General features: G+C 46.5%; 2 protein-coding genes across 2 annotated transcripts; one reads left to right on the top strand and one right to left on the bottom strand.

Moving 5' to 3' along the window:
* Positions 1-32,138: 32,138 nt before the first annotated feature.
* LOC135384718 (uncharacterized) lies at positions 32,139-33,904 on the top strand. Its single transcript, XM_064613909.1, has 2 exons — positions 32,139-32,929; positions 33,028-33,904. The coding sequence occupies exons 1-2, from the start codon at positions 32,139-32,141 to the stop codon at positions 33,902-33,904; spliced, it is 1,668 nt and encodes a 555-aa protein (XP_064469979.1).
* Positions 33,905-38,770: 4,866 nt separating this feature from the next.
* Positions 38,771-40,015, bottom strand: LOC135384725 (uncharacterized). Its single transcript, XM_064613915.1, has one exon. It carries the CDS (start codon positions 40,013-40,015, stop codon positions 38,771-38,773), a length of 1,245 nt encoding a protein of 414 aa, XP_064469985.1.
* Between the last annotated feature and the right edge of the window lie 32,074 nt (positions 40,016-72,089).

Genomic DNA, 72,089 nt, shown 5'->3' on the forward strand with positions numbered 1-72,089 from the left:
TGCGGAGGAAAATGGCCACATCAAGGGGGTCAAGGTAACTGCCTGAAACAAAACTGAAACAAAAACTGCCACACCTGTGGAAAAAGGGGCCACTTCTCACATGTGTGCAAATCTCGCAGCAAATATCGGGTTGCTGAAATTACCCAGGACTCTGACAGTGACGAAAATGTGTTTGCTGTGGCAACAGTATCGAGTACTTCTAAGCAGAACACAACTCAGGTCGCCTTAACAGTAAACGGCACCACCCTAATGTTCACAATTGACACAGGAGCCTCGGTGTCCGTAATCAGAAGAGACACATTTTGTCAGCTACGAGGAAAACCGGAGATAAAAAAGTCAAATACCCGTGTCTACGCTTTTGGCTCCCAGCAACCGTTGCCAATAATTGGCAAGATCTGTGCCACGCTTTCCTACAAGGATAAGACAAGCACAGAGGACATCTTCATTATTGAGAAAAGTGTGAGCTCGATACTGAGTTTCACTGCAGCCACAAATCTCGACCTCATCAAAGTTGCATACACAGTCGACAAATCACAGTCGCCACTAGTCCAGTTTCCGAGCATATGCTCAGGGGTCGGAAAGCTAAAAAACTTTCAGGTGCACTTACAGATAGACAAGGAGGTAGCTCCAGTTGCACAGCCCTACCGCAGAGTACCATTCGCACTAAGAAAGAAAGTGGAGGCAGAACTAGACCGGCTGCTTGCTTTAGACATTATAGAAGTGGCAGAAGGTGCAACACCTTGGGTGCCTCCGATCGTGATAGTACCAAAACCAAGAAACCCTGAGGAGGTCAGACTCTGTCTTGATATGCGTTGTGCAAACAAAGCCATTGTGAGAGAGAGACATGTCTGCCCGACAGTGGACGACATCATCACTACACTGAACGGAGCAACAACATTCACAAAATTAGACTTGTGAAACGGCTACCACCAACTAGAGCTTGACCCTGAATCCAGAGTGATCACGACCTTCGCAACCCACGTTGGATTGTTCCGATACAAAAGACTGATGTTTGGCATTAACACAGCAGCTGAGATTTTTCAGGACGCCATTAGACAAACACTGAGTGGCATCCCCAATGTAATCAACCTCAGTGATGACATTCTAGTTTTCGGAAAAACTCGAGCCGAGCATGACATTGCTCTCCACAACACCCTAGAAAGACTTCATGTCTCTGGGGTGACCATAAATGTAAGCAAATGTTCCTTCAGCCAGCCCGAACTGCGCTTCTTCGGATACCTCTTCTCAGCAGCAGGCATATCCCCCGACCCCTCAAAAGTGGAAGCATTTTGCCAGCTACAGCCACCTACGAACATCCACGAACTCAGGAGCCTCCTTGGAACTATAAACTTCTGTGGCAGATTTATTCCCAACCTGACTGATCTAGCTCACCCTTTGAGGAGGTTGGCAAAAAAATGCACTGAATGGGTATGGGGACCTCAGGGGGAACATGCATTCACGACACTCAAAGACAAGTTGTCGGCGGCATCCAGTTTGACATACTTTGATATCTCCCTGGACATCACTTTGACTGTAGATGCCTCACCCACAGGCCTTGGCGCCATACTTTCACAAGACAAAAATGGAAAACGCGAAATAGTGGCTTATGCAAGCAAAGCACTCACGCCAGTTGAAACACGGTACTCTCAGATTGAGAGGGAACTCCTAGCAGCTGTATGGGGTACAGAACATTTCCATCTGTACTTATATGGAACCCATTTCAAATTGCTCACAGATCACAAACCGTTAGTGTTCATTCTCAACAACCGTCGAGCATCCCCATCTGCCAGACTTGAAAGGCTTGCCCTGAAGCTAACACAGTACTCCTTCACTGTAGAACACACACGTGGGATCAGCAACCCATCTGATTATTTGCCACGACACCCGTTACAAGCTGTTACCCCAGCCACACCAAAACATCATCCATTCAACGAATATGTCAACTTCCTTACACAACTTTGCGTCCCTCGCAATATGACCCTAGATGAAATTGTTCAGGAAACTTCACAGGATGTGCCTCTTCAACAAGTAATCAAGGCCTTAGACAACCCGTCCATGTGGTCCGAGAAGGCAGTACAAGACTTCACCTCAGTCCGACATCAACTGTCAGTGAGTGACCTAGGCCTCATACTAAAGGAACACCAGCTCGTGCTACCCACTTCACTCCAACAACGAGCCATCACACTAGCACATCAGGGGCACCAGGGCATCACGAAAACATTAAAATTACTTCGGAGCAAAGTGTGGTTTCCCCGGATGGAAGATCAAGTAAAAAGGTAAAAAGGAAATTGAAAAACTGCCTACCCTGCCAAGCCACTGTTGTAAGACATCAAAAAGACCCCATAGAGGTCCCATCAAAACCTGTGGTACCTTGGTATGCCCTCTCTATAGACTTCGCCGGGCCATTCCCAAACGGGAAATACGCAATGGTCATCATGGACGATATGTCACGCTATCCTGTTGTACACATACTTTCAAGCATTTCAGCTGCAACAGTGACTCAACGACTCAAGGACACGTTCAGTCTGTTTGGGCTTCCCAAAAAAATACACACCGATAACGGACCTTCCTTCCAGTCTTACGAGTTCAGAACCTTCCTGCAAGACCACGGTATAAAGCACCACAGAGTAACGCCATATTGGCCACAGGCCAATGGCGAGGTGGAACGTTTCATGCGTACTCTCAAACGATTCGTGCAAGCAATAGTCATCGAGGGAAAGGAGTGGACAAAGCAGCTTGGAATTTTCCTTTCGGCTTACAGAGCCACACCTCATGAGACCACGGGAAAATCTCCTTATGCCCTACTTTTCGGCAGAGAAATGAACTTTGCACTACCTAGTTATCTCGCCACAGAACCAGCACACGAAGATCACCACTTTATAGACTTGCAACGCCGTATCATACCCAAGAAATATGCTGACAACAAGAGAAACACTACTCCACACACGCTCAGTGTTGGGGACACGGTTCTCTGCAAGCGGGAACAGACAAACAAGACATCGAGTGCATATGACCCACTACCCTACCAGGTAACATCTGTCCAGGGCACTCAAGTCACAGCCAAGAGGCAAGGAAGCACCATTAAAAGAAACGCAAGCTTCTTTAAGCTAGTGCCGAATCATATCATCAGGACTCAACAACCCGAAGGTCACGATGATTTCCTCACTTGGATGGCAAATGTACCCAGGATAGACTTCTCTTTACCGGGTCACACGGAAGATCCCGTTCCTGCTGGTGAAAACACCCGAGACGTTCCCATAATGGACTATCCCAACCCCTCCCAGAAATCTCGTCCGCGCCGTCAGAGCAGACGACCTGCACGTCTCAACGATTTTATCACCGACTAAACACCAACATATATGTATTCAAATTTTGAACATTTGTGCTATTGTCCTATCACCCCGTCCTTTTTCTTTCCTGGGGGGATGATGTAGTATTGACATTTAAATTACGCTTGTTCACACTACGGCTGCCACTGGACATAATACAAGTGGGTGCCTGGCAACATTGGAACGAACAGTTTTCGATCCGGAATAAACAATGACAGCATGGCGGTTCTGTCACGAGTCCTTTCCTAGTACCGTATTTTCACGCGTATTAGCCGCACCGCAGATAAGCCGCAGGACTCGTTTTTGGATACATTTTGAAAATGTGTTTGCAGATAATCCGCACTCGCAGATAAGCCGCGGGTAATACGACGCGACTGCTTTGTGCGCTAAACCAGTGATGCCCAAACAAAATCAATAGAGACGCTCAATGCTCGGCGACGCCGTGCTTTCTGCCAGCTGCCCTGTTCCCGTACAGGTCCGCGACGTCGATGAGTTTTAGTTTGAAGCCGCTGTCGTAGCTGTGCCTCCGCGTTGGACCCATGCCTCACCTCTAACTGCCGTGCCCGTGTCCACGAATCTGCTGCTCTGGTCAAATGAGAACTGACGCTTAGCTGGCCCTGTTTTATCCCGATGTCAGGTGTATTGAACCCTTCCTGTGGGTCTGCGGACAATGGAGACCGTAGGGAAGGCCATAAACCCTGTGGTCCACATTCCGGTGTCGGCATAATGTATAAGAAAGGAGGTCAGTTCTAGTGTTCTATTAAGATCGGATTGTGCCCTTGTTGCGTGTTTCATACCTGCCAACTTGGGAACATCCAAATTAGGGAGATTTCAAAAGCGGGGGGGGGGGGGTAGGAGAAAACCGATGTTGGGTGGCTTTTATTTGCATATGTAACAGGAGCACACTTCACCCCAGCAGGCTCATCGGGCACAAGTTTTGCAGCACCAGAGTTTGACCCTCTCCAAGAAACTATCTGGGTGTCAAGCTGTGACAAGGCTATGACACTTTCTCAAAAGAACGTGAGGACACAAAACTATGTCTCTGTTCTCTTTGCGAGGTACGCAAGGTCGAAACAGCTACTGCAAAGGCACCTTTGTCGAGCGAAAACATGGAGGAAATGCCCGGAAACTAGAAGTGCTAGAACTAGAACCATGAGCAGAACCCCTGAACTCTGTAACACATAGGCTCCGGGAAACGGCAGCGATGCCGATGGGAATTGGGCTGGTATTGGATTGACGTTTTCGTCTGTGTGCCCAGAGAAAAAGCAGGCGTTTGAGATATAGAAAGGGAAACTGCATTTTTCGGGAGATTTGCTTCTCGGCCGTACAATCGTACAAACCGGTCCGAATTCGGGAGTCGCCCGGATGAATCGGAAGTGTTGGCAGGTATGGTGTTTTTGGTGGATTGACGAGTTAGTGGTGTTCTAGCAGACACTAATCACTGTCACCCCTTTTGTTAAAGCTGCGTGGGGGAATGTATTCGGAAGGTCGGTCCACTCGAATGTGGACCCGCACCTATTCGGTATTGTTCGTGCACTGGCAGGGCGGTCCTGCTCCGAAAAACATGAGGCACTGTCGGCCCTTTCGTTTAATCCGGAGTATGGGGAAAATACCAGGGAAAAATAGCCATCAGATAAGCCGCACCCGCGGATAAGCCGCAGAGGGTCCGCGAAAAAAAAATCGCGCATAAGCCGCGGCTAGTACGCGTGAAAATACGTTACTCAACACCCATTTAGATGTTACAACATCATTTAACATCAAACTTTACATCACATGACATCATTGCCCATCACTCAACAACAGAGCTTTTAGATCGGTTCGTTTCCGGTTCAGTTCCAAGATGGCACTAGTAATTACGGTTCAGTTCTGGTTCAGTTCCAGCTAAAACAAATTCCGGTTTTCGGTTTCGTTTCCGGTTCGTTTCGACGCTCTGTGCACTATCATCTCTCCCCTCTCACATTTACCCTCCCCTCTTGTCCTTCCCCTGGGTATACCGAGCCGCCACCTCACCTTCCCCGTACATTGCCCCTCCCCCACCCCCGAACTTTGCCTGCCACACACCCTGACGGGAGGAATCACTTGCTACGTGACCTTCTGACGCCGCGAGGTCAAACGTTGCCTGTCTGTGTACAGCGGACTGGGACCTGTTAGAAATGTGTACGCAGTGGGAACCGGTCCTAGTATGGAATGGCGCTGGAACAACTGGATGATCGAGGCTCTCAAGCTTCAAACATTTAATGTGTGCGCTCGTCGTGCTCGAGCCGTTATAACACTGAGTCGTGTAAGACAGGAAAGACATCCGCACTCTCACTGGTGGCAGCACAGTACAACATTAATACCAACACTCCCCCTTAATGGACTGACACCATGTCCATCCGTTTCGTTACACCCAACTGTACACAATGTCCAAGAGCTTTGATTCCATTCGGGGCTTTTGTGAAAAGATCCGCAAGGTTTCTCGGCGATTCTATATATTGCAAGTCAAGTTTCTCATCTTCAATATTCTCTCTCAGGAAGAAATACCTAAGGTCAATGTGCCTGCTTGTTTCAGATGTGACTCGATCTTTAGTAAGGGAAATTGGCCCCTGGTTGTCGACGAACAAAACTTGCGGTTTCTTTACGAGATTATTAGCTCCGAGTTCATCGATAAAATGATGAAACCACAGCACCTCCTTTGCGGTGTGATACATGGCCAGGTATTCGGCTTCAACCGTTGACAGCGCAGTTGTTCACCGCTTTTTACTACTTGAAGATATAGCACCACGTGATATAGCCAACGTGATCGTGTATCCACTGAAGGATTTTCTGTCTCTTTGATCGCCTGCACGGCCTGCGTCGCAAAAGGCTCGAATGCACTTCCCACTTCTTTGGTAAACGAGTGCATAATTGTTTCTCTCTTTTACCTATCCAAGGATATGCTTTATGCCACTCCAATGCTCTTAAGTTGGGCATTGATTGAACTGGCTCATCTATGAAGTTGCAAAAGCCAAATCTGATCTGGTTCCTCCGGCAAGGTACAGCAACCCTACAACTGCTTGTCTGTATTTGTGTTCCAGGACTCCCCCTGTGTTGTTGCTCTTGTCCGCTCTTTGATACTTGCTTCCTGGATTCAACGGAGATGACGTTCCTTTCGCATCTGCCATCCCAAACGTCTCCTCGACATCCTCGACATAAAGCGTCTGATCGAGCGACAGCGTCCCATTCTTGTCCCTCCCTCTCTTGCTTGTCTCTCCCAAATCCTTTGTGTGAAGCTCTTGCGATATACGTCCCTTAAACTTGACGATTTCCCGCTTATATTTTGAGATAGTGAGCAGATCATCAACGTAAACTCCTACGATGATTACTTTATTTTGGCTGACATAAACGCATGGATGTGCTTTGGACCTCTTCATCCCTTCTGACTTGAGAAATTTATCCAAGGTGAAATTCCATCCCTTCCTGATTGACGTGGTCCATACAGACTTTTCTTTCGAATATATACTTTGTCCTGACCCTTCCGTAAAAGGTTGGGGTTATCCTCCTGCCAGGCTGAACGACTCACCACCGAAAGCTTTCGGTGGTGAGTGGTTCAGCCTGACGGGAGGACATCACGTGACATTCTGACGTCACTCGCTCAAACGTCGTTTACTTGCGCGCCGCTGATGATGGTTCAACAAGCCCGAACCGGCTGTCTAGTGCATGAATGGCGACGCTGAACACGTATGAACACATACTCTACGTGCAGCAAAATATATTCGGCTATTTTACTTTCTTAAATACTTCACTGGCTTTGCATTGGCCTATCAGTGGTGAGTCGCTCACCCTGACTGGAGAACGTCAATTACCAGGTGACGTTCTGACGCCACGCGCTTAAACGTCGCTTGCTTGTGCATTGCTGACAATGGCCCAACGAGGTCGAAACAGCCGTCGCTGTATCCCATCATATTCGTGTTCTTTCATGTTCGTCGGGGAGGGAGACGAAGCCGTAAGTGCCTGCTCTTTGTTTTAAGGCGAGAGCAGTATTGTTTTCGAAGCGTGATGTGGGCAAGCACCGCGCTTCTACAATCCTGTTTGGAATTCAAACAGTTGTCCAGTGCTGGTATGGTGTCCTTAAGCAATTATAAACACATATTCTACGTGCAGCAAAAGAGCTACGGCTATTCTTCTTTCTTAAATACGTCACTGGCTTTGCGCTGGGCTTTCATGCGTCGCTCATCCTGACGGAAGGACGTCACGTGTCACGTGACCTTCTGGCGTTACTCGCGCCGGGCCCTTTTACCGCAACTTTGTTAGTAAATGAATGCTCTGCCGCATGTACAACTTATTACGCGGCAACAGACATTTTAAGCAACAGACCGTGAAGCTACGCCGCAAAACCAAAGTGCATGTCTGCTGCTTTGCAGTACCTTTTATATAAGTCAGCCTTAGGACTCACTTCTAATGTGTCTGTGGTATATCTAGATATGTATTGTGCATCGTTTCTCATCGTATTGTATTGTGAGAATCACGACGTTCATGTCGTCTCTGTGTCACAGTGTTTTGCTACCCCTTACACTTACTACGCATACTACAAGAACCTGGAAGACACGAGTGGCACTTGTTTCATCCAAAGGCAGCTCTATCCAGCCAGGAATAAAGTGGCAACGTACGACTATGCGTACAGAGACAATAACGGACAAATGTAAGTAATATCTGGAATACATTGGTGTTGTCGTGCTGTCCACGTGCGAACAGTAAATGTCATAATTCTCTATGCCTGGTTGCGATGAGACCTTTTTTTTTTTTAAATGCCGACAGTGGTGAGTTCCACTTATAAGTAGAACATATTTAATTATTTGGCCTCCTTCCTTCTGTTCATGCAGAGCTACCGGGTACAATCAAGAGAGCCTTCTCAGATCCAGCACGGGATATAACGTCAGCAACGTTGTATACTACCCATGTAAGTAAGAGTGAATGGCAACCACCGTATTGACTTTGAGGAGTAATAAAGTAAGTTAAGTAAGTTGAGTAATTAACTACTCCTCACAGACTGTGTCTTGAGGTATAGCCCCTTTACCTCGTAAGAATCATTAAAAAGGCTATAGCGCATCTTTTTTTTTGTGTGTGTGTTGTTATTTGACAGCGGAGATGTTGGATCCTGAACACAGAGCCCTTTTCGGTTTGTGAAAAGTTTTCTGTTCAGAAGGCGCACGGGTTTCTAACAAGAGCATTTTAACAACGTGCCGTCTTGTACAACGCTTATACAGAGGGCGAAGTGCCACGGTGGGCTGCGTCACAACTTACCGGATGGTATTGAGTACGGAGAGCTAGTAGTTTTGGTGTGGAGAGAGTGGTTTCGGGAATCAGCTGAGCACGGGGGGCCTGGTACGATCAGTTGGAGTGAAGTGAGTGACATCTACGGAGCTTCACCTTCTGGGGACTAGGCTTTCCGTGTTGCGAACCTTACTGACTGCTTTCAGGAGGCGAGCGGTCCCCTGCGGGGTCTCCCAAACGCAACTGCTATGTATTCAAGCTTTCGTCAAGCATCTAACAGAACTTTCCGCGGATGCCGCAATGTTTCGTCACAAAGTTTCGTTCCTCGAGTACCTCCCGTAGTATTGAGATTTCTCGTTCGTCGTTTGCTCACACTATATATTGAGAGGCTTGCCGTAGATAATATCTGAAAGGGCTGCAGCCGCCAATTTGGATGTCACTCCATGTGGGAATGCTATGGAACTTAAAAGCTCACAAACGTTTTATTTTCTAAATTGTACAATGGCTTATTCGTCGATATACATACGGAAGTACGTTTGTTTTTGTTTTCTGAAAGAATCATTGCAGTGCCTCGTAATAATATATTCCTGCTATTATTGACAGAAAATGGAGCCACATCTATCGTAGCAGTTTCTTTCTCTGGCTCCCGAAAGCGTTTTTGGGTTCCGACCGGTATCTCAAATCTCCACCACGCAACGACCGATCAATCGGCGATGTGCAGCGCGGCGGTTCCCGGGAACTTTCTAATAGAAAGCATTAGCAAACCGCGTTCTCCCGCACGGTAGATTATCGTCGGCGCGGCCATGCGCCTGCGCGTGCTCAGGCGATTTCACCCTCACCGTATCTCTCGGGAGCTAGGTTCGTTAGCCGCAATTACCGGACACATTTACGGAAGGAAAATTTCATCATCGCGGTATCGTCTGCTAGGGTGACAAAATGGTTCACTTTCACGCACAATCTATATCTTCTTCGCGAAGTGATCCTGGAGAATCCCTACGAGTCCCCGGCGAAATGGACTTCCATTACGGAAGCCGTGAACATTGTCTCCGACAAATTCTTCACACTGAGAGGTATAAAAGAAAGGACACAGCTCCTGTTCTCGAATTTCAGGAAGCAAGACTGGATAAATCGGCGAAAGTAAGTATATTTCTCATTACAATACAAGTGCGTTACGTTATATAATTGGCAAGAAGTACGCGAGCGTCGTGCTAAATGAAAATTACTATATTGAACGTCAGACAATCGGGAGGTTAATATTCCCGGACTTGGTCGTCCGCAATATGGCCATCGATGGCAGCGTCTGCGTACGTCCTGGAACGGAAACATGCCGGAGGTATGCAAGCCACAATTCTAGTTTTATCATTGATATAGTCAACAATACTATGAGCAAACGCGCGGGGAAGCCTAAAGGTATTCGTGGCAGAGGGAAATGGAGAGAGAAAATAAGTGAGAGCAAATAGAATAAAAATTAATACAGTGATATATCGAACTGCACTGTTGCGACACACAGTGTTAGCTCTTTTCTGTGAAGCACTTGTGACTTGCACACATACGCACACACACAAAAAGCACAAATCACTTGCATAAAAGTAATAAGGATCATTTTTCATTCTGGAAAGGTCTGACACACAGGAGGAATACAAAGAAAAAGAGGTGATCCTGAATGATGTCTCGGCTCTAAAAAGAAGAAAAAACAACAACAACAACAAGAACTTTATTTCGGGATGATATGGTGGCGGGTTTCATCGCCGGGGGCGATACTCTACCCCATTGCTGGAGGTGATGCGGGGAATGAAATAATGAGTCCCTTCAAACCAAGCATCGAAGTTCTGTGGCGTCCAGAAAGGTGAAGAGAGCCTTGAGGGCAAGAAGAAAAAAAAATCCGCAGAGGAGAGGCAAAACAACAGCGACACGTCAGAAAACGCAGGCACAAGGGAGGATGCGTTCTCTTCTATGACTGCTGTAGATGGTAAGACGTCAGTGCACACCAAATTTTACTAACCTGTTGCTAGTACCTTATGAACTGACATTAAGTTGTATTTTAACGTAATACTTGTAAGGTTGTAATTATAAATTAATAGTGCAGATATCATTATGTCACAAAAGAGAGAAACGTATAGCAACGTCTGTCATATCGTGCACATCAATTATCGTTGTTGTTTCACCAGCAGTCAATGAAGATGCACAAGAGTGTGCAATCACTGCAGCTGCAGCAATTCTGCAGCAGATCTGTGCAGGGGAGACGCAGCAGAAGCCACACTCACCCTTGGCTTTAAAGCGTCAGAGACATGAAGCGGAATAATTGGAGTTCCCTGCTTCTGTAAGTTTCAGGAGCTGTTCTGCAGCAGCAGCAGCAACGACATCACGTGTCAAAAACGCGGTGCACGTGAAGGAATAAGCAGTGTTGCAGTAGGGACCAGCGAATGAACTCGACGCAATGGCACGTAAACAATTATACATACGGATGCCACTATTAATGGTTCTGAATGAATTAGATTACTGTCACTCAAGCCTGGTGTCATAGTCAAGAAAAAGCAAAGGCGGCCTTACACGACTGCAAGCACACATCTTAGTTCATGTATCTTAACTCGTGCAATACTCCTAAAATTTACAATTATAGATACACTGTGGAAAAATATACTGATACTGCTACATTCGTTGAATATTTCCACGCTCCGCGTTAACGAAGACGAAGGTGTTCCAGTCCCCTCTCACACGATCCCATATTATCAGTTCATTCCCTTCTTTTCTCTTCACCAGTCAACAGCTCAATCCCTCTCACTGCACTGCCTTGTCTTCAGCAAGTGATGCCGTGACAAGGATTCATCGAACTGACCGGAAGACTGCAGTACATTGAGCGACAGGCGACCGAAGCTGTGCACTGACGTGAAGAAACTTCGACTGCTAATCAAGAGAAAGGTTCTGCGCGTACAAGTATCATCCGTGCTAAATGACATCGAACGGCGCATGAACGGCGATCAACAGGAGCTGAACGAATTTGAAGAACGACTGGAACGTCTCACAAGTCTTAACGCCATGCTAACAGAAATTGACAGGCACATCGAGCTCCTACTTACTGAAGAAGAATTTGAATATGAATACACGCAGCAACTGGAATACCAACATCGAGTTGGAACTATGACGTTGGAAGCAAACATATTCAAGAAGTGAGATGCGGCAGCTTCAAGCGCTCACTCCGCAGCTATGATTGCGCAAGGTCAGCATATCTCATTACCGACTGGCGTGATCGACCGTCAGAAGGCAGAGGTTACTCAGTGGTCAATTCCACCGAATGATGCGACAGTCACAACAATGGACGCTAATATATTGCAAGGTCCGTACTCCATCGGGAATTGCTTGCATGAAGACAACTGCAGCCACATCACAGCACTGCATGTGAGTCAGATCCCACAAGACAGGGCGAACGACTCGATGGATCGTGTGATGAATTTCGATAACGTTGACATTTGTAATGAAAGGACGGCAGACCACGAACACTACCGCACACCAGATCACTTCGAAGGGTCGGGGAAACTGGAAACCGATAGTAAACAAATGCCCAAGGAATTACCGAACCAAACGAACACCGATGTTCTCGCCATAGCTAGACAGGCCTCAGCATACCATGGGACCAAGACACCGACATTCCAACGTCGAACGACAGAGGTAAACAAAAAACGCATAACCTGGCAACAAAACGTCCATACTTCCGATCTACATGCTGGACAGCATCCATGCTCTATAGAGTGATTGGACTTGAACTAAACTTGGCATAGGCATAGAATATCTGCGTAACGTATCTGCTGACATGACATCGGCCAACATCCTTACACGTACACAACAAGAAAATTGGTGTGGCATCAAGGCTTGAGAGCTCGACCACCATGAAACGTTTGGTCTGTAGCGACCGGTCCCTTAGAGGCGTTATTGCCAAAGTACACTGCGCTGCAGACGTGAAGACAGTCATCAACATTGGTCGAAGACAGTTTCTGAAACATATCTTTCCCTCCTCAAATAATGGCGTGCATCGTGCACTACGTCGAGAACGTAAGGCTAACGACGAAGCGTGCAGAGCAACTTTCGGTACATGATGAGGAAGTGGAGAATTATTTGACCAGGCCTTTCCGATGTAGTCGACACGAAGAAGAGGTTATCTGATGGGTGGCAAAGTCGCTCATCACGCTTCTTCGCGAGCAGCAGCCGGTTGAATATTTCCACGCTCCGAGCTAACGAAGACGACGACGTACGAGTCCCCTCTCACGCGATCCCATATTCTCAGTTCATTCCTTTCTTTTCGCTTCGCCGGTAAACAGCTCATCCCTTCCCACTGTCATGTCTTGTCTTCAACACCAATTACTGTAGATAATAACTCAATATGTTTGTAGCTAATGTCCTCATGCTCTCCAAAAGATAACTAAAAACATATTATCGGGTCCCCAGGTGTACAAAATAATGGATATCATACACGCGTATCGACAATTTGAAGATTTAAAAATATTTCACTCACCCCCGGGCAGACAATGAGACGTTTTTGTCAACAAAAGAGTGACTTGATACAGAAATAGACGCTGAAGTAAACGATGACAAACAAAACACAATAATTATATTATAATTGGGGGTTTATGTCGCGAGACAACTGAGTAAAAAAAAAACGCAATAGTACAGAGAAGATACATATATTAGGAGAATCAGCCTATACTTGTATGGTGACATGCTGCACATGCCAGACAGTAGGACCGCACAGTAGCAATAATTAGGTGATGTGGATGCGCCACGGGTAAGGTTGCATCACGGCAAGCCCTTTCACCACCCACCACCACCACCGCATCACATGTAGCTGTCCTTGTCAGAGACAGTAGAATCACTTTTCTAAGTGTAATCAAAAGAGGATACAGTTACTGGGAAAAGAAACGAGTTACAGAAACAAAGTAAGCACATGAAAATGCAGTACACTTTTCTTGAGGGCACAGAAAAATATCTAGACTTACTAACAACCCGAGAAATGAATATACCTCAAGACTGTCATGCATATTTTAGTTGCAATCTTCATAGACAAATATTGTTCCCTGCAGTAGAAAAAAAAAAAAAAACACTGAAGAAATAGAGTTCTTAGACAGAAACAATATGATACAGCGGGTTTTACGAGACAGAGAGCTTCCTTACAACAGCAACGCTTGCAGCTCGATAGAGAAATATTTCAACACAGAAAAGAAACGGACCCGAGAAGACTCAAAATGGAAGACAGAGACGACATGTCCGCCAAGAGGCGGAGTCAATGCAGGCTCTGCTAGTGCAAACGCTCGTGAATGACCTTCTGCGTTGGAAGTCGCAATTGTTTCATGCTATTTTATCTATTGTATCGCTATTTGTATTGCTATTTTATTTATCAAAGTATATAGCATATCTTAGTTAATAGTTACGGGGACAAAACGAGACGCGTCAACACTGTCTGCTGACACTCAACTAACAGGAGGTTTAATGTTTCAACGTTCCCTATTTTAAAATATCAGACTTCTTGTTAGTTGAGTGTCAGCACATTGTGTTGTCATGTCTCGTTATGTCCGTGTTTTTTGTGCTGCTGTGGAACTCTGACCATATACCCACTACCCCACCTCAACTCCTCTTTACAATATCCTAGTTCTCCGAGTTCTGTGCTCCTCTGCTTTTTATTGTCACTTACATATTTGGTTTGACCTACACGATCGCACAGTACTCACAGAAGTGATGTCGAAGAACTGCGGAGAACTGTCGAAGAACACTGCGGAGAATTCCGACGTACACGGTGCTGGAAGCAATGTTTACCTGCACCACATTGCTACCGTCCTCGGCCGGAATCGAACCCGCGATATTGAGCTCAGCAAGCCAACACGTTACCGTTACAACCGTTGCAATGTTGCCGATTTGTTTTCTTAGGAACCCAAGTTAAGACAGGAGATGTGGAGAACCCTCACTGATGTGTTTGGGAGACCACGCATGTGCGAATGCCTCACACGAAAGTGTTCGCTGTATGATTTATAGAGCTATGAAATTTCCCGAGCCCCCATACTTTTTTTCGCTGGAAACTGTTCTTCCCGCAGAGAAACTAATATGCCACAAATTTTTCCGGACGAAATCGCTCCACTCTGCGAGGAGCGCGCGCTCGAAATGCCTCTTCCGCGTTCCTCCTCTCCCGCGCATATTCCCCTGTGGATGGTGTAACTGTACGGACCGCACTTCTGTTCCCCGTTACGTCACCGGTGTTGCACAATGGCAAGTAATGCTGCGAGCTCGCGCTGTGGCTGCCGCCGTCCAGTCGCACATACAAGGTCACAAGGTCTCTGGTCGCGTCTGAGGGTTGAATTTGAAGCATTACGTTTTCTTGGGTGGAGGCGTTCGGATAACACGCTATAATGAACAGCCTTTTGCATGTGAATCGTTTGCTACAGTTGAGCTGGCAAGTATGACTCACATGTGAGCTGTACTTTTTTCCTCGAGTGTATTTGTCGTCTGATCTGCGGCCGTTCACAACAAGGAACTCACGCACCTCCGTGGCTTTGAGAGTTTTGCTGACAAGTTACGTGGACCTCTAGCGATTCACCGCAACATGTATTGGTTGTATCCCCGTCACCAATGGAAAGTGTCTGGTGGTTGCTTGGCGTTGCAGTTATATTTACGTCAGTTGCAGTTATGTTTACATGTTAGCAATCTGACAACAAAGGAAGTGCGTTGTGAAGTGAGACTGTGATATTTGGAAGATGCCCCCTTTGTTGCTCGATTTGTTTGCACGAATTATCGTAAAAGACTGGGTGATCTAATGGTCTAATGTTTTGTTTTACTTTGTTTCAACTCATTACATTTACATCATTACTGTTATTATTCAAAGGAGCTTCGCGCCTTCAGGCGATTTTGATTAACTCTGCATTTATTGTTCTACAGGTGGCAGATTATGTTTCATGCAAGAATTTGCATCACGTATTCTGTATTCAATGTTGAACACGTCGTAAATCTGAACATTTAGCGTTGCCAACCACCATGCCTACAAAAACTCAGCTGTAGCGTATTCTGTAAGAGTATTCTGCACATCGTATTGATTTCTGATAAGTGTTTGCCGTTTAACAAATTTATTGTTCAACCAGGTTTCCAATACTGTGTAATACATCCATAACCCGAAGACTGGGGGACACAATCTCAAGACACCAGTTCGCCTGCTTCGTTGCCCTCGTTTATTATTGTGTTACGTAAGCTTGAAGTCACCAGTTGAGTAACTCGAAAGAAGCAAAAAACCCCAATACTGACGTAGCGTGCCCAGTATTTTGCAATTAGAAAAACGACAAGTAATTGGTACTATTTCAAGTAAACTGCTTGTTGGTCTTCCGGCGAAAATCTGCTTTCTTTGTGAAAGAACTGTTCCATTTGCCACCGGGACAGAGTCCTCGCTATGCAGGCCCTCCGAAGGTGTGGGCACACTTGTATGTGCGTCAAGGACGAGGGCATCAGGCTCAAACAGCTGAAATGTCGACATTTAACTTAAATAGTACAATAACTAAGAACTAACATCTACACATACACATTATATGCTATATATGCATAATTTTTCTTTTTAATAGAACACAGGGTATGTTCTATTTTACACTGTCACACAGCTCATCTAACATCTGTATTGGCACCAGGGTTACCAGCAAATAAGGGCCGAAGTAGCTGCACGGCCTTGCAGGATGCCCAGAGCAAGTTGAACTGGTTGAACACAGCAGTACACCACTGGTATGATAGTGGTTGGTAGGGTTATTTTTTGGTAATGTGAAACAAAGCGCAGAGTTGTAGCAGGAACAAAATCTCATGAGGACATAGTGCATCAAAGGTAGGTTCCTTTAATTTAGAGGTGACCTGCAGAGCACTTGCTGGAGTTGTCCTGGCATGTTACCCTGGTGAAAGACTTCAGCTGCCATGCACATGGGCTGCCCTGATTTGAGAAAAGAAAATAACACAGTACACAACCGCAGTTCCGGTGAATGCAAATGATGTAATCTAACTGAGCAATGATTATAAGATAAGAAGTGTAAACAAGAAAATGTCCCCCTCAATATCACGTTTGTGCACATGATAAAGCAAACTGTAGATAAAAAAAAGGTTAAAAGAAAACTTGTGAACAATATACAGAGCCCGAATGGTAGGCAAGACACTGCATTAAAGAGGAATCTGGAAAGAGGGTGCACAGCATTTGTATGCTCTGAATAGTGGGTTACAATGATCATGCTGTCTCACCTAAGTGGTTTCAGGCTCCGCTGAGGAAGTCACCTGCGAACATGAAAACAGGTTACTGAAGAGAAAAGAACGGATACGTATGTTCAACATATCACATAAATATGTTCTTGTTTTCTGTTGAAATATGGCTTCTAAGATCATGCTAAACGAAGTGTACTTTTATCAACAGTGCACCACCTGAGTTTAGGGACTAGATTCCGTAACTTCTATTTTCTTTTTTTACTCTCTCTGTGCCGTAAGCGGCGGCAAGGTTCAGGGTCACGCAGATGAAAATTAACCCATTCACACAATCCTGAAATCTATGACAATATTTGAACCACACGGAGTGAGAGACCTTTGTTAGCTCCAATAACGAAAAATACTCACACCTTTGCGCCGTTTAGGTGGATGTTCTTGCCCCGGTGTGGACAGGTATTGTGATGGTGCTAAACCTTGATTCAGACGACACTAAGCTCGCTATCCAGTACGTTGAAGAGGTTCAGCGTACGCTTCGTAAATTCGATCATGCAAATGTCCGCTACAAACACGAGCAGCTAGCCGATGGCACCACATCGTCTTTCCACTCCGGCGGTCCGATCGCTTTGTGGCGTCAAAAGCTGTCCGTCTCGTCACTGATAAGCATGAAACATTGGATACCAGGCGAATATTGACGTAAATTGGGGCAACCAACTATCCAACATCGTCCACGGATGTCATCGTCACAGGATTCGACCATCGCGCGAAAGCTGCCGTCATGGAGATTTCCACTTCCGATGAACGCATACGCGGGATCCTACGGCGCATGCTCCTGGCGGGATCCTTCGGCTGGGCAACACGTCACGATGACGTGTTGCTGAGCCGGCCGTGGTCCCGTCAAGTTGCCTGCTGTGTCTCCGCTCGACAGCTCGCCACGGCGCGGCGCCAGCTGTCCACCCTTCGCCGCTCCGTTTAAATTTGCTCCCGAGAAAACCGCTCGCGCAACGAAGGTAAAATTTCGGTTCTAGACTCAGCAAAATGTCTTCTTTCGAACGAAGCCAAGAAAAAAATCGTTTCATAGTCCCTTAAAGGAAGTACTTTCCCATCTGTGGCTAGGTGGCTCTCCTTTTGTACGTGGTGCCTATAGCAAGGTTGTCCAGCGACATCACAGCACCAGTACAATTACTATTACGTTGTTCATTACAGTGAAATTACCAGAAGGACCCAGCTGACCCCTCGCAAGCATAACGAAAAAGATCTAAGCAACTTATGCTTGGGACCATAAACGGATTCCCTTGGCACAAACAATTGCCTTGCAGCATGCAATGTAACAGGACTAGTAATTGAAAGTGTTGCCAGCCACAAGTTAAAGCTTGTGCTTGGTGATTTCATTCTTTCGACAGAACAAAAAAAAAAAAAAAAAAAGAACAAGAAACACTCTAAAAGACCACTTGTGACGCCGCTGCATATGGCGAAAGCATTACTCCGCGCCGTTTCATGTTTCTCGTACCATGGCAACTTTAAAAATTCGTCACGCGCGATAAACAAAAAACGCCCTGGAGATACTTTCAGTATTTGCAGCCGGGATAATGATGAGTACCTCGGCGGTAAATTCGGATCCGTAACTCGTCCACCAATCCGATTTTTGCACGCCGAATTTGCCGATATTTGCTCATTTGCCGATTCGCAATTTTTTAGAAAAGAAACTATATGTCACATGATATAAAATATTTTTCTGTGGGATGTATTGTCACTTTGCCATCGGATAAAAATATAATCAGCTGATTTTAACCAACCGTTGCTAAGGAAAACAATTCATAGCATGGCGCAACGTGCGCTGACTTTGCTTGCCCAGTATGTTGTACTGCGTTGATCGCTTGAGGTACGGAAGCTACTATCATTCTTTAAGACGACCTAATTCGAATTTTTTAGTTATTTACAGCCGTATTCCCTTCACAAGGGACAAAGCGCGCCATGGTTTTTCGCCCGGAGCCGACATTCGATCCCGGCCTACGGCCGTTCTAAACTGCGTTGTAAAAGAATATTTTTTCTGGTGCACATTTACGCATGTCCAAACATCATATATTTTTTTCGCGGAAATCGGCGTTGGTCGAGCAACACCAACGGGACGTTTGAGCTGGAATGACTTTACAGTGAACGAGAAACACGGCGTTGAGAGCTTTCTTTCCTAGAGATGAACTTTCTGATCTCCCGGTGGCCCAATTCCGAAGAATATACACTGGTGCACACGTCTGTGAAGCGCCACCTATTCGAGGTCAGGCACACAAGAGTTATTTAAAAAAAAACATTTCAATGGTGAAAAATGCGGACAGCAGGATAACTTCTCCTCTTGCTAGCTACCTTTCTGTGTGCAGCCACCTACGCGGTTCCTAAAACAACACAGTAGTACTCCTCCTCCTCCTCCTCCTCCTCCTCCTCCTCCTCCTCCTACTACTACTACTACTACTACTAATAATAATAATAGCTTTATTAACGTGCTCAAGAGCAGCCGAAGCCATGGTATTGGCGCAGGTAGACAATGCAGTATTTACACACATATACACATACGTATATGTATACATACATATACAGTACAGACTTACAGATATACAGTACATGGTACTAAAAGGGAAGAAAAGAAAACTGTACAGAATAATAATAATAATAATAATAACAATAAGAAGAAGAAGAAGAACAGAGCTGCGAGTGTGCGATTGACGACATGAGCTTCAATATTTCAACGCAAACTCGTAATGGCAAAATAGGAACTGATGTACCGCGGCGCTCACTTACTTTAATCCCCATTATGATGGCCATCGTCGCGGAGCGAGCACGTGTCCCGTTCACTCGGGTTTGCTTAAAATTGTTCGCACTGGCGTTCTCCATGATACGATCGGTTCGCAGTTAGTATATCTGTTGGCGATCGTGTGCTGCGAAATCTGGTATCCAAAACTAATGTAAAGCTTGCGCACCATTCTGCTGTCTCTAAGGCGCGTGCAAGCCCAACTAGATACGTCATCGTGGCGTGCCATGTTTCATCGGAAGGGTCCCGCATCTGCGTCCATCGGGAGCGGAAATCTTCCGTGCGGGGTCGCGACAACTGGTAATGCAAAGCTAAGCCATCAAATGCGTTTCGCTGTGGTGTCTGACTGTGGTTGGGCGTCCGATTTTTCCACGTTCCTTTGGCGGTATGGAGGACAGTATTCTTTCTCCGGTCTATTGGCATTGGGTATAATATCGGCTGCTGCTCGTTGGCGGCTGACTGTTGGTCTCAGGTCCCGTTATTCTCTCCAGTTCCTGTCGGCTTGTACTCAGATCACGAAGATGCTTAGGCTCACTAAGCTCTCAGCGACCCTTGGTCGGGCAGTGCAATAATTTCGTTTGCTCAGTGCAGCGATTTCCTGGTTTGTACCATCGTTATATTCGTGATCAACTGTACATGTGGTTGTACCTGCGGTTTCCGCTGATATGCGGTGTAAGACGATGTCGTATGGTTGGTTGCCCTAATTCACATCAGTATTCGCACATCAGCATACATAGTTCAGTGTCGTTTTAACGAAAGTGTAGTGCCATCACAATACCTGTCCATAATTGGGAAGAACATCCACCTCAACGGTGCAAAAGTGTAAATATTTTTCGTTATTGGGGTAGCAAAACTCCCACATCTCACGATTCTGTAAATGGCTTAATTCTCACTTGCGCGACTTGGAACGTTACAGCACATAAGAGGGAGAGAAAGAGACAAAATACAAGTTAGCGAATGTAGGCACTAAGCTCAGGTGGTCGACTGTTGATAAAGGTTGACTTTGCTTATCAGTATCTTAGAAACTATATTTTAAATAATATTTGTGTACTGATGGGCAATACATAGTATTCTATACTTTAGCTTAAACATATATAACCATTACTCTTTCTTTACTCGTCTGCTTTCATGTTTACAGGTAACCTCCTCAGCGGAGTCTGGAGGCTCACTTTATGAAATGCACCAATATGATGTTGATTAGGGCAATTTCCTGTCTGACGCCTGAATAAAGGCTCATTCACACATGCGTTTTCAAACGCGGCGCCACCTCAGCGTTCGCGGCGCCTCCGAGAGGGGCCAAACATAGCCGAGCCGCCATCCTGCAAACGCGCTTCGTTGTTGTTGCTACGTCAAGATCGTACCGACACTTTCTTCTCTCTTCCTCAAAATTTACATTGTGAAGCATGTTATCCGTTTTACAATTATCGTGAAGCATTTCTGCTGGCATCATCAATCGTTGGAACGACAGACGTGACACAATAGCAGAGAAAGAACGGCAGAAGAAGCGAGACACCTGTTTACCTACCGACGACCAACACACGGTGACACACAAGTCGTATTTATTTTCGTCGATTCGTTGGTTTGCGCAAATTCCCAGCTAATCGTTGACAGCTCAGACGCCAAACAACTATTGGTGACAGGGAATTTACTTACGCGATAGCACCAAACACACGCACACAAATGACAAAAGATCCCACCGCACACAAATGACAAAAGATCTCTAATGGCAAACCGCGGTATCGGGAAGCCCGCCGTTGCCTGCCGGCGCCAAACGAAAGCCACTTCCACCCCTCCGAGCGCTCCGATTGGCTGGACAAAAAAGCGTTTGTGGAGCAGCGCTGCGGAGATGTAGCACGGAGCGGTTTTCGAAAGTCCTCTGGAAACGCAGCGCGAGAGCTCCCTCAAGGTCTCAGAGCACGCGGCGCCCCCTAAAGAAACGCATGTGCGAATCCAGCTTAAGCTAGGTTGCGTTGCAGAAATGCAGCCTTTTGATCCTTATCTTGCAATCATTACTAACGTCGACTACATACAGTTGCATTCACCAGAATTGCAGCTGCGTACTGTGTTACCTTTTTTTCTTCTCTCAAACCAGAGGGGTACAGGTATGGCACTTTTCGAAAGTCCTTCGCCGGAATAAAAGTCTCCAGTAAATGTTCTGGCCCTCACCTCTAAAGTAAAGTAGCTTACGTTTGATGCACGAGTCGTCTGGCGACTTTGTTCCTACTACAGCTGTTCGTGCTTTAGTTTACGTTGCCAAAAATAACCCTACCCAACATTACTACATGGATGCTGCACTGCTGTATTCAACTTGCTCTGGCCATCCTGTAAAGCCTGTGCAGCGACTTCACGTTGCATAGAGCTCGAGGACTTCATTTTAAGCCCTTATGTTCGGATAACATTGGTGCCAATACAGCTCTTGGATGAGCGGTGTCGTAGCTTAAAACATAATACATTTTGTTCCTCCATATGCTTCTGATATGCGAGGAACGTTGCGCACGTGCTGCGTATATCCTGTACATACGCAGATGTACAGATTGCGGTAGTCCTAAAAGTTCCTTTATTTGTATGATGCATGTGCGCGCCATTGCTCGATATATCTGCTTTGATGAAACACTTGCATGGTGTGGCTGGTCCGCCGACGGTTGGATTTGTGTTTTAGTTCCCTCTGATCCTGGTTCCACATACATAAGGTTGTATGCCAGGTTTTACTGTTATGGATCATAGCACTTAGCGATTTCAATTATTAGCTCTTTTGTATTTTAGGTATTATACTATTCAGCTAAATGACGACATTTCAGCTGTTTGAGCATATATATTGAACATATTGCCCTCTTCCTTGCAACGTGTGCAAGTGGGTCCACATCCTCGGCGGAGCCTGTACAGTTGAGGACGCTCTGTCCAGGTGTTGGATCGGAGAGTTCTTTTACGAAGTGGGCAAATTTCAGTCAGTAGCTTTAGAAGCATTTCAGTTGAAACAGTACCAATGACTTCTCTTTGTTTTTGTTTTATTACAAAATAGGGCATGTTGCGTGAGTTCTGGGGCTTTACCTCTTTTCAGATACCTCAGTCGGTGACTTACAGCCTACAAACATCCCAGTAAGATGGAAATAAAGCAGATCAGCTGGTGTCGTGTCGTTTGTTTGTTTCCCTCAGTGTCAGTATTGATTATGTATCTATAATATACTATTGTAAACTCAGTTGAACAATAAATGTTCTGTCCAGTGCTGGTGTGGCGACGTTTGGGATTTATAAACACATGTTCTACGTGCAGCCAAAGAGCCTCTGCTACTTTTCTTCCCTTAATACTTCACTGACTTTGCACTGGGCTTTCAGAGTTGAGGGTCTCACCCTGACGGGAGGACATCACGTTGCACATGACCTTCTGACGCCATCCGCTCAAACGTTGCCTGCCTGCGTACTGCTGATGAGGCCCAAGAAGGCCGAAACAGCTGTCCAGTACTGGCACGGCGACGTTTGACTTACAAGCATATGCAATGCGTGCAGCCAAAGAGCTCCGGCCATTTTTTTTCCTAGTATACTTCACTGGCTTTGCACTGGGCTTTCAGTTGTGAGTTACCTCACCCTGACAGGAGGAATCACGTGTTACGTGACCTTCTGACGCCATCCGCTCAAACGTTGCCTGCCTGCGTACTGCTGAAGATGCCCAAGAAGGCCGAAACAGCTGTCCAGTACTGGCATGGCGACGTTTGACTTACAAGCATATATATATATATATATAATGAGGGAAAAAAAGCCATGAAAGAGACAAGTGAATGACAAACACGTCTAGTGTCATTTACTTGTCTCTCTAATGGCTTTTTTTCCCTCATTATAATCCACTGGCTTGCACTGTGGCATTGAGGAGCGCTCAGTCACCCTCCCAGATGTATATCGCTTGCTGAGTGACCCCTGGTTTGCCAATTCCGAACGACGCGCAGCTACCCAGAGCTGAGGAGCCGCCGCAAACACGGCGAAACACGTGTCCTCTGGTGCTGTCGCATACTCATGGAACGATGCGACAGCACCAGATGACACGTGTTTCGCCGTGTTTGCAGCTCTGGGTAGCTGCGCATCGTTTAGAATTGGCAAACCAGGGGTCGCTCAGACGATGCTGGATATAACGATATTCGAAACAGCAAACATACGTGGTAATCCCACTAATATTCACTGTGACTCGACAAGTCAATTTTCCACTTGCTGCAAGCAGCCGCCATCTTGCTTCTCGATGCCAATACCAGCGGGTTAAACCGACTACGAGCGTGGGCGTTTCAGCGAAATCACGCGTCCTACAACTAAAAGCGAAGCGCTTCAGTATCAGAACGATTCGCTGGCTGCGACAGGCACCACACTCGTGTCGGCGGGGATTGCTTGGCATTGCGCGACACCGGTGACGTAACGGTGATATCTGGTAGGGCGTACTGTTGGTCAAAGGAACACGAGAATGGGCATATAGAATGGGAGAGGAGGAATGCTGAACAGAAACTTGAAGCGCGCGCTTTTTATAGATTGGAGCCATTTCGCCCGGAAAGACTTCTAGTATGTTATTATTTCGAAAGGAAGAACCGTTTCCAGCAGTTAAAATAATAATAATATTTAGGGTTCGTGAAATTCCCTTTAAAGGTGCACGCAACTGGAGCCTCTCGTGCTGCAGTTCACTTGCATGCGCTCATCGTTTTTCGCAGGAGCGCATCTTGTTTGCTTATTGAACACGTCACTGCCAAAAATAAAAAGTGTAGTGTGTCGCCTAAGCAGTCCATAAGGTGTTCGACGGACATTTAAGGTTATCTATCATTTTAATGTGCACTGAGAGGTGCGCAGCTAATTTCCAAGATGATTCTATCCATTTGCCACCAACAATTAATATGGGTATCGCTGAAAGGTCGCGCCAGAAAGCTACTAGCAATTCAGGAGGCCAGACTGTCCTAAAGATCCCCATATCCGCATGAAATTGCTGCATAAAAAAGAAAAAAAAGAGGTTTGCGGGGAAAAAGGTGTATGCAGGGTGTTTACTCTAACGTGTGCAGAAATTTTATTTAAAGCGAGCGATAAGAAAGAAACGAGCGCTACCTTTCAGCTACTTGACTAAGAAACAGGTGCTACCAGTGAAGCAGTACCTGTTTCTTACTCAAGTAGCAGAAAAGTACCGCTTGCATTTCTTTTATCGCTCGCATTAAATGTAATTTCTGGATACGTTAGAATAAACACCCTGTAGAACCGGCTGTGAAGCACACGTAACTGTGTGAATAACCCAAAGAGCCATGTTTACTCTGACCTAGGTTTCCGGGTGAGAAATTGAATAGGAAGAGAGAAAAAATTATGCGAGGAAAATGATGGAAGTTCACGCCCAGGAGTGGAAGTGAACTGTAAAGACTGTATAAAGGGGAGCATTCAGTCTCTCCGTTTGATTTCCCCTGTGAATATTAGGCACAAAACTAAACGCTTACCGTAGAGCAATAAATATGTGGGCATGTAATATCGTCTGTATTTTCCCGTTACAGATCCAAACGGGGGCTACGCTACATACCTCGTTCTTTATATGAAGTGTGGGAATTGCGTCATCTACAACCCTATTCATCTTGGATGTGAGAAACATTTTGGTTTAGCTCTGTCTCGGCATTTCAGTGCATCGAAACAGTTGCATCAGTGTTTCGGCATGACACACAATTCGTTCATTATGTAAAGCGCTCAATTTGTCACATTTACATGAGATTCAATTAACGGCAAAGGGTATGACACTGAAAAAATGGCTAGGAAGCAAGGGAGCTGGTGAAGATGATGCATAATGTGAAACCCCGAGACTAGGGAACACGTAAGGACAGACACAAACACGAAGTTTGTGTCTGTCCTTTCGTGTTCCACTTTCGGAAGGTCATTCGTGTATTCTAGTTCGAAGACGCATAATCATGATAGAATTTGTGTGACTAGTGTACAGTATAATGGTATAATTGGACGGGTTTCCTGGAGAGACACATTTCGTATTTCACTTCCAGCATTTGTGCGCGCACGGTTACTCATGGGAAACAGACATGACCTGCTTACGTCGCGATATTTTCACAAGCTTGGACACTGTCTCAGGTGCATGCTGTATTATTTTATTTTTCGCGATAGCCTTTCATCGTGTCACCCATGTAGTCCAAGTTATGCAGCTATTAACGTGAAACCTTGGCTCTCGGTTCTAAAATTGGTTCAATATGTCCTGACCACTATAGTAATAATGTCTTGTGTTACCTTGCTGAAATACTTGAGTCCAGCCCTATTTCACTGTCGCTGATCTACTTTGCCTAATGACACATAGACGATTTTCCTTATCTCCTACACATACCTCAGCTGTAGTTTTCACAATCGACGGCGATAGCTACCGTACCGTGCCTGCGCCAACAGATCCTGATCTCCTCGAAAGCAGCATGACAAGATATTTGCAGAACCCTCCACTTCGCCTTTCCCGTTAAAAGGCCACTAAAGTGCAAAGATATCGGCTTCGCAGAATCAAACAGGTCGTTACCTTGATAGCAGTACAGAAGGAACAGAATTTAACTACAAAAAGGGCAGGGTGAAAAGTGACTGTAGACGTAATGACGATTGAGGAATACAAACACAAAACAACATCAACGTCGTACTTTCAACCTTTATTACAATGAATGTCCAGAAAAACAAAAAACAAAAAAACACACGCAAGATCAATAGCGTCCTCCAGCACCCAACGGATACCACCTAATCAGTCATACCGCTCGCCCATGTCGATTAACATTTTTTTTTTTTTTTTGCGAGAGCATTGCGGTGGGTGTTCTAACACACATATATGAAACTTATCTATCTGCAAATGCAACAACTCAGGGAAAAGATAAGGCTTATGAAAAGATGAGGGTATGAGGCTTACATGTTTGTGTCGTCCCTAAGTGTGGTCTGCCTCGGCCAAATCTCGTTGGTTATCTATCTGACTCAACCATCTGCCTCACATGGCGATCTGCTGCCTTATATTTCCATCGCTTCGAGCGATGGCAAACACCCAGAAGCCCCAACATGCACGGCCAACTCCGGATCTTGACCAAGGTTCGCTACTTTGAGAGAGACAGAGTACACGACACCCGTCTTGCAGGATGCTCCCCCCGACAGCTACCTTCGCTGCGTCGACGCCGTTGCTTGTGTGAGGCGCGCTCCAAGGGTTAGAAGGCAAGTTTACAGCCGAGTGAAGAGGGAAATATTGTAGTTGGAATGTGATCACCTGCTTGGTGATAAACAGGCTAGATGCGTTGTGATACCGAGGTCTTTGACGCAACAAAAGTCGTTAGCGCCAATGAACAGGAACTTCGAGCCCGTCCCAGTTAAAGAAATTTCGTAGAGAGCAAAAGAGATGTCATTGGGGTTCTGGAGGCTTCCGAAGTGGTGTCTATAGGCCTGTTGCACTAACCAGGTGGCGCTCCGGTTTTCCGACACACGTGCCACGGGCGCGCGACACACGGATTACTTCCTAGTTATCCTGCGGTCGGTCGTTCTGGGCCTGCTGTAATTTCTCCATGTAGAACCTTTCTGCAATTTTACTGATGTGCAATACTGTGCAAAATAAACCATATGTTAGCCCACCGACATTCGTTTGATGACGTGAAGTGGGTGGGTGTTAGCTAGAACACGACAGAGATGAGGTGTCCTATTCACATGCCAGATTAGAGTTACCGGGAGATTGTAAGCTTTTACTGACGAGGCTTAAATCATCTTAATAAGTTACTGTTTTTTTTGTTTTTTTGTCTCCTCAAAGACAACGTAGGTGTCATTGTAAAACGTGAAAACTCATTTCCGTCGTCTGTTATTTCAAAGCTAGAACCACGATGCTTCGCATATTTATATAACTCATTTATATAACTCATTTATATAACTCAAACGCCTGCTGTCTAGCAAAGGAAATGTGCATGTCTTGTCTGTGCCCTAGATAAAGGTATCTGAAATAATTTCATTGATAATCTTGTGAACATCGATATCACACGGCTAACAGCGCTAATCCAACGGTGGCTGCTATTACCTTTCGCGCGGTTTGTTTGCAGAGCTGTAGAGACATGTTTATGGTTATCTTCTGAATTCCACCTGCACGACTTTCACTTTCCTGCGACCTAACAAGAATAACATCTCATTTTTAATATCGCCATTTAAAACTACTTTTTGGTCCTGTTGATGAATCATTGATGTGGGTAAAACCGCTAAAACGGAAAGGGACGTAAACAGTGGCGTATCTAGGGTGTGGCAGGTGTGGACAGGTGCCATGGGCGCCAGGTGAACAGGGGCGCCATTATGTGGTCGGGTGTGAATGTGCCAGGTCGGGCACTCAGCCTGGCACATTCATAAATGATCTAAAGCACCCGCTATTAGAGAGGTTGTAGTGTGAAACCTAGTGCGGACCACACGAAAACGCATCCCCAAGGACATTGTGTTAACCATGTTGCCATGGGCGCAGGTAGCTCTAGATACGCCACTGAACGTAAAACAGTGTCTGTGTTTCGTCCCTTTCCGTTTTAGCGCTTTTACACACATCAATTAATACTGCGATGTGTTCGCTCTCGAGCACTGCTGAGCGTCTCGCATTCACAAGAAAACTACGAAAAAATGCACACGGGAGGCTGCTGTACTAGGGAGTAGTTTGCCCGTCGGTCACTAGGTGACTCTGCGAAAAACTTGAGACACGAAAGACTTGACAGCGTGAGAGGCCTATTGCCAACAAGGTCAGGAGGATCAGCAAAAAGTTCGTAAACTTGTTTCTTCGCTATGAAGTCGCAAAAGCCTAATCTACATTTCTGTCCCATCGTATCAGAGCGTGACACATGGCATGCACTCAGAGAAAAATCTATACCTTTAGAGGTATAGATCGCCTGCTCAATAACTTAGCCCTTCTCAGGTATTATTTTATACCCTGCTTACAGGTCTAAAAAAATAGTCCTCAACAAAGGGCTATATATCATACCTTTAGGGGTACAGCTCTATACCCCTGTGCGAGTCTGCACGATTACCATCATGGTATTAAATCATAGGCATAGACATATTTAGAGGAGGGAAATAGAAATATCACCTTTGGAGGGAAGACAAGTTTTTGACATACACACACGTACTACAAACACACGCAAACGCATATGGTTGTTAAGTAGAAAGCAAAGCTCGTGCACATTACTCCCCATGTAAAAAAAAACACACGCAAAGATGGAGTTAAAAACTAAAGAAAAATTTCAAGGAGCAAGATCGCTCTGCGCAGTCATCAAGTCACGATATATCACGATTACAGACATTGACAGAGCAACAAATACTGATGTACCGATGGCGAGGGGGGGGATGATGTAGGGGGAAGGTGCGGTCAGCCTGCTCGAAAGTGGCGGCTCGGTGCACCCAGGGGAGGGAGAAGTAGGGGAGGGTGAAAGAGGGAGGGGAAAGATGATGGTGTCACAGGAGAGGGAGGGGTGTGCTAACCCTCTTGCTCTGGGATTAGGGTAGTCCAAGAGGACTACCCACCACAGAAAACATGTGAGCATCCCTCAGTAGTCTTCATTGGGATGCTCCCTGTACCACGGGAACCGCCAGGATTATTGGCGAAGTTACCCCATGCTTCCGCTACCGATGGCGACTTGACAACGTGTGGAGCAGTTTTCTTCTGGTACGCAACTCTAAGGGTGAGGACATCTAGATTCAACATTCCGGCAATGTAGATATCATACAGCCATAAACTAACCATGTGGATTCAGATAGTACTGTACTAATGTCTGTGTTTCGTAATCAAACATCCATTTAACTCAGCTGGTACCGTCACCAAAAACAAAATACTAATGATGTGATACAGCACGTTGCGGAAGTAAAGGTATAAAAAAGCCGTAAAGGTATAAAGAAACAGAAGGTTACCCTGATTAATGCAAAAGGTGCTCAGGTGCCGTAGCTTTGTTCGCAAACTTGCCAACGAATGCCTCCATTCCGCATATAACCAGTCTAACTCAACCTGTTTGACCAATGCTCCGACAGGTGACGGTCCTGCCACAACATGTTGGATGCAGTCTTAACACGCCGTCAAAGCCCAAGATAAAAAAAACAACAAAAAAACACAGAGTTCTCGCTATTAACCACAAAGAAAGAAGACCGTTAAGCAAACGGAAAGCTAAGTGAAAAAAAAGCGAAGTAGTTGTAGCCCGCTGTAAACTGACTACTGTATTTCACTACAAAAAATAAGTTTAACCAGTAGTTTGACTACAAGTAGTTAAATAGTGCACATCCCTGATATCTGGTACGACCTATACATTTGAGTTCTTGCGACTCACTTTGTCCTCGCACAAACGGTTGACAGCTCAAAGTACTGAAGTATCGCCAGCGAGCCCTGCGAAACTAACCAAAACCAGCCAATTCTTGAGCCACTACTGTCAAGGCATCATATCATATGGGTGGGGTACCCTGAATGAGGAATGATGAGCTGATTTACGCGGAATTGTACTTGTTCAAAATACCTGCGGGTCTCGTCCTGAGGCTCTTCCGTTGACAGTTCCTCAACGGTTCGCTGGGTTTTGTACCTTTCTATGATACTTTACTAGAACCTATGCGATATACAATGACGAATCAGTAGCTAAACCTTGAAACGGTGTTCTTAAAGTACACGACGTGTTCAGAAGGAAACACGTGACCATAGGCGCGGTTATGTATATGCATGTGTAGGGCCGCTCTCTAAGCATACATTTTTCTGAAATATGAAGACACAATGCTTTAAGAACAATAAAGGGTACATATTTTTTAAAATGACTGTGCCACGTTGTGGCCGTGCAAGCCCCCCCCCCCCCATCTCTCGGAGCTGTTTTCCTCATTAATATTCCGTGGTGACCATTTCCACTATGAAATGTCAGTTGAATATGAACATCTTGTCGTTTTGGTGCAGTGATTGGCTTGCCGTTTTGAGAAAAACTATGGGACCAATATAGTACTAGCAAATGATCCCAGACAAAAAGGGAATATTTTGAGGCAAGGTTGGTCGCTCCCCCAGAGGCGCATCTTTCCCTTGCCGTTAACTGTGAGATGGAAATGCAGCCGCTCTTGTTTTCTTGTGTATTTCACGTCACTCGCAGTGCGCTCCGTACAGATACATTGTACGATGGCAACGGATTGGTCGTGACGTCTGCCGGATTCAAAATCACAAGTATGGCATCAGTTGGGCGATGCAGCTGTAAGATTTCGTATTCCCTTTGTGTAAATGGCTACCCTCTCCTCAATTATACCGCGCAACTAGTGTGTGCCTACGGCACTGGTAGCAGAACGTGAACGTTGCTTGTTATAGTAAGCACCATACAATATAGCTGGTCCGGTTACTTCTTCATTGTGCATTGCAGCTATGTTATTGCTTGCAATATTACGTCAAATTGTGAGGGTGTATCGTGCATATAATACATTCCTCAATCAGGCTTTGCCTTATTCCGCACTGTATCCCGAGCAGATAACACCTGCCACTTTTTGGTGGTGGAACCTGACAACATCGACCCGTGCTGCCTGGAGATGTACGACTACCTCTGTGGCCCGACGAAGACTCTTCTCTACGACAAGTGCAACTGCGCCGATGTCTACGCTGTACTGCAATAGATTCTTCAAGATGTTTCCACATTCGAGCTAATAAACTCATGGCCACTGTTCGAAGGACACGTGGACATGGCAAAAAATTGAGTGCTTAACTGACACACACACACACATGCATACCAAAGGCGGAACATGTTCGAGCAGTGATGTAAAAACAGTGCTCATCTCAAAGAAGGGCATTCGTGGTTTTGTAACGCTTTCAGATAGCTTCGTTTCGAAAAAAAAAAAAGAAAGACGTTTTAGAGAACATTTTATTAATGACAGTTACGATTTCGCTGTCCACTCTGTTCCAAAACGCCCTACCATGGGATTGCATTACAGGCTTTATCCTCGCCATCATTTTCGAAATAATGTGACTGATGTAAATAAACAGATCTTAAAATTAAGGAATTCTTAAATTCCTGCTAAGCAGGACATCTACCGGTTTACCGAATTCCATACTATCTCTGACAATAAAGTTCAGTGAGTGAGGTTACAACACAACGGCGCGTGCATAGTTGAGAACAATCGCATTATTGCGCTTCAAAGTCGTCGTCGTCGTCTATGGCGATGGACTGTAGAGAACAGTTGTACATGTCCTCGAAACTATACAGGCGAGGTCTGCCTTTGGGATGTTGTTCAGCACCTTCGTCACACCGCATTGAATGGAGGATACACCGGCAAACTTGTTGCCAACTATTAGAAATATAAACCATTCATACACGCACTTCAAGGACACAGCATAATTCCCGTAAGTACGGAAGTCACTAAACGGTCCTCGTCTAGAGTCTGTGGGCTATGCGCGGCAGCCTAAGTCGATAAAGAATACCAAAACGACTCCACATGCAAAAACGCATCCGTTAAAACTTTGCAGTTTCCTTAAAATCCCATTTTAAACATTAGTGTTCATTGGACTACTAACCCATCATGTAGGTCGCACTTCTGATGGTGACACCCGATCCTTCTCCGTCTGCCGCGGGGTCCCAGAAGGCAGTGTGCTTAGCCCTCTTCTTTTCAACATCATTATGGCTTCCCTACCAGCCCTCCTACGCGACCACACCAATATCACACTCTACGCGGACGACATCTGCCTCTGGACGTCCAGCCTGCGCCGCGATGTCATCCAACGCCGTCTCCAAGGAGCCCTTGACACGGTCGTAGCATACCTTTGTGATCGTGGGCTGTCTGTCTCCCCAACCAAAACTGTCGCCATGGCATTTACCCGCCGCTCCTTCCTTCGCTTCCCACTCCACGTCGCAGGATCGCCAGTGCATTTTGCATCGTGCTACAGGTACCTGGGCATCATTATCGACAGGGGCCTGACCTGGTCGAAGCAGCTCAAATATCTCTCTTCTAAGGTAAGTAACATCGTCAGCGTTCTTCGTCGCGTCTCTGGAATGTCATGGGGCCCTACTTGTGCTGACCTTAGGTCTGTCCACTGCTCCCTTGTACTTGGAACGCTGCGCTACAGCCTCCCCATTTTACATGGACTAAGCAGAGCTAGTGAACGGGAGCTCCTCAACCTCCAGGCCCGCAGCCTTCGCGTCTGCCTGGGCGTCCCTAAGACGACAGAGACCATCTCCGTTCTCGCAGAGGCGAGGGAGTCACCGATGCCCACCTTGCGTGACAAGGAGACCCTCCGAATCTACACAAGGTACCTGACACGCCACCCGCACCACTACTTGACAGATATCGCCATGGAGTGCCCATCGTCCGCTTTCGGGTCCTGCGTTCTGCAACTGAGGACGTCTATTCCCTTGCCATCCAACATGCCGTCTCATCCCCCTCCCATGTGGACCCTCGCTACTCCTCCCGTGTACTCCAGCATCCCTGGCGCCTCCAAAAAAGGGACCACCCTCCAGTCGCTTTGCTCCAACTCGTGCTAGAACACCTTAATAACGTGCACTCCCAAAGAATAGCGATCTACACGGACGCGTCGGTCTCCGCGGGCGCCTCAACTTTAGCCGTTGTTGTGCCTTCAGAAAAGTACGAACTAGCGCTCAAGCTTCCTCACGAGACATCCTCCACCGAAGCAGAGCTCGCCGCCACCAATGAAGCCCTGAGACTTATATCAACGAGGCCCCCAAACAACTGGACTGTGCTTACGGACAGCAAGGCGGCGCTGCAAATATTATCTTCTCCTTGCTCCAAGATCGTCACAGACATCTGCTCCCTAGCCCTCACGACATACAGCCGTCTCACAACCTCCGGCCACAGCGTGTGGCTTCAATGGGTCCCCAGCCACATCGGCCTGCCGGGAAATATCCGCGCTGACGCTGCGGCGAGAGGCGCGCACGGGGCAGCTGCCACCACAATGACCACCACCATTCCTCTCACTCCATCGGCCTGCTTGATACAGATCCGCCGCCAGACGTCTCGCAGCACCCTCGCGTTTAGCTCAAACGCTGTAGCGGCAAACACGTTCCTCCACTCCATCGACCCGAGGATGGAACTCACCCTCTCCCAGCGGCTGTCGCGACAGGAGGAGTCGATCCTCCATCGCCTACGCCTCGATGTTGCCCTGACCCCGCTGCTCCTCTCTAAGATGGATAGACGGACGTCCCCGATGTGTCCCAGCTGTGCTGCAGTCGCCGACATACGCCATCTATTGTTGCACTGCAAGCGGTACGCCGGCCCCCGAGCCGCCCTCGCCTCAAATCTCGCTTCCCTAGGCCACAGGGAACTTTCCCTGGCGACGTTGCTGGGACCTGTCCGGCACTCTAGACAGTGGGCAGTCACCCGAGCCCTCCTGCGTTACCTGAAGGACACTGGGCTGCTCAGCAGCCTTTGAGCCTTGAGCCACCCCATCAGCCACCCCATCGTCCCCTGCCACTTTCTCTTTTCCTTTTCTGCTTCTCTTTTCTCGTTCTTTCTCTGTTTTTCTTTTTTCTCTTTTGGGTTGGGAATAGCAAGTCGGCCTTGGCCTGTCTGACCTTTCCCCCTCTCTCTATCTTTAATAAACATATTCCCCCCCCCCATCATGTAGGAAAGCCAAGAGGCACGGAACAAGAAAGGACGACACAGACACAGATCCTCAGACGGGGTGACGCCGAAAAAATCATTTGAAAACCTTGAAAAATAAACCATGTAAAAATCCACTTTTCAAAATTCTGCACCCCAAGATGTCCACCCCAAAAAGGCTCATATAGGCTAGCATTAGCAATTCAGCTCGTCTAAACTGTGGTAGTAGAACTTGTCTCAACGCCCCACCTAATACTTTATACCTGTACTATAAAAGCCAGCCGTCTATAGGTACACTCCTCCATTTCCTCTTGAAGCGTGTTTGAATGTTCTCCCTCAGATCGGGTCTACTACTTGTTCTCTTGTCACCTCGATTGCACTGGCATTCCGATCGCTCTCGGCATCACTTGCACTTGCGCCACTCGCATTTCCCGTTTCAATTATCAAACCAATTTCGTTTACTGTAGCCACGGCGTTGCTCATATATTTAATGTCTTCAATTTGCCCATTTTTCCACAGACATTTTACAGCTTCCTGTAGCCATGAGTTTGAACCAGCTGTCATTGAGTTCCCTAATCCCCGGTACACACACCTCATCGTTTTCGAGTTCACGACTTACTGTCCCGTAGCCACAGTTACCCATCTGTAGCAGCCGACGGAAATGGACGACGAGCACCGCCATGGACGTTTCGTCACGACGCGTATCTCGCTGATGATTTTCCATCGAGCGCGCGTACCATTCTCATTCATTCAGTTGTGGCCTGGCTGACACATTAAACACTCCTGCTCATTCAGCCTTGCCTGCTGGTCGTTCTGTACCCTACAGTTCGGTGACCCGAACGCTGCAGCGTACATGGCGCAGCCACCAGCCCCTACAACTCCCTCCGCATCCTACAATGCCTCAGCGGCATCGTCGATCCTGCACTACGCCATGCGGCTGCGCCCTTGTGGAGCCACACTCCTGGCGTATGGCTCCTATAGGTGGAGTGTCAGTTCGCCCTCGGCGGCGTAGCATCACAGCTGATCAAATTTCGGCATGTGGTGTGGGTACTGCCGCAAGACGTTGCCGGTCAAATGATCGACGTCCTTTTCGCTACACCCACAGCCAACCGACGACGCGCTCAAGCCCGCTGTCCTCGAGCGAACCACGGCTTGGAACGCAAGCGCTTCCAAGAGCTGCTGTCTTCCGAAGATCATGGCGACCGCCGTCCATCTGAGCTATTACGACACACGGCTACTTGGCGAACGAGCACTCTCTTTCGATGCCAGCCTCCTCAAACAACTCTTCCTCCAGCGGTTACCAACAACCGTGTAGACAAGATCATGGAGGCTTCTCATCCATCCATCTCAGCCATACCCGCCACACCGCCATTGCCTTTAGCTGTTTCCCCCGCGGCGCCGTCACCATCCGCTGAAGTCCTACTAACTTCTCTGCCCGGCGACTGCGCGAATATTTTAGCCTTCTCTCCGCAATGGTAGCGTATGTCCTGTCATCGCGTGCGCCTTAGACGACACCATAGACGATGATGTGCGACACATCGGAACTCAATTATGAGGTTTCATAGAGTGTATCTTTGTGCTTGTGATCGCCGACGTCGCCGAAAAAAAAAATTGCAAGCTGACTTTGGCAGGTCTTGGATTTGGAAGTTGGTGCCGAGTGATGTGCTTTGGAGTCGCGTGATCGGCTTCGAGGTTCATTAACGGCTTTGAGAGGGAGTAACAGATATTCTATTGGGGTGTTGGGTAGGACAGAAGATACGTTTATTTAGAAAATAAAGAAAGCAGGGACGTGATGGGTTTTGAACTCAAACAACGCGTTATGAGGTGGAATGACGAGCTTTACAGGCGAGTTACCGTGTAGTCATCTTGTGTTGATATGCAACACCCAGATATTACCATAGACGATGATGTGCGAGACATCGGAACGCAGTTATGAGTTTTGATACAGTGTATCTTTGTGCTTGTGATGTCTGCCGTTGCCAAAAAAAAACAAATCTAAAATTGCTGGTTGACCTCGGCAGGTCTTGGGTTTGGAAGGTGGTGCTGAGTGCTTTGGAATCGCATGATCGGCTTCGAGGTCCATTAACAGGTTTGAGACGAAGTAACGGATATTCCAATGTTTGTTTAGCGGAAATGTTTGTTCCAATGCGGGAGATATGTTTATTTAGAAAATAAAGAAAGCACAGACGTGATGGGTTTCGAACTCAAACAACGCGTTTTGAGGTCGACCGATGAGATTTAAAGGCCAATTAGAGTGTAGTCCATCTTGCGTTGAAATACAGCATCCAGATATCACCATAGATGATGATGTGCGAGACATCGGAACTCAGTTATGAGGTTTGATACAGTGTATGTTTGTGCTTGTGATCTCTGCCGTTGCCAAAAAAAAAAAAAAAAAAGGTGACAGATGTGATGGGTTTTGGAGTCAAACAACGCGTTATGAGGTGGAATGACGAGCTATAAAGGCGACTTAGAGTGTAGCTCATCTTGTGTTGATATGCAACACCCATATATTACCATAGACGATAATGTGCGAGACCTCGGAACTTACTTCTGAGGTTTCATACAGTGCATATTAGTAGTATAGATAGGTTGAAGAACGACGACATGGCCACCAGGGCAGCGCCACCGTCGCTTCTGCGCCGACTTTTTTCGTGAGTCTTTCCTGTGCGCGACAGGCGGCGCCCGGGTGGAGGCGCTTACCGGTGGGCGGCGCGTGACCGGAGTGTTGCGTGCACGCTTACCCGCTCACATTTTTCAGCCTGGACCGACTTCTTTCGTCATTTTTCAATCTGCGCCGACTTCAATCCCAAATTTTCCCCCGATACAACAGGTGTGCAGTAAGCGGTTTACATGCAAAGGATAGCCATACACAAAAGTACAAGTGAAAATATATTTATTAAAATTATTAGTGTCGGGAATTATGTTATGACTCTGTGTGAAGGATAAAAACTTGATGATGATGCAATAGCATTGAAGGGGTGTCAGACATCATACACAATATTTTTTATTAGTGATAATCACGCAAGTTTTCAATTAAGCAGAAGGAGTAGCACATTTTAATCAAAGGAGATACGTAGATACGTGAGCACCCTAGCAGAGTTTTAATCAGAAAGTTCTGACAGATGTACGTAACTTCATGCACAACAGCTAATATTCCATTATGGCACATTTAATCAAAGAAAATATTTTTAATCGATATGATTACAATCAAAATTAAAAGTTTTATCATAAAAAGCCTAACATTATTATACGTGAGCACCATAGTGGAGTTTTAATTACAAAGTTCTGATGGATGGATGTAACTTCAAGAACAATAGCTGAGCCGACTTCTCTGGCGATTTTTAATTATTTTTTCGAGCGCGCGGTGGCTGGTGCGCAGGTGAGGGGCTATCCGAATGCTTACCGGCGGGCCGACGGGTTCGGCGCGCCCCTATCATTATGCACCCTGGGTCGACTTCTTTGGCTATTTTTCAGCCTGGGCCGACTTCGCTCGCATTTTTTTTTCATGCGACGCATGGGCATTTTACATGCAAGTAGGGGCATGCACACTGACAACACCGGGCCGACTTTTTTGGCGATTTTTCACCCTGGACCGACTTCGTCCGGAATTTTTTTCAGGTGATGCGTGTGTGGTTTACATGCAAGTAGGTGGGTGAGGGGGTGTCCGAGTGTCTACCAGCGAGCTGGAAAACAGTGCGTGCCTTTATCGTTCTGTATTTTTCCACCAGGGCCGACTTCTTTGGCGATTTTTCTGCCTGGGCCGACTTTGTTCGCAATTTTTTCAGGTGGTTCGCAAGTAGGGACATGCATACTGACATCCCAGCCATTCGATGATACCATCACACCTTGGCCGACTTCTTTTATAATTTTTTTCCCACTACAACAGCTATGCGGTGGATAGTTTACATGCAAGTATAGTAAAGCCAAATAGTGGCAGGAATTATGTTGTAACTCTGCGTGAAGACGGAAAATTCATCCAAAAAGAAGAAGGAATGCAATACACATAATAAAGAATATGGGAAGCTAAGTTGAATATTGCAACACGACGCAATTAATCAATTTCTTATGATGTGAATAGCACACAGGCAAGGAAATAATGAGAAACACGATCAACAACTCATAGAGAACCAAAACCCATCACGTAAACAAGAGGTACACAAAGGATAAATAATTGAAAAACAATCTATCAAAACGAGAAACATGCACGCACTTAACACCGAATAGCAGAGAGACACTAAACGGCGCATCTGCCAACGTGTAAACAACAGACAGGAAAATAATATCGAACCAAACTATCAAACATTACAAATTTAATAAATTGAAATGCAAATAATATATCTTTGGGAAAGCCAAGTTGAGAGAAAAATTCATGCAAAAAAGAAAACAGAAGGAATGTGATGCGTGTAATAAAGAATATGGAAAGCTATAAATTCTCTGTCATGGTGAAAGAGTGCTTAAAACCTTCGCGTATCAAAGTGAGACAGCTAAAGCTGTGAAATTACACTTTCTACAGCTCAGTTCGTAAATTGCGGCAGCAGTTCAAATTTGTATATATATAAATATAAATGGCATAAATAAAATAAATATATATAAATAATTAATATATAAATGTAAATTTGTATATTCATATTTGTAAATACGTGTGTTACAGGAAGGAAACTCGGAGACCCGCTGTCATGAATATGGTCCCACTTTATTCCAGAGGGGCGGATCCAAACTGCCTGAACGAAGGTACAGGCCCGAGTGCCTGGCTCGCGATCCCACCTTCTCTTTCGGTACTCGCGTGGGCAGAAACGTCCTCGTCGATTCCCAACATCCTCCCGGGGGCGGCAGTGGTGTCCTCGTGGGCCTCTAGCAGGTACAGACGCTGAGCAGGACGTGACGTTTCTCTTCCGTTTGCGAGTCTTATAGTGAAGCTCCGGGCGATCCCGTCGCGCCCCGGGTGTGTGGCTACAACGATGGCGGTTTTCCACAACAATGGTGGGAGGCGGTCGTCTTCAACGATGACAAGATCACCAGGCTTCAGAGCTGTAGGAGATCCGCCAGCACCTTGGTGCGCAGAACGGAGCTGGAGGAGATATTCCCTTTTCCAGCGCTTCCAGAACACTTCAATGGCTTGCTGGCGTCGTTCGCTCCGTCTGCGTAACGTCAAGGGCGTGCTCTGTTGCTGGACGTTCTCGAGAAGCGGCAGCCTGGCAATACGACTCCCGACGAGGAAATGAGACGGGGTTAGAGGGAGCACCTCTTGAGGATCCGTGGATATGCTAGTGAGGGGTCTGCTGTTTACGGCCGCTTCGACTTCGTGAAGGATGGTGACCAGTTCTTCGAATGTCTTGCGACTATGGCCGAGGGTCAGTCTTAGGGATGATTTCACCATGCGGATCATGCGCTCCCACCACCCACCCCACCAGGGGGCGGAAGGGGGGTTAAACCTCCAAGTGATGCGAAGATTGCTGGCGAAATCTTGGACGGGTTCCGTGGACAGGAGAGTGAGGAGGTGAGCGCATCGGTGGAACGTGCGGGCGTTGTCGGAGTATACAAGTGATGGAACACCGCGTCGGGCGACGAAACGGAGGAAAGCGAGAAGAAAAGCCGGGGCGGTCATATTTGTGACGAGCTCGAGGTGAATTGCTCGAGTCACCGCACACGTAAAGAGGGCCGCGTATGCTTTAGATGAGGCGCTTGAGCTGACTCGGACATACAGCGGACCGCAGAAGTCCACGCCAGTGACGTCGAAGGCGGTGGTCGGTGTTATCCGCTCGCGAGGTAGTGGGGCGACAGGCGCGGATTCTGGACGAAGTCTCGTGCGGCGGCACCGCAGGCACTGACGAAGTACGCGTTTAACAGTTTGTCGTCCCTTGAGCAGCCAGTATCTGTCGCGGAGATCGAGGAGCGTGGTATGAATGCTTGCATGGCAGAGGTGGAGGTGGGCATACATGATAATGAGGGCCGTGAGGCGGTGATGGCTTGGGAGCAAGATAGGGTGTTTTAGGTCACTTGGGTCGGAGAGGGCTTCAAGGCGGCCACCGACACGGAGAATGCCGTCACCGTCCAGTATAGGTCGGAAGAGTCTGATGGCTGATGATCGAGCGAGCTGCTCGCCGCGCTGAAGCGCGGAAATCTCGCCGACGAAGACGTCACCTTGCGACCGCCGAAGCCAGTAGATTTCTGCCTGATCAAGCTCGTGTGCGGTTAGGGGACCGCGTACGGGCGACGCCGTGTGACGAGCGTTAGCGACGAAGCGGCGTACCCAAGCGGTAATCCGGAGAACCGTGCTTAGATTGCCGTAGCGGTCTAAATCGAAAATAGCCGGTAACCTGAGCGAGGGAGCGGGGCAGACAGTGGTCTGCGTGACGCGTTCTTCATCTTGCGGGACTGGAGTTAAGCTTGAAGAGAGCCGAGAAGGCCAGGAGTGCCAGGAAGGCCAGGAAGGCCTGGTTCGATCCCGGGTTTCGGCACCAACAAATATATGTTACAGGAAGGAAACTCGGAGACCCGCTGTCATGAATATGGTCCCACTTTATTCCAGAGGGGCGGATCCAAACTGCCTGAACGAAGGTACAGGCCCGAGTGCCTGGCTCGCGATCCCTCCCTCCTCTTTCGGTACTCGCGTGGGCAGAAACGTCCTCGTCGATTCCCAACAACGTGTATTTCAGTTCTTCGTTAGCAAACCTCAAAAACTCCGCATCAATCCCAGTGGTCCTTCCGATGTTGACGTGCAAATATTTTTATAACTATTGTAGATTCGGCATACAAGTTCTTAGACCTTGAATTCCATAATTTGCACCATATCTCCGAATACGACGATATCTAGGACGTACTGAAATGCTGTGATAATAGAATCATTTTGCAACTCTTCTTTTTCGAAGCAGCTTTTTATCACGTCCTCCCATGACCTATGGTAGCGAGTACAAAATTCGTCCATCTCTTCAATGTATAGCAAATGTCTGTTCTGTTTTGTAGTGCGCCTCGACACTTAATTAAATCATATCGGTGCTAATTTTATTTATTAAAAATTTATTATGTTATCGTGATTAGAATATTATTAACATCCACCTGTTGTGAGAATTGTGAAAGTCAATTTATAAAAAAGATGGGATGAGTGAGAAAAACGCGAGCTTTAAACGCGCCAGAACCCTCAATTCCCGGCTTGAGTTGTTGGAGTCAGTTTATGACTTTCACCGTGACCATTGTGGGATCCCCGTACTCCCTGCGGGCGTAACCTTGGCGAAAGTGCATGGGAGCTCAGCTTCCCTCTCTCACTCGTTTCTTTTTCTTTTTTGTTAGTTGGCTCTGAATGAAAAAGATGTGTTCCTGTGATGTATCGCCCTGCTTGTTCAGAAAGTGTTTCCCTAAATTAATTACTGCTTTGAGTTTGCTTCAGATGATCGCTTGATTGATATTCATATAAATATCCTACTAGCTGGGAAAGTATTTTTAAGTTGTGTGCGTTGATTTTCACTGTAGCAAACTTTTACCTTAATTTGCATTTCAGATGAGCCGTTTGTTTGTGGCTTCTGCGTGTAGAAATTACTATTGCAAAGTTATCATAAACCGGTGTAATTAAATTTGATTCTCGTTTTCGAATGAGTATTGTTTCTATCATTGAATAAATTTGACTTTCTCTCTTTGCTTCAGATATTCACTCGATTGATATTTTGTGAGTTGAGAATAATGTATGTATCATAGTTGTGTCAGATCTGAAATACATTAAATGAAGCGTTTCTCCTTTTGGTTGAGTATTGTTTGCGACGATAATATTTCTCGTTTGCTTAGATAATGTTTCTCTAAAACCAGTTTGCACTGACATAAAAGTCTATTGTTAGATTTTTTCTTTTTGCGTGCTATTGTTTGTTTGTTGATAGAATTCTTATTGTGTTCTTGAGATTCGAATAATTCCAATGTCTATTTGCGATAGTTGACCAATAAAAAATTTCGCCTCTGTACACTGGTCCTAAGAATATTTCCTTTTGGATGAAAGAATGTGAAAAAGAGAGAGGGTTTCCCCACCCCGTAGATTGACAAAGGATGTGCGGTTTCTTTGCTTTTGGGGTGAATAGAGGGACAGAGTATAGAGGGAGAGAGGACTGTCGCGCACAGTGACCACAGCGGGCTCAAGTGGCATAGATTGGCTGTACTGTGTAAAGCTTAGGTGTGCTGCATGTCTGGATACCTCAGTCAAGGTAATGTTTATAGTGCCTGAGTAGGATGAAAATTCTATATTGTTAAGTCGCAAGGATGATTTTATGATAGTTCAAAAGATAGATTACTACCATTTTAATTTATTACATTTGAATGTTTGATGTTTGATTGATTGTTAATGTTTGATAATGTTTCAATAATATTTTCCTGTCTGTTGTTTACACGTTGGCAGATGCGCCGTTTAGAGTGTTTCTCTGCTATTCATCCCTGCATCTTTCTCGTTTTAGATTGTTTTTCAATTATTTATCTTTTGTGTACCTCCTGTTTGGATTGTGCATTATTTTGGCTCTCTATTAGCAGTCGATCGTGTTTCTCATCATTTCCTTGCATGTGTGCTATTCACATCATAATAAATTACATAATTGTGTTGTGTTGGAATAATCAACTTAGCTTTCCATATTCTTTATTACACGTATTACATTGCTTCTGTTTTCTTTTTTGGATTAATTTTTCTCTCAACTTGGCTTTCCCAAAGATAGATTATTTGCATTTCAATTTATTAAATTTGTAATGTTTGATTGTTTGGTTCGATATTATTTTCCTGTCTGTTGTTTACACGTTGGCAGATGTGCCGTTTAGAGTGTTTCTCTGCTATTCAGTGTTAAGTGCATGCATGTTTCTCGTTTTGATAGATTGTTTTTCAATTATTTATCCTTTGTGTACCTCTTGTTTACGTGATGGGTTTTGGTTCTCTATGAGTTGTTGATCGTGTTTCTCATTATTTCCTTGTGTGTGTGCTATTCACATAATAAGAAATTGATTAATTGCATCGTGTTGCAATATTCAGCTTAGCTTCCCATATTCTTTATTATGTGTATTGCATTCCTTCTGCATTTTGGATGAATTTTTCGCCTTCACACAGAGTTACAACATAATTCCTGCCACTATTTGGCTTTATTATACTTGCATGTAAACTATCCAACGCATAGCTGTTGTAATGGGACAAAATTATGAAAGAAGTCGGCCCAGGGTGAAAATCGCGAATGAAGTCGGCCCAGGGGTGTGATGGTATCATCGAATGGCTGGGATGTCAGTATGCATGTCCCTACTTGCTCACCGCTTGAAAAAATTGTGAACGAAGTCGGCCCAGGCAGAAAAATCGCCAAAGAAGTCGGCCCTGGTGGAAAAATACAGAACGATAAGGGCACGCGCTGCGTTCCAGCTCGCTGGTAGACACTCGGACACACCCTCACCCACCTACTTGCATGTAAAGCACTCACGCATCACCTGAAAAAAAAATGCGGACGAAGTCGGTCCAGGGTGAAAAATCGCCAAAAAAGTCGGCCCGGTGTTGTCAGTGTGCATGCCCCTACTTGCATGTAAAGTGCCCACGCGTCGCATGAAAAAAAAAAGCGAGCGAAGTCGGCCCAGGCTGAAAAATAGCCAAAGAAGCCAGGGTGCATAATGACAGGGGCGCGCCGAACCCGTCGGGCCGCCGGTAAGCATTCGGATAGCCCCTCACCTGCATACCAGCCACCGCGCGCTGGAAAAAATAATTATTAATCGCCAGAGAAGTCGGCCCAGCTATTGTTCTTGAAGTTACATCCATTCATCAGAACTTTGTAATTAAAACTCCACTATGGTGCTCACGTATAATAATGTTAGACCTTTTATAAAAAAAAAACTTTTAATTTTGATTGTAATCGTATTGATTAAAAATATCTTCTTTGATTAAAATGTGCTACTCCTTCTGCTTAATTGAAAACTTGCGTGATTATCACTAATAAAAAATATTGTGTATGATGTATGATACCCCTTTAATGCTATTGCATCATGCCTGTAATAAGTATAACTTTTGTTATGTGTATTGTGTTTCTTGTGCATCAGATTTTTGGCTAAGTTTTTCTCCTTCACACAGAGTCATAACACAACTCCCGACACCAATAATTTTAATAAATATGTTTTCAGTTGTACTTTTGTGTATGGCTATCCTTTGCATGTAAATCGCTTACTGCACACCTGTTGCATCGGGAAAAAAATGCGATTGAAGTGGGCGCAGATTGAAAAATTGCGAAAGAAGTCGGCCCTTGCTGAAAAACGTGAGCGGGTAAGCGTGCACGCATCCCTCCGACCACGCGCCCCCACCGTTAAGCGTCACCACCCAGGCGCCGCCTGTCGCGCACAGGAAAAACTCGCGAAAAAAGTCGGCGCAGACGCGACGGTGGCGCTGCCCTGGTGGCCATGTCGTCATTGCTCAACCTATCTATACTACTAATATGCACTGTATGAAACCTCAGAAGTAAGTTGCGAGGTCTCGCACATTATCGTCTATGGTAATATATGGGTGTTGCATATGAACGCAACATGGGCTACACTCTAAGTCGCCTTTATAGCTCGTCATTCCACCTCATAACGCGTTGTTTGACTTCAAAACACATCACGTCTGTGCATTCTTTATTTTCTAAATAAACGTATATCCAGCCCAACCCAACACCCGATTGGAATATCCGTTACCGCGCTGGTCTGGTGGCCATGTCGTCATTTCTCAACCTATCTATGCTACTCATATTTGTGCTTGTGATCTCCGACAGGCGCCGTCGCCGAAAAAAAAAACAAATCTAAAAGTGCAGGTTGACGTCAGCAGGTCCAGGATTTGGGAGTTGGTGCCGAGTGATGTGCTTTGGAGTCGCGTGATTTACTTCGAGGTCCAGTAAGTGGTTTGATAGGGAGTAACGGATATTCCGACCTGGTGTTGGGTTGGGCGGGAGATATGTTTATGTAGAAAATAAAGAAAGCAGACACGTGATGGGTTTTGAACTCAAACAACGCGTTATGAGGTGGAATGACGAGCTATAAAGGCGTGTTAGAGTGTAGCCGATCTTGCGTTGAAATGCTAGTCCCAGGTGTCACCATAGACGATAATGTGCGAGACCTCACAACTTACTCCTGAGGTTTCATACACTGCATATTTGTGCTTGTGAGCTCCGACAGGTGCGTCGAAAAAAAATCTAAAATTGCAGTTTAGCGTCCACAGGTCCAGGATTTGGAAGTTGGTGCCGAGTGATGTACTCTGGAGTCGCATGATTTATTTCGAGGTCCAGTAACGGGTTTGAGACGAAGTAACGGATATTCCAATCGGGTGTTGGGTTGGCCGGGAGATATGTTTATTTAGAAAATAAAGACAGCAGATACGTCATGAGTTTTGAAATCGAACAACGCGTTATAAGGTGGAATGACGAGCTATAAAGGCGAATTAGAGTGTAGCCCATCTTGCGTTGAAATGCAAGTCCCAGGTGTCACCATAGACGATGATGTGCGAGACATCAGAACTCGGTTATGAGGTTCGATACAGTGTATCTTTGTGCTTGTCATCTCCGACAGGTGCCGTCGCCGAAAAAAAAAATCAAATTGCAGGTTGACGTCGGCAAGTCCAGGATTTGTAAATTGGTGCCGAGCGTTGTGCTTTGGAGTCGCATGATCGGCTTCGAGGTCCAGTAACGGGTCTGAGACGAAGTAACGGATATTCCAATCGGGTGTTGGGTTGGGCGGGAGATATGTTTATTTAGAAAATAAAGAAAGCAGAGACGTGAGGGGTTTTGAACTCAAACAACGCGTTATGAGGTGGAATGACGAGCTATAAAGGCGAGTTAGAGTCTAGCCCATCTTGCGTTGAAATGCAACACCCAGGTGTCACCATAGACGATCATGTGCTAGACATCGGAACTCGGTTATGAGGTTTGATACAGTGTATCTTTGTGCTTGTGATCTCCGACAGGTACCGCCGCAGAAAAAAAAAATCTAAAATTCCAGGTTGACGTCGGCAGGTCCAAGATTTGGAAGTTGGTGCCGAGTGATGTGCTTTGGAGTCACGTGATTTACTTCGAGGTCCAGCAACAGGTTTGAGAGGGGGTAACGGATATTCATATCAGGTGTTGCGTTGGGCGGGCGATATGTTTATTTAGAAAATAAAGTAAGCAGAGACATAATGGGTTTTGAATTCGAACAACGCGTTATAAGGTGGAATGACAAGGTATAAAGGCTAGTTAGAGTGTAGCCCATCTCGCGTTGAAATGCAACACCCAGGTGTCGCCATAGACGATGATGTGGAGACATCGAAACTTGGTTATGACTTATGAGGTTCGATACAGTGTATCTTTGTGCTTGTGATCTCCGACAGGTGCCGTCGCCGAAAAAAAATATCAAATTGCAGGTTGACGTGGGCAGGTCCAGGATTTGGAAGTTGGTGCCGAGAGATGTGCTTTGGAGTCGTGTGATCAACTTCGAGGTCCAGTAACGGGTTTGAGAGGGGACGGATATTCCAATCGGGTGTTGGGGTTGGACGGGAGATATGTTTATTTAGAAAATAAAGAAAGCAGGGACCTGACGGGTTCTGAATTAAAATAACGCGTTTTGAGGTCGACTGACGAGATTTAAAGGCGAGTTAGAGTGTAGTCCATCTTGCGTTGAAATGCAGCATCCAGATATAACCATAGACGATGATGTGCGAGACATCAAAACTCAGTTATGAGGTTTGATACAGTATATCAGTGATCTCCGAGAGGAGAGAATAAAGCTGTGGAATAACAAGAGAATATCCAGAAAGGTTGTAAGCAGGAGCTGTTGTAACCAGAAAAACAATAGGGACCGAAAGACGAGGTTCCCACTTAGAGTCCGACAGTGTTGATTTCAAGGAGCGCATTGCACAGGAAAGATCGATAGCAAAAACATATTCTAAGCAAAAGTGCCCACAGTATGGAAAAGCAAAAGGGATAGAAAGAAGAGGCTCCCACTGACAGTCCGACACTCCTGATTTCGGCGTCCACATTGCACAGAAAAGATCGATAGAAAAAAGCTATTATAAGCAAAAGTGCCCACGGTATGGAAAAGCAAAAGGGATTGAAAGACGATGCTCCCACTTGGAGTCCGACACTGTTGATTTCACGGTCCACATTGCACAGAAAATATCGATAGAAAAAAGGTATTGCAAACAAAAGTGCCCACGGTATGGAAAACCAAAAGGGATAGAAAGACGGGGCTCCCACTGAGAGTCCGACAATGTTATTTCAGGGTCCATATTGCACAGAAAAGATCGATAGAAAAAGGTATTGTATGCAAAAGTGCGCACGGTATGGAAAAGCAAAATGAATAGAAAAACGATGCTGCCACTGAGAGTCCGACAATGTTGAAGATCAATAGAAAAAAGCTATTGTAAGAAAAAGTGCCCACGGTATGGAAAAGCAAAAGGAATAGAAAGACGAGGCTCCGACTGAGGGTCCGACACTATTGATTTCAGGGTCCACACTGCACAAAAAAGATCGATAGAAAAAAGCTATATTAAGCAAAAGTGCCCACGGTATGGAAAAGCAAAAGGGATAGAAAGACGAGGCTTCCACTGAGGGTCGGACACTATTGATTTCAAGGTCCACATTGCACAGAAAAGATCGACAGAAAAAAGCTATTGTAAGCAAAAGTGCCCACGGTATGGAAAAGCAAAAGGGATAGAGAGACGAGGCTTCCACTGAGAGTCCGACACTGTTGATTTTGGGGTCCACATTGCACAGAAAAGATCGACAGAAAAAAGCACTTTTAAGCAAAAGTGACCAGGTATGGAAAAGCAAAAGGGATAGAAAGACGAGGCTCCCACTGAGAGTCCGACAATGTTGATTTCAGGGTCCACATTGCACAGAAAATATCGATAGAAAACAGGTATTGTAGGCAAAAGTGCCCACGGTATGGAAAAGCAAAAGGGATAGAAAGACGAGGCTCCCACTGAGAGCCCGACAATGTTGATTTCAGGGTCCACATTGCACAGAAAAGATCAATACAAAAAGGCTATTGTATGCAAAAGTGCCCACGTATGGAAAAGCAAAATGAATAGAAAAACGATGCTCCCACTGAGAGTACTACAATGTTGAAGATCAATAGAAAAAAGCTATTGTAAGAAAAAGTGCCCACGGTATGGAAAAGCAAAAGGGATAGAAAGACGAGGCTCCCACTGAGAGGCCGACAATGTTGATTTCGGGGTCCACATTGCACAGAAAAGATGGATAGAAAAAAGCTATTGTAACCAAAAGTTCCCACGGTATGGAAAAGCAAAAGGGTTAGAAAGACGAGGCTCCCAGTGAGAGTCCGACAATGTTGATTTCAAGGTCCACATTGCACAGAAAAGATCGATAGAAAAAAGCTGTTGTAAACAAAAGTGCCCACGGTATGGAAAAGCAAAAGGGATTGAAAGACGATGCTCCCACTGGGAGTCCGACACTGTTGATTTCAAGGTCCACATTGCACAGAAAATATCGATAGAAAAAAGGTATTGTAAGCAAAAGTGCCCACGGTGTGGAAAAGCAAAAGGGATATAATGACAATGCTTCCACTGAGAGTCCGACAATGCCGAAGATCAATAGAAAAAAGCTATATTAAGCAAAAGTGCCCACGGTATGGAAAAGCAACAGGGATAGAAAGACGAGGCTTCCACTGAGAGTCCGACACTGTTGATTTCAAGGTCCACATTGCACAGAAAAGATCGATAGCAAAAAGGTATTTTAAGCAAAAGTGACCACGGTATGGAAAAGCAAAAGGGATAGAGAGACGAGGCTTCCACTGAGAGTCCGACACTGTTGATTTCAAGGTCCACATTGCACAGAAAAGATCGATAGCAAAAAGGTATTTTAAGCAAAAGTGACCACGGTATGGAAAAGCAAAAGGGATAGAAAGACAAGGCTCCCACTGAGAGTTCGATACTGTTGATTTCAAGGTCCACATTGCACAGAAAAGATCGACAGAAAAAAGCTATTGTAAGCAAAAGTGCCCACGGTATGGAAAAGCAAAAGGGATAGAGAGACGAGGCTTCCACTGAGAGTCCAACACTGTTGATTTCAGGGTCCACATTGCACAGAAAAGATCGACAGAAAAAAGCACTTTTAAGCAAAAGTGCCCGCGGTAAAGCAAAAGGGATAGAAAGACGAGGCTTCCACTGAGAGTGCGACACTGTTGATTTTGGGGTTCACATTGCACAGAAAAGATCGATAGAAAAAAGCTATTATAAGCAAAAGTGCCCACGGTATGGAAAAGCAAAAGGGATAGAAAGACGACGCTCCCACTGAGAGTCCGACACTGTTGATTTCAGGGTCCACATTGCACAGAAAATATCTATCGAAAAAAGGTATTGTAAGCAAAAGTGCCCATGGTATGGAAAAGCAAAAGGGATAGAAAGACGATGCCCCCACTGGGAGTCCGACACTGTTGATTTCAGAGTCCACATTGCACAGAAAATATCTATCGAAAAAAGGTATTGTAAGCAAAAGTGCCCATGGTATGGAAAAGCAAAAGGGATAGAAAGACGACGCTCCCACTGAGAGTCCGACAATGTTGAAGATCAATAGACAAAAGCTATTGTAAGAAAAAGTGCCCACGGTATGGAAAAGCAAAAGGGATAGAAAGACGAGGCTTCCACTGAGAGTCCGACACTGTTGATTTCAGGGTCCACATTGCACAGAAAAGATCGACAGAAAAAAGCTATATTAAGCAAAAGTGCCCACGGTATGGGAAAGCAAAAGGGATAGAAAGACGAGGCTTCCACTGAGAGTCCGACACTGTTGATTTCAAGGTCCACATTGCACAGAAAAGATCGACAGAAAAAAGCTATTGTAAGCAAAAGTGCCCACGGTATGGAAAAGCAAAAGGGACAGAAAGACGAGGCTCCCACTGAGAGTCCGACCATGTTGATTTCAGGGTCCACATTGCACAGAAAAGATCGATAGAAAAAAGCTATTGTAAGCAAAAGTGCCCACGGTATGGAAAAGCAAAAGGGACAGAAAGACGAGGCTCCCACTGAGAGTCCGACACTGTTGATTTTGGGGTCCACATTGCACAGAAAGAATCGACAGAAAAAAGCACTTTTAAGCAAAATTCCCCACGGTAAAGCAAAAGGGATAGAAAGACGAGGCTTCCACTGAGAGTGCGACACTGTTGATTTCGGGGTCCACATTGCACAGAAAACATCGATACAAAAAAGCTATTATAAGCAAAAGTGCCCACGGTACGGAAAAGCAAAAGGGATTGAAAGACGATGCTCCCACTTGGAGTCCGACTGTGACAAAACCAAGATGACCGTCTCACTTCGCCTCTCCCAACAGTCTTCCCCAACCCATAAGACACCTGGGCAGGCCTCAGGGTCACACCTGGCTTTGTCTAGGTCCACCCCGCTGTGCTTTGGTCACGCTGGCACGGCTTAAGTACTTTGTCTCGTTGAAGGGTTGAATGAAAGGGACGCGCTTCCGCATAGGTGTTTTGTACACAATACCGAAAATATGTGAGCGAATACATGACGGTATCTTGCTTCCCCATCTGTCTAGACGACGGGAGCCGTGTTTTCTGCAACAAACTGGAGAAGCACCTGTCTCCAATTAAGAGGTCATAGATGAACAGGAAATGCCAAGGACAGGGGGAAAAACAACTCTAAGGGCTAAAAGCCATTAGAAGTATGTATATGTTTTTTTTTAGTATTCAGGGTCGAGCAGAACAAGTCAGGGGAAAGGGATTTAAAGAAAGAGAAAATAAAAGAACAGGAGGGAATAAAAAGGATAGTGGTCTTTGTGTGGGGAGGCAGCCAGAAATGTAACCCCGAACGTACGAGCCAGGACCAGTTCCGTTTTCCCGCCAGATTGCAGCTATCGTCCTAAGTGTATATTTCCTACGTGAAGTGAAGTGAAGTGTTGTGCATTCACCCAATTCGGACTCCACCATCTCATCGCAAGCCAACTTCCTGAAGTTCAACCAGTCCACAGTCTGCCATCATCCACCCGACAGCTAAGACTTTCACTTGTTCTCTTACAAACTTTACCTATTATCGGAAGCTTGCATCAGATTTATCTGTTAGTTGACGGGTTAAATTGTAACTGTTGCATCTGTTTACATGACTAGTTGTTATAAGTAAATTTGATGTTGTTGTTCGAACACTTTTCTCTCTGTCTGATCCAGTGTTGCTTTAGCATGTGTCTTCGGACATAGGACAGTCCGCCCAATTCTTCTGTTTGTCCTAGCGGTGTTGCATTTACTAACCGTGAGGGTCAATATCGACTGCCGGTGGAGAACGCTCATCCCTCCGAGATTAAGACGGAGGTGAAAGCCCACTTGGTGCTATCGCGAAACGACCCTTATACGATGGCGGGACCACCCCCTTTAGATGCATCCTAACTTTCAGTGACAAATAAAACTGGCGTCCGCGACAGGACGGGCTGTCCACACACATCGAGACGGAGAGAAAACGTGAAGCCTGCCTATCATGAGAGAAAACGTGCATAATTGAGAGTGCTCATGCTGATAACCGAGTAGAGGAGGAGTGTACTTCGAAAATAGTTGCCGTTTTTGTGGAATAAGGGTGAAGGGTGCGAATCGCAGAAATGGAGACAGAGGTCACTGAGAAACTAATCGCCATGGGAAAAACCCTGGGCCTCGAGGGCAAGGAGCTCCTAGAGTGGGTCAAGTTAGAGCGGGACAGATTCCGCGAGGATCGTTTGGCGGAGCGCGAGAAACGCAAGGAAGAGGCAGAAGCTGCAGAAAGGCTAAAACGCCTAGAACTAGAAGCATCAAGCAAGAAACTGTTAGAACTTGAAAAGGAGAAGGAATTACTCCTCCTCAAGACACAACACAGCCAAGGCGTAGGAACGGGACACGGTCCGATTGACTCGGTTCGATTCCAGGGGATCCCTCACAAAATGCTACGTCATTTTGATGACCGGAAGGACGACTTAGATGCTTATCTGGTCAGGTTCGAGAAAGTGGCAGAAGGCCAGAAATGGGCGCGAGATCAGTGGGCAAGTGCCCTCAGCGTTAGCGGTTTATGGAAGAATGACCCCAGACGACTGCGTTAATTACGACAAAGTGAAACTTGCGTTGTTACAACGGTTTAGGATGACCGAAGATGGGTTTCGAGAGAAGTTCCGCAACTCAATGCCGAAGGATGGCGAGACAGTCGCACAATATGTCGCGCGCTTAGACAATTATTGGGAGCGTTGGATTGAACTCTGGCATACAAAAAAGGAGTATGATGAAGTAAAAGAACTGTTACTAAAGGAACAGCTGCTAGCTCACAGCGAAGAGAAACTCACCTTGTATATGCGGGAACGGAAGGGCGAAACCCTACAAGAACTCATGAAAAGAGCGGAACAATAAGTGGAAGCGCACAGTTTGAAAAATTTTGGGAAGAAGGCGACCGGGCCAAAAAGCGAAAGCAGAGCAGTGGTAGAGAAGAGGCATGAGGCCGGAAGTAAACGAATTGACAACACAGAGAGGGACCGTCCACACTGCTATTTATGCAATCGGGTTGGGCATCGACCTCAAGATTGTAGGAGCGCTACCGGAAAGCCACCACCACCCAGATGCAGACGATGCGGCAGGTTAGGACACAGTACTTGGAATTGCCGGTCTCGAGTCGAAGAGCAGCCTAGGCCCCCCCTAAAAGAAACCCAGAACGAGTCGGTGCCACTATGCGTGCAGGAAGGGTTCGTGGAGCTAAAGAGCGGCGCGAAGATCCCGGTAATTCAAACAGCCGTATACGGAGACAAGGAAGCCTACGGCGTAAACAGGTTGCCAGTAACCGAAGGGAAAGTCGGGGACAGGAGTGTGAAGGTTCTCAGGGACACCGGGTGTAATACTGTCATTGTGAATAGGTCTTTGGTGCGGGACGACGAGCTAACCGGATCTGTACACCCAGTCTTCCTCGTAGACCACACAGTGAGAATGCTCCCTGAAGCTGATATTTTTGTTCAGACTCCGTTTTTCACGGGACAAATTAAGGCCCGTTGCATGGAGAACCCGATGTATGATTTAGTGCTTGGCAATATAGAGGGTTGCCGGAGTGCGGAAGACCCTGATTTACACTGGGATAAGACCAGAGAAACTCCTACTGTGGACGGCGTGAAGATAGCTCCGAAACAGACGAACCCCCGAGTCAATCGAGCAGAAATAAGCAGCGAGGAAGAACAGCTATGTACTAGGGAGGAAGCTGCTGATTTAGGGGCTGAGGTACACGCAGTTGTAACCAGGCAGCAAGCCCAGAAGACGGGGGCTTCCTTTCGGAAGTTAAAAATTCCGGAATTAGCGATTACACTAAACTGGGATGATTTTTCAAGAGACCAACGGGAAGACGCGACTCTACAAAAATGCTTCGCCGAAATAGGCATTACACGAAGAACACGAAGAAAAGGCAGTGGAAAAACCAGCTACGTGCTAAAGGATAACAAGCTGTATCGTAAATGCGCAGCAGACCCGAGCCGAGAGGAGGTGTTATAGTTTGTTGTGCCCAAGAAGTACCGCAATTCAGTGGTCGAACTGGCTCATGCTGGTATGATGGCAGGACACCTGGGAAGCGGTAAAACAGCAGACCGGGTACTGATGGAATTTTACTGGCCGGGACTTCAAGCCGACGCAAAACGCTTCGTGGCTAGCTGCGACATCTGCCAACGCACCACCCCACGCGGGAAGACGGCCAAGGCACCGTTACAGAAGATGCCGGTGATAGACACACCATTCAAGCGTGTGGCTATCGACATCGTTGGTCCTTTGCAGCCACCGTCCACAAGAGGGAACAGATACATATTGACGCTGATGGACTACGCAACACGTTTCCCTGAAGCTGTGCCGCTGCATAGTATTGAGACTGAAAGAGTGGCCGAAGCCCTGGTCAACATATTCAGCCGAGTGGGAGTTCCGGAGGAAATCCTTTCTGACCGGGGGACGAACTTCACTTCGGAACTAATGAAGGAGGTTGCAAGATTGCTGTCACTGAGACAACTGACGACCACCCCTTATCACCCAATGACCAATGGGCTGGTCGAAAAATTTAACGGCACGCTGAAGACGATGTTGCGACGGATGTGCGCCGAAAGACCAAGGGACTGGGACCGTTACCTTGCTCCCCTGCTCTTCGCATACAGGGAGGTGCCGCAAGAAAGCCTAGGATTTTCCCCGTTCGAACTACTATATGGACGTCATGTTAGGGGACCACTGACAATTTTGCGTGAACTGTGGGTTAAAGAAGGAATCGAGCCAGAGATAAGAACCACATATCAGTATGTTTTCGACTTACGAAATAGGCTTGAAGAAACGTGCAAGATAGCACATGAAGAGCTTGAACGGGCATCCGAACGTTATGCCTCTATTACAACGCCCGAGCACAGGAGCGCAGATTAAAAGCGGGCGATAAGGTACTGCTTCTGCTGCCGACCGACTCAAACAAATTAACCATGCAGTGGAAAGGTCCGTTTGTGATTACTGAACGGCGGGGAGCTGTTGATTATGTTGTCGATCTGGGTCACATGGCAAAGATCTTCCATATCAATATGCTCAAAAGGTACGAAGACCGTGGCGCCGAATCGGCAGAGACACCTACACAAGTGGCAATGACCGTTGTAGAACTCCGTGAAGAATATCAGGACGTCGAAATCTCGGAATTCTATTATGTCCCGAAGGAAACATATCAACATGTTCGTATCGCGCCATCTTTAGGTCCCAGTTGGGAGCAGCAGTTGCGCGGCCTCATCGAAAAGCACAAGGGAATTTTCTCCGACGTTCCGGGCATGACAAATGAACTCCAGTGTGATCTTCAGTTGAACACAACTCCCCGATCACCACGAGGCAATTCCCTCTACCTTTTGCGGTTCGACAATCTGTGGAGGAAGAAGTTCGAGAAATGCTGCGAATGGGCGTTATTGAAGAGTCGAAGTCACCGTACAACTCTCCCACGCTTCTCGTCAAGAAACCGGACGGCACCAATCGACTTTGCATCGATTTCCGACAGCTTAACAAGCACTTGGTCGCCGACGGAGAGCCAATCCCACGAGCCGACTGCGTACTGGCAGAAGTTGGAAGGCACAAGTACTTCACCAAAATGGATATGACCAAGGGCTACTGGCAAGTACCCTTAAGCCCAGAGCCCAAGGAACTGACGGCATTTTCAACATCAAGGGGACATTATCACTTCGTCACCATGCCATTTGGCATCAAGACTGCTCCAGCAGTATTCGCGAAGTTGATGCGACGGATTCTGGATGGCATACCCCATGTGTACCACTACTACGACGACGTGCTGATAGCGACCTCGTCATGGGAAGACCATCTTACAGCAGTAAACACGGTACTTGAAAGGATTTCGAGGGCCGGACTGACAATAAGGCCCACCAAGTGTGAGATGGGGTTCCAACAGCTCCCATTCCTCGGCCATACGGTGGGAAGCGGAAACCTGTCCCCACAGGAGGCCATACTTCAAAGGACTCAGGATGCGCCGAGGCCGAAAACCAAGAAACAAGTTCGATCATTCCTGGGATTGGCCGGATATTATCGCGATTTTGTTCAAAACTACGCATCACTTGCCGCACCACTCACAGACCTCACAAAGAAGAGAGCCAAAAACGTAGTCGAGTGGACAGAGGCCCATCAGGCAGCCTTCGATGCCCTCAAGCGTGCGTTATCTGAGCCACCGATCTTGAGAGCCCCTGATTTCCAGAAACCATTTGTACTGAGGACGGACGCTTCAGATGTAGGTCTGGGTGCAGTACTCCTACAGGAGGGAGAAAACGACCTGCATCCCGTTGCATTTGGAAGCCGCAAACTGTCCCCGCGAGAGTAAGCATATTCGGCAATTGAGAAAGAATGTCTCGCGATTGTATGGGCAATAAAGCGGTTTCATATTTTCCTATATGGCACACGCTTCACGCTCCAGACAGACCATCAACCTCTGAAGTACCTTAATGAATCTAAGTTCCTTAACATGAGGATTTTGCGATGGGCTTTACTTCTACAAGAATACGATTTCAAAGTAGAATACATCCGAGGACAAGAAAATGTGGGAGCAGACTACATGAGTAGAATTGAATAAGTTGGCCCCATAGTGATACTGATACCTACATTGTTTGTGTATGTACTGTGAGGTAATGCAGCGTTGACAATTGTCCCTATCGTAAAATGAAATGTGGTTGTGAACTTGTATTATTATGTATGACCATGACACCGTCATGATTGTGATTCCTATTGTCCTGTGTATTATATGGTTAATATGTAATTGTAATGTGTTGTCGTCGAATCACGAATACTATTGTGTGTTGTGATTGGGAGTGATGCAGGAAAGTGACTGCAAGTAGTGAATTGCCGTAAAGGTGTATATATAATAATAGTGATACAAAATAGCCAATGTGATTTGTTTTCGTCTATACCAGCAGTTATTCACTCGCATACGGTGCGTTGCTTTTATTGGCCATTGCTAATTATCACCCCATGTTCTAATACGTTACTGCGGTTAATTTCCCCGACATCTGTGAGACTTTTATGGTAAACGTGTCTTACGTTTGTTTACGTGAATTGAGTGTTCCCATATTAGTCGCTTGGTCGTGGCTGCCATATTGTTTTGTCGAGGTTCATGAATATTCAAATTTCCTCTTCAAAGGAAACAATATTCTTCGGGAGGGGGTAATGTGACAAAACCAAGATGACCGTCTCACTTCGCCTCTCCCAACAGTCTTCCCCAACCCGTAAGACACCTGGGCAGGCCTCAGGGTCACACCTGGCTTTGTCTAGGTCCACCCCGCTGTGCTTTGGTCACGCTGGCACGGCTAGACAGCAGCATCACTAGACAACGGCAACCTCGTCACAACCCTGTACAAAAAGCCAACTGACAAACAACAATACCTTCACTTCAAGAGTCACCACCCGCGTCACTGTAAGGTTGGAATTCCTAATGGGCAGAGTGTAAGACTACGCAGAATTTGTTCAAACGACACAGATTACGCTGAGAAGCTTGACGAACTCTGCAGTACACTTGCCCAAAGGGACTATCCAGACTCCATCCTAACCGAATTCCGTCGCAAGGCACTCACACTCGATCGAAACGAGGTTCTGGAAAACCGAAAAAATCCCGACGCGTGCCACATAAGCTTCATCACAAGATATTCCAACGCACTTCCAAACATCAAAGCCATTCTACAGAAGCACGAGCCCCTCCTCCAAAGCAGTGACCGACTTAAACAACATACCGGCCTCGGTGGCTCAGTCGGTAGCGTGTTCGCCTTCTGATCCCGAGATCGCGGGTTCGAACCCGGCCGAGGACGCCAGCAACTTGGTGGCAGGGTACAAGTTGCTTAGACACGCCGTCTTCCGCGAGGGACGTTAAATACGGGGTGCCGTGTGATGAGCTTTCATCGCACGTTAAAGAACCCTCAGGTGGGCAAAAGCAATCCACAGACCGACCGCTGTGGCGTCGCTCATGATCTCAGTTGTCTCGCGACGTAAACACCCAATTATTTAAATTTACTTAACAACATATTCACAAATCCCATACAGGTGACATACCGACGTGCAAGAAACCTGGCAGACTCCTTGGTCAATGCCAAAATCAGCAAAACGGGCGCCCCGTACACGGGAACACGACCCTGCAACCTCCCGCGCTGTAAAACATGCAAGCACGTTCAACACGCTAACTCCATCAAAAGCACTGCGAGCAATTACACCCACCCCGTTAACCACGCATTCACATGCACAAGCTCCAATGTTATATACTGCATTGAATGCGGCGACTGCTCTATGCAATACATTGGTGAAACCGGCCAACAAATGAACAACCGCCTTACCGGACACAGAACCGACACGTCCAACAAACTCCCCAAAGCAGTCGCCGAACACTTTAACGTTCCTGGTCACAATTTTGACAACATTAAACTATATATTCTAGAAACCGGGTTTAGATCCACACGTGACAGACGTGATAGGGAGTCTTATCTCATATACAAGTTCAACGCTCTTCACCCGTCCGGTATCAACAAATCACAAGGCACCCTAGAAACACTTCACAAATAAAATATGCTTTTCCCATGTACCTCCATTATCATCTGTTATGTTCTGCATGGCCACTGCTTTCTGCTCTCTTTATTGCATGCCACAACTTTGTATTACAAATATATATTTAAAAAAAAATGCTCGTTCTGGAATTTTCCCCACGTAACCACTAACCTCCTTATCTTTCGCTATGCTTGCGAATTCTTGCCTGTTGTCCCGTTTCGTCCACGTGTTCGTGAACCTTCCATTTTTCTGCAACCGGTATGTAGCCTAGATCACTACGTTCACATAATCCCCTCCACACTCTAACAAAGCAGCCATTCACTCCCGCCGTAAAAACCCGTACGGACCATTCTTCCCTCCGGGCTGTTGACCCACAATTCGCATGAACCTTTAAACACGTCACACCTAACCCTTTAAATACCATGCCAATGATGAGGACGGTGCCCAGAAGAAGAACAGTCTCTGTTCGAAATATCGGCGGCTTCTGTCCTGAGGCAACTCCCTTCCTGGCACGGCTTAAGTACTTTGTCTCGTTGAAGGGTTGAATGAAAGGGACGCGCTTCCGCATAGCTGTTTTGTACACAATACCGAAAATCTGTGAGCGAATACATGACGGTATCTTACTTCCCCATCTGTCTAGACGACGGGAGCCGTGTTTTCTGCAACAAACTGGAGAAGCACCTGTCTCCAATTAAGAGGTCATAGATGACCAGGAAATGCCAAGGACAGGGGGAAAAACAACTCTAAGGGCTAAAAGCCATTAGAAGTATGTATATGTTTTTTTTTTTTTTGGTATTCAGGGTCGAGCAGAACAAGTCAGGGGAAAGGGATTTAAAGAAAGAGAAAATAAAAGAACAGGAGGGAATAAAAAGGATAGTGGTCTTTGTGTGGGGAGGCAGCCAGAAATGTAACCCCGAACGTACGAGCCAGGACCAGTTCCGTTTTCCCGCCAGATTGCAGCTATCGTCCTAAGTGTATATTTCCTACGTGAAGTGAAGTGAAGTGTTGTGCATTCACCCAATTCGGACTCCACCATCTCATCGCAAGCCAACTTCCTGAAGTTCAACCAGTCCACAGTCTGCCATCATCCACCCGACAGCTAAGACTTTCACTTGTTCTCTTACAAACTTTACCTATTATCGGAAGCTTGCATCAGATTTATCTGTTAGTTGACGGGTTAAATTGTAACTGTTGCATCTGTTTACATGACTAGTTGTTATAAGTAAATTTGATGTTGTTGTTCGAACACTTTTCTCTCTGTCTGATCCAGTGTTGCTTTAGCATGTGTCTTCGGACATAGGACAGTCCGCCCAATTCTTCTGTTTGTCCTAGCGGTGTTGCATTTACTAACCGTGAGGGTCAATATCGACTGCCGGTGGAGAACGCTCATCCCTCCGAGATTAAGACGGAGGTGAAAGCCCACTTGGTGCTATCGCGAAACGACCCTTATACGATGGCGGGACCACCCCCTTTAGATGCACCCTAACTTTCAGTGACACCGACACTGTTGATTTCAGGGTCCACATTGCACAGAAAATATCGATAGAAAAAGGCTATTGTATGCAAAAGTGCCCACGGTACGGAAAAGCCACATGGATAGAAAAACGATGCTCCCACTGAGAGTCTGACAATGTTGAAGATCAATAGAAAAAAGCTATTGTAAGAAAAAGTGCCCACGGTATGGAAAAGCAAAAGGGATAGAAAGACGAGGCTCCCACTGAGATGCCGACAATATTGATTTCAGGGTCCACACTGCACAGAAAAGATCGATAGAAAAAAGCTATATTAAGCAAAGGTGCCCACGGTATGGAAAAGCAAAAGGGATAGAAAGACGAGGCTTCCACTGAGGGTCCGACACTGTTGATTTCAAGGTCCACATTGCACAGAAAAGATCGAGAGAAAAAAGCTATTCTAAACAAAAGTGCCCACGGTATGGAAAAGCAAAAGGGATAGAGAGACGAGGCTTCCACTGAGAGTCCGACACTGTTGATTTCAGGGTCCACATTGCACAGAAAATATCGATAGAAAAAAGGTATTGTAAGCAAAAGTGCCCACGGTGTGGAAAAGCAAAAGGGATAGAAAGACGATGCTCCCACTGAGAGTCCGACAATGCTGAAGATCAATAGAAAAAAGCTATATTAAGCAAAAGTGCCCACGGTATGGAAAAACAAAAGCGATAGAAAGATGAGGCTTCCACTGAGGGTCCGACACTGTTGATTTCAGGGTCCACTTGCACAGAAAAGATCGACAGAAAAAAGCTGTTGTAAGCAAAAGTGCCCACGGCATGGAAAAGCAAAAGGGATAGAAAGACGAGGCTCCCACTGAGAGTCCGACAATGTTGATTTCAAGGTCCACATTGCACAGAAAAGATCGACAGAAAAAAGCTGTGGCGGCATTGCCAGCGCCATCACATCAAGGCGCGAATAATAAATAGCCTTGCCTCGCTCAGCCCGTGCTCTCGCTCTGACCTGGCAATTCCACCGCCATGTTGTTGTCTGGTCTCGTTAGTCTTCAGTAGCACTACAGTGGTGACCCGAACAATACCTTGGACAATACCTGACGGACCTGGACATGGCAGTCGTCAATTCCTCCGGCTTCTCGGAACTGCCCGCTCCGCCTGTTTCGCAGGTCAGCTTCGAAAGCTCCGCACACGCCTTGTCTCAGCAGGTTCGACACCTTACCCAGCTGGTCGCAAACCTTTTATGCCGACCAAGATCATCAACTTCCTGCCGCGCGGAGGATATACCAAAAACCGCCATTACGACCCCATTTGGCCTGTTTGAGTTCCTTCGAATGCCCTTTGGCTTGCGGAACGCTGCCCAGACTTTTCAGAGGTTCATCGACAACATCATTCGCGGATTACCATTTGTCTACGCGTACATGGATGACCTCCTCGTCGCAAGCCGCTCCCCAACAGAGCACGAACATCATCTTCGGGCACTCTTTACCCGCTTACAACAGAGCGGCATCATTATCAACGCCGCTAAGAGCGAATTCGGAGTCGGAGAACTCGACTTCCTTGGCCACCATGTCAACAGCCAGGGCATCATGCCTTTACCATCCCGAGTCGCTGCCATTCAAGACTTCCCGCAGCCCGTTTCCGTGACCAAACTACGACAATTATTGGGGCTGGTGAATTTTTATAGGCGCTTTGTGCCATCATGCGCAGCCAAACTGAGTCCTCTCGAGGCTCTGCTCTGCACCAAGCGCTCGAAACACTCTGTGCTGGTTTGAACCCCTGAAGCGGCAGCTGCCTTCCAGGCAATCAAACAGGCAATCGCTTCGTCGTCCCTTCTATTCCATCCTCGACACGACGCCCCAACGTCCATCATGGTCGATGCCTCCAGCACAGCTGTCGGCGCCGTCCTCCAACAACGTATCTCTGGCGCTTGGCGCCCTCTAGCATTCTTTTCACGCAAGATGAAGCCCCAGGAGACTCGCTACAGTGCCTTCGGTCGCGAGCTCCTGGCCATATATCTCACCGTCAAGCACTTTCGCCATTTCTTGGAGGGCCGACAATTCACCGTATTCACCGATCATAAGCCCCTCGTCTACGCATTTTCTTCATGCAGCACAAGCTACACCCCTCGTGAGACCCGCCACCTCGCATTCATCTCGGAGTTCACCACAGACGTTCAGCACATCAGTGGTGCAGATAATGTGGTGGCGGACGCTCTCAGTCGCGTCAACTTCATTGGGACAACCTGTCAGTCTTCGCTCCTCGACGCACTGGCCCAGGCCCAATCATCCGATCAAGAACTCTCATCTTTCAGAAGTGACCCTTCGTCTTCCTTAACCATAGAGGATGTCGACCTGCCAGGCACTACACATCCTGTCGCGTGCGACACGTCACAAGGTCGACCCCGCCCATTTGTTCCGGCGGTACTTCGACGAGAAGTCTTCTCGACCTATCATTCATTGTCCCATCCTGGCATACGCGCAACTCAAGAACTCATTTCTCGGCGCTACGTCTGGCCCTTCATGAACAAGGACATCAAGCGCTGGGTTCAAGCCTGCATTCCGTGTCAGCGGACTAAGGTTCACAGGCACACCCGCCTCCATCCTTCTCAGTTTCCCGCGCCAGACAGCCGCTTCGCTCACATCCACATCGACTTGGTGGGACCACTCCCAATATCATCCGGCTATCGTTACATCTTCACCATCATTGACCGCTTCACCCGTTGGCCCGAGGCTGTACCGGTACCCGACGCCACTGCATCCACAGTTGCAGCCGCCCTCTTGAACACCTGGGTGTCGCGCTTCGGTGTACCGTCTATCATCACGTCAGACCGAGGTCCCCAGTTCGAGTCCGCCCTCTTCTCTAGACTCGTCAACACTATGGGCTGCAAGCGGATTCGAACGACTGCCTACCACCCGGCGTCAAACGGCCTCGTGGAGCGCTTCCACCAACAGCTCAAGGTTGCCCTCCGGGCTGCTCCCGAAACACCCTGGCCAGAAGTCATACCGCTCGCGCTTCTGGGGATCCGTTCCACCTTCAAACCTGACATAGGCTGCTCCGTCACCGAGATGGTATACGGCACGTCCCTACGCCTCCCCGGAGATCTCATTTGCCCGTTGCCAGGCAGCACTGCTCTCTCACCACCTGACTACGTTTCGCGGCTCCGCCGTACTATGGCCGCCCTTCGTCCAGCAACATCTCGGCCCTCGCGTGTGTCCTCGGCCTTCCAGCATCCCGACCTCGCCTCCTGCACACACGTCTTTGTGCGCTGTGACGCTGTACGGAAGCCCCTGCAACCGCCCTACACAGGCCCTCACCTCGTGCTGCGCCGTTCACCCAACTTTTACACCATTCAGCTGAACGGCCGCGAGGACACTATGGCCTTAGAACGGCTTAAACCGGCATACGTCGACGCTGTACCACCGTTGCCGCCCTCCTTCTCCGTGGAGCTACTCTACGACTCACCCTCCACGGCAAGCTGTCCGCTCACTACTCCAACTACTCTTCCCCCACCGTCGCCTCCTCGGCTGTCTACCCGACTCAGACCGCCCCGACAAGTCACTTGGGCTCCCAAGCTCGTTTCTATTCGCCAGCTTCCAGCGCTTGGCTAGGGGGGAGGCCCTGTGGCGGCATTGCCAGCGCCATCACATCAAGGCGCGAATAATAAATAGCCTTGCCTCGCTCAGCCCGAGCTCTCGCTCTGACCTGGCAATTCCACCGCCATGTTGTTGTCTGGTCTCGTTAGTCTTCAGTAGCACTACAAAGCTATTGTAAGCAAAAGTTCCCACGGTATGGAAAAGCAAAAGGGATAGAGAGACGAGGCTTCCACTGAGAGTACGACACTGTTGATTTCAGGGTCCGCATTGCACAGAAAAGATCGATAGAAAAAGCTATTTTAAGCAAAAGTGCCCACGGTATGGAAAAGCAAAAGGGATAGAAAGACGAGGCTCCCACTGAGAGTCCGACAATGTTGATTTCAGGGTCCACATTGCACAGAAAAGAGCGACAGAAAAAAGCACTTTTAAGCAAAAGTGCTCACGGTAAAGCAAAAGGGATAGAAAGACGAGGGATCCACTGAGAGTCCGAGACTGTTGATTTCAGGGTCCACATTGCACAGAAAATATCGATAGAAAAAAGGTATTGTAAGCAAAAGTGCCCACGGTATGGAAAAGCAAAAGGGATAGAAAGACGAGGCTCCCACTGAGAGGCCGACAATGTTGATTTCGGGGTCCACATTGCACAGAAAAGATGGATAGAAAAAAGCTATATTAAGCAAAAGTGCCCACGGTATGGAAAAGCAAAAGGGATAGAAAGACGAGGCTTCCACTGAGAGTCCGACACTGTTGATTTCAGGGTCCACTTGCACAGAAAAGATCGACAGAAAAAAGCTATTTTAAGCAAAAGTGACCACGGTATGGAAAAGCAAAAGGGATAGAGAGACGAGGCTTCCACTGAGAGTCCGACACTGTTGATTTCAAGGTCCACATTGCACAGAAAAGATCGACAGCAAAAAGTTATTGTAAGCAAAAGTGCCCACAGTATGAAAAAGCAAAAGGGATAGAAAGACAAGGCTCCCACTGAGAGTTCGACAATGTTGATTTCAGGGTCCACATTGCACAGAAAAGATCGATAGAAAAAAGCTATTGTAAGCAAAAGTGCCCACGGTATGGAAAAGCAAAAGGGATTGAAAGGCGATGCTCCCACTTGGAGTCCGACACTGTTGATTTCAGGGTCCACATTGCACAGAAAATATCGATAGAAAAAGGCTATTGTATGCAAAAGTGCCCACGGTACGGAAAAGCGACATGGATGGAAAAACGATGCTCCCACTGAGAGTCCGACAATGTTGAAGATCAATAGAAAAAAGCTATTGTAAGAAAAAGTGCCCACGGTATGGAAAAGCAACAGGGATAGAAAGACGAGGCTCCCACTGAGAGGCCGACAATATTGATTTCAGGGTCCACACTGCACAGAAAAGATCGATAGAAAAAAGGTATATTAAGCAAAGGTGCCCACGGTATGGAAAAGCAAAAGGGATAGAGAGACGAGGCTTCCACTGAGAGTCCGACACTGTTGATTTCAGGGTCCACTTGCACAGAAAACATCGATGTTATTTCAGTGTCCACATTGCACAGAAAAGATCGATAGAAAAAGGCTATTGTACGCAAAAGTGCCCACGGTATGGAAAAGCAAAATGGATAGAAAAACGATGCCCCACTGAGAGTCCGACAATGTTGAAGATCAATAGAAAAAAGCTATTGTACGAAAAAGTGCCCATGGTATGAAAAAGCAAAAGGGATAGAAAGACGAGGCTCCCACTGAGAGGCCGACAATGTTGAGTTCGGGGTCCACATTGCACAGAAAAGATCGATAAAAACATCTATTGTAAGCAAAAGTGCCCACGGTATGGAAAAGCAAAAGAGATGGAAAGACGAGGCTCCCACTGAGAGTCCGACACTGTTCATTTCAAGGTGCACATTGCACAGAAAAGATCGACACAAAAAAACACTTTTAAGCAAAATTGCCCACGGTAAAGCAAAAGGGATAGAAAGACGAGGCTTCCACTGAGAGTCCGACACTGTTGATTTCAGGGTCCACATTGCACAGAAAAGATCGATAGAAAAAGGCTATTGTATGCAAAAGTGCCCACGGTATGGAAAAGGAAAATGAATAGAAAAACGATGCTCCCACTGAGAGTCCGACAATGTTGAAGATCAATAAAAAAAGCTATTGTAAGAAAAAGTGCCCACGCTATGGAAAAGCAAAAGGGATAGAAAGACGAGGCTCCCACTGAGAGGCCGACAATGTTGAGTTCGGGGTAAACATGGCACAGAAAAGATGGATAGAAAAAAGCTATATTAAGCTAAAGTGCCCACGGTATGGAAAAGCAAAAGGGATAGAAAGACGAGGCTTCCACTGAGAGTCCGACACTGTTGATTTCAGGGTCCACTTGCACAGAAAAGATCGACAGAAAAAAGCTATTGTAAGCAAAAGTTCCCACGGTATGGAAAAGCAAAAGAGATGGAAAGACGAGGCTCCCAGTGAGAGTCCGACAATGTTGATTTCAAGGTCCACATTACACAGAAAAGATTGATAGAAGAAAGCTATTGTAAGCAAAAGTGCCCACGGTATGGAAAAGCAATAGGGATAGAAAGACGAGGCTCCCAGTGAGAGTCCGACAATGTTGATTTCAGGGTCCACATTGCACAGAAAATATCGATAGAAAAAAGGTATTGTAAGCAAAAGTGCCCACGGTATGGAAAAGCAAAAGGGATAGAAAGACGATGCTCCCACTGAGAGTCCGACAATGCTGAAGATCAATAGAAAAAAGCTATTGTAAGAAAAAGTGCCCACGGTATGGAAAAGCAAAAGGGATAGAAAGACGAGGCTCCCACTGAGAGTCCTACAATGTTGATTTCGGGGTCCACATTGCACAGAAAAGATCGATAGAAAAATGCTATATTAAGCAAAACTGCCCACGGTATGGAAAAGCAAAAGGGATAGAAAGACGAGGCTTCCACTGAGAGTCACACTGTTGATTTTAGGGTCCACTTGCACAGAAAAGATCGATAGAAAAAAGGTATTGTAAGCAAAAGTGCCCACGGTATGGAAAAGCAAAAGGGATAGGAAGACGAGGCTTCCACTGAGAGTCCAGCACTGTTGATTTCAGGGTCCACATTGCACAGAAAAGATCGATACAAAAAGGCTATTGTATGCAAAAGTGCCCACGGTATGGAAAAGCAAAAGGGATTGAAAGGCGATGCTCCCACTGGGAGTCCGACACTGTTGATTTCAAGGTCCACATTGCACAGAAAAGATCGATAGAAGAAACCTATTGTAAGCAAAAGTGCCCACGGTATGGAAAAGCAAAAGGGATATAAAGACGATGCTCCCACTGAGAGTCCGACAATGCTGAAGATCAATAGAAAAAAGCTATTGTAAGAAAAAGTGCCCACGGTATGGAAAAGCAAAAGGGATAGAAAGACGAGGCTCCCACTGAGAGTCCGACAATGTTGATTTCGGGGTCCACATTGCACAGAAAAGATCGATAGAAAAATGCTATATTAAGCAAAAGTGCCCACGGTATGGAAAAGCAAAAGGGATAGAAAGACGAGGCTTCCACTGAGAGTCACACTGTTGATTTTAGGGTCCACTTGCACAGAAAAGATCGATAGAAAAAAGGTATTGTAAGCAAAAGTGCCCACGGTATGGAAAAGCAAAATGGATAGAAAAACGATGCTCCCACTGAGTGTCCGACAATGCTGAAGATCAATAGAAAAAAGCTATTGTAAGAAAAAGTGCCCACGGTATGGAAAAGCAAAAGGGATAGAAAGACGAGGCTCCCACTGAGAGTCCGACAATGTTGATTTCGGGGTCCACATTGCACAGAAAAGATCGATAGAAAAATGCTATATTAAGCAAAAGTGCCCACGGTATGGAAAAGCAAAAGGGATAGAAAGACGAGGCTTCCACTGAGAGTCCGACACAGTTGATTTTAGGGTCCACTTGCACAGAAAAGATCGACAGAAAAAAGCTATTGTAAGCAAAAGTTCCCACGGTATGGAAAAGCAAAAGAGATGGAAAGACGAGGCTCCCAGTGAGAGTCCGACAATGTTGATTTCAAGGTCCACATTGCACAGAAAAGATCGATAGAAGAAAGCTATTGTAAGCAAAAGTGCCCACGGTATGGAAAAGCAAAAGGGATAGAGAGACGAGGCTCCCAGTGAGAGTCCGACAATGTTGATTTCAGGGTCCACATTGTACAGAAAAGGTCGATAGAAAAAAGCTATTGTAGGCAAAAGTGCCCACGGTATGGAAAAGCAAAAGGGATTGAAAGGCGATGCTCCCACTGGGAGTCCGACACTGTTGATTTCAAGGTCCACATTGCACAGAAAAGATCGATAGAAGAAACCTATTGTAAGCAAAAGTGCCCACGGTATGGAAAAGCAAAAGGGATAGAAAGACGAGGCTCCCACTGAGAGTCCGACAATGTTGAAGATCAATAGAAAAAAGCTATTGTAAGAAAAAGTGCCCACGGTATAGAAAAGCAAAAGGGATAGAAAGACGAGGCTCCCTCTGAGAGTCCGACAATGTTGATTTCAGGGTCCACATTGCACAGAAATGATCGATTGGAAAAAGCTATTGTAAGCAGAAGTGCCCACGGTATGAAAAAGGAAAAGGGATAGAAAGACAAGGCCCCACTGAGAGTTCGACAATGTTGATTTCAGGGTCCACATTGCACAGAAAATATCGATAGAAAAAAGGTATTGTAAGCAAAAGTGCCCACAGTATGGAAAAGCAAAAGGGATAGAAAGACGAGGCTCCCACTAAGAGTTCGACAATGTTATTTCAGGGTCCACATTGCACAGAAAAGATCGATAGAAAAAGGCTGTTGTATGCAAAAGTGCCCACGGTATGGAAAAGCAAAAGAGATAGAAAGACGATGCTCCCACTGAGAGTCCGACAATGCTGAAGACCAATAGAAAAAAGCTATATTAAGCAAAAGTGCCCACGGTATGGAAAAGCAAAAGGAATAGAAACACGAGGCTTCCACTGAGAGTCCAACACTGTTGATTTCAGGGTCCACATTGCACAGAAAAGATCGATAGAAAAAGGCTATTGTATGCAAAAGTGCCCACAGTATGGAAAAGCAAAATGGATAGAAAAACGATGCTCCCACTGAGTGTCCGACAATGCTGAAGATCAATAGAAAAAAGCTATTGTAAGAAAAAGTGCCCACGGTATGGAAAAGCAAAAGGGATAGAAAGACGAGGCTCCCACTGAGAGTCCGACAATGTTGATTTCGGGGTCCACATTGCACAGAAAAGATCCATAGAAAAAAGCTATATTAAGCAAAAGTGCCCACGGTATGGAAAGGCAAAAGGGATAGAAAGACGAGGCTCCCACTGAGAGTCCGACACTGTTGATTTCAAGGTCCACATTGCACAGAAAAGATCGATAGAAGAAAGCTATTGTAAGCAAAAGTGCCCAGGGTGTGGAAAAGCAATATGGTCTCAGAGACGAGGTTCCCACTGAAAGTCCGACACTGTTTGTTGATTTCACGATCCACATTGCACAGAAAAGATCGATAGAACAAAGCTATTGCAAGCTAAAGTGCACACGGCATGCGAAAAGCAAAAGGGAACCAAAGACGAGTTTCCCACTGAGAGTCCGACACAGTTTGTTGATTTCACGGTCCACAATGCACAGAGAAGATCCATAGAAAAAAGCCATTGTAAGTTAAAGTGCCCTCGGTATGGGAAAATCAAAAGGGAACCAAAGACGAGGTTCCCACTGAGAGTCCGACACTGTTTCTTGATTTCAAGGTCCACCTTGCACAGAAAAGATCGATAGAAGAAACCTATTGTAAGCAAAAGTGCCCACGGTATGGAAAAGCAAAAGGGATAGAAAGACGAGGCTCCCACTGAGAGTCCGACAATGTTGAAGACCAATAGAAAAAAGCTATTGTAAGAAAAAGTGCCCACGGTATCGAAAAGCAAAAGGGATAGAAAGACGAGGCTCCCTCTGAGAGTCCGACAATGTTGATTTCAGGGTCCACGTTGCACAGAAAAGATCGATAGAAAAAAGCTATTGTAAGCTAAAGTACCCACGGTATGGGAAAAGCAAAAGGAAACCAAAGACGAGGTTCCCACTGAGAGTCCGACACTGTTTGTTGATTTCATGGTCCACAATGCACAGAAAAGCTCCATAGAGAAAGGCTAATTATAAGCAGAATTGCCCATGGTATTTGAAAAGAAATATGGTTCCAGAGACGAGGTTCCCACTGAGAGTCCGACACTGTTTGTTGATTTAAGGGTCACAATGCACAGAAAAGATCGCTAGAAAAAAGCTACCGTAAGCAAAAGTGCCCACGAAATGGAAATGCAATGGGGACCGAAAGACGAGGTTCCCACTGAGAGTCCGACACTGTTTGCTGATTTCAGGGTCCACATTGCATGGAAAAAATCGATATGAAAAGCTATTTTAAGCAAAAGTGCCCACGGTATCGAAAAGCAATAGCGAACGAAAGACTCGGTTCCATAGGCGAAGAGGTTTCAATCTGCCGGATGGGAGTGGGGCACAAAGTCCTACCCCCTTTCATGCACAGAGGTCGGGCAGGGTGTCGGGAATTCCGTGTTGCGACGTTGTGAGTCAAATTTTTACAGGATTTTCATGATCACTCCCATGAAACGCGCGATTCTTATAGGATATCCCTCGAAACCTGCATCTTGAGTGACAGCTGGGTAGATCTACACGAGGGGGCATGCCCCACCCCCCTGGGAAAGTTACGGGGCGGCTCATGCCCCTAAGCCCCCCCGCAGTCGGCGCCTATGCTCGGTTCCCAGTGAGAGTCCGACACTGTTTGTTGATTTCAGGGTCCACGTTGCACAGAAACGATTGATCTAAAAAAGCTATTGTAAGAAAAAGTGCACAGGGTGTGCAAAAGCAATAGGGAACGAAAGACGCGGTTCCCACTGAGAGTCCGACACTGTTAATTTCAGGGCCCACATTGCACAGAAAAGATCGATAGAAAAAAGGTATTGCAAGTAAAAGTGCCTACACTGAAAAAAAATTCTGTAAAATAACAGAGAAAAAACAGAGAAATTCCCTGTAAATGGGTACAGACTCTTCTGTATAACCATTTTACAGAGCATACTCTGTTTAAGAACTGCAGCGATCACGATCGACGTTTGTCAGCCATATTGCAATCAGTCCAGCGAAAATGCGATCGAATCAAACGATCTTTTTTTTGCTCCCGCTTCGATACGAGCGAGAGATCCGAGGGATCGTCCTCTGTTGACCGTGCTCTCACAAACGTGTGCTCACGAACTACGGTTTCGAAAGTTGGTGGTTGGCGCTCTGCTGCGTAGCTGCATCTTTGTATCTTCGTCTCGGCTTCAGGTGAGCAGATTTCTTGTAGAAAGTAGGTTGAATCCCATTGTCATGGTCAGTAGCAAGTGCATACTGTTGCATAACTTAGAGGAGGACGATGGGCGACCATGCAGGTGCATGGGATTGCGATGAGCGCGCGGCTCCTGGCTCGAGTTGGGATTCTGGGCACTTGTTGATAAAAGCTTGTTGGGGTTAGTCATCTGAAGCCTCGGTCCGTCTGTCTCATTTACGTAACACATTTTGGTGCCGAAACCCGGGATTCGGACCGCGCTCCGGATGTCAAGCGAAGCACTCGACGGCCTACTGCGTACTCGGGCAGGAACCCGCGACGGGGTCACCCATGCCACCGAACATCTCGCCGTACTTCTGTCTCGACCGGTAAAAGTTAAGGCAGCAATTGAAGCAGACCTCCGATGCCTGATTGCCGGGAAGGCAGCCCTAGCGGAGCTGGATGCCCAGGTCATGGGTTTGATAAGTGATGAGAGATTCGATGACGAACTGCAAGATATACTGGAGCAAGAATGGCAAGTGGAACTGGCAATTTCGAAAGCGAGAAGCGCACTCCGTCTGGCTCTCTTGCCTACCTTGCCTACCGGGACATTCACTGTGTGGACCAGCGGAACAGTTCATCTCACTACAGCTGGTCAGCTCGGAGGTCAAGTCTCGGTCAGCCAGCCTCCTGCTTCTCTAGCTGGCGCAATTGAAGGTCAATCAAATTCGACAGACAGTGCCACAATTCAAGAACGCTCGATGTCACGCCATCCGCACCAGTCGGACCTCACAGCAAACATTGAGGCATCTTTCGAGGAATGGCGATGGCAGCGTACGGACAGCACGAACACAGAACACCAGGAAACCGCTGAGGGTCAGTGTGATGCAAAAGTATTGCCAGAGGACTGCAACCTCAGTAAGCGACCAGGGAAAGACTGCACTGACTGTAAGGATTCGCTAGTTCAAACCAGGTTGTCGGAAGGCCTACCTCCCGTCTACACGAGCAACATAGCACAAAAATCGTCGAACTCCGAATGTGATTCGCACGACGTTGTGCAAAGGCACCAACGATCTTCGCAGATCTTCGCTAAAAGAGAAATAATCCCTCCAGTTCATATTGAAGCTAGCTCTAAGATAGGGAGAATGTCGTCGAACGTCGGCAGCAGAATCAACGCTCATCCGCAATCGGCGGAGGACCTTGGCAGCGCTTTAGAAGCCACACCTTTGCCCACAGTCGTCCACGTTTGCACGAGTCAGCAGACACCCGCATCGGTCTCCTTTATGACACTCAGCGACCCAGCGGCAGCTGCCACAGACCACAGACGGTTCGCCCAGGACTACTGTACAGCACACCACACCCTGTGCCGCACCGCGAGGATGTTTCGGATGTTTTGGGGTCTTCACGTCAGAGGACGACGCGGACGATTGAAATATTGCAAGTCTTGGTAAACCCAGACCGTGAGGACACCTGCCTCGATCGGCCACGTCCCCACCTGACGTCACTTGGACACTGCACAGATATAGGAGGACGATGGGCGACCAGGTGCATGGGATTGCGATGAGCGCACGGCGCCTGGCTCGAGTTGGGATTCTGGGCACTTGTTGATTAAAGCTTGTTGGGGTTAGTCATCTGGAGCCTCGGTCCGTCTGTCTCATTTACGTAATACATACTGCTAAATTTTTGATACAGAAGTTCCAC

The sequence above is a fragment of the Ornithodoros turicata genome, chromosome 1 (assembly GCF_037126465.1).
Source record: "Ornithodoros turicata isolate Travis chromosome 1, ASM3712646v1, whole genome shotgun sequence".
NCBI lineage: Eukaryota > Metazoa > Arthropoda > Arachnida > Ixodida > Argasidae > Ornithodoros > Ornithodoros turicata.

Coding starts and splice junctions, on each gene's coding strand:
- LOC135384718 (XM_064613909.1), top strand. CDS start 32,139: ATGGCTTCCCTACCAGCCCTCCTACGCGACCACACCAATATCACACTC. Junction 32,930..33,027: donor ACCCTCGCTACTCCTCCCGT/GTACTCCAGCAT, acceptor GCACTCCCAAAG/AATAGCGATCTACACGGACG.
- LOC135384725 (XM_064613915.1), bottom strand. CDS start 40,015: ATGTATGCCCACCTCCACCTCTGCCATGCAAGCATTCATACCACGCTC.